At 41.9% G+C, this 65,365-nt stretch overlaps 2 protein-coding genes across 2 annotated transcripts; one reads left to right on the forward strand and one right to left on the reverse strand.

Annotated features, from left to right (window-relative positions):
* Positions 1 to 3,156: 3,156 nt before the first annotated feature.
* Positions 3,157 to 4,840, forward strand: serf2b (small EDRK-rich factor 2b). The gene is made up of 3 exons (XM_076077892.1): positions 3,157 to 3,314; positions 4,163 to 4,271; positions 4,415 to 4,840. The coding sequence occupies exons 1-3, from the start codon at positions 3,308 to 3,310 to the stop codon at positions 4,500 to 4,502; spliced, it is 204 nt and encodes a 67-aa protein (XP_075934007.1). The 5' UTR covers positions 3,157 to 3,307; the 3' UTR covers positions 4,503 to 4,840.
* Positions 4,841 to 16,607: 11,767 nt separating this feature from the next.
* LOC142933825 (semaphorin-4B-like) lies at positions 16,608 to 42,026 on the reverse strand. The gene is made up of 14 exons (XM_076078064.1): positions 41,906 to 42,026; positions 29,537 to 29,697; positions 29,168 to 29,230; positions 28,439 to 28,537; positions 25,916 to 26,027; positions 25,413 to 25,529; positions 24,930 to 25,087; positions 21,101 to 21,282; positions 20,472 to 20,622; positions 19,729 to 19,939; positions 19,393 to 19,508; positions 18,355 to 18,512; positions 17,767 to 17,858; positions 16,608 to 17,395 (listed from the first exon to the last, which is right to left on the reverse strand). The coding sequence occupies exons 1-14, from the start codon at positions 42,024 to 42,026 to the stop codon at positions 16,623 to 16,625; spliced, it is 2,514 nt and encodes an 837-aa protein (XP_075934179.1). The 3' UTR covers positions 16,608 to 16,622.
* Between the last annotated feature and the right edge of the window lie 23,339 nt (positions 42,027 to 65,365).

The raw sequence follows: 65,365 nt of genomic DNA on the forward strand, positions 1-65,365 counted from the left end.
AAAATCCGTCCAAACACAATAACAGTTAAAACAACAAATCCCCTTGCTTTTGAATCTTGACATAATTATCCCTCATATTTAATAGTCAAACATGCACGCACATGTTGTCGGCCCAAACTGAACAGTTTACTTCCATGTGATCGTGTGAATGTCTGTCACTAAGTAGTCAGTGTAGAAAAGTGGTGGAGGTAATGAGAGGGCAAAGACTCTTACTGTTAATATGAAATCTCCCTGTTACATTTAGTATGAAATTAATGAAACACATAGTTTTTCCTCCCCATCATCTCCATTTGATTCAATTGCAGACACAACTGCAGCTGCAGCTGCAGCTCACACAAGGGCCGCATTAACATTCGGAGGCTTTGTAAATGCAGAAGCAGTCAACATTGTCAAAATGACCAGGTGGCGATAATTGCGTATGGAGACAAAAATAGTTAGCTTTAAGCAGGATACTGTCACTGAAAGCAGCTGTGGGGAAAACAAGTCAAAGGCAGACATCCTGGGCTGTGCCGTGTCGCCAGCAGCCCAATAAACTGACCACAGTGTTCGACATGCTGTTCTACACACTGTTAAAGTCGTCATGCTCCAGCACGCAAGTGCCATGAGAAAGCCATTCCTCAATCCTCTTTTTACCAAAGTTCTCTCTTTCTCACTCTATTTCTAAAATACAAGGCAGTCAGGAATAGCTGAGCCCTTGTGAGAGACTGAAACTAGTAATAGAGTAATATGAGTCTATTTCACAGAAATAGATCCTTGGTAATGTTCTGTTTACAATCCTTGGAGAAAATGTGTCAAATAAACCATATAAAATCGTATGCAAGAATATAAAATGTACTGTTTATGGGTAATGGAAATCATTAATGTCCTGACAAGTCAGAGCAATCAGGAAAGGATTATGCCACAGATGTCCATGGTCATAATATGTCATTACAAAGTAGCTGTTGGATGGGTCATCAAGATATTTCATAAAAACTAGATATCTGGTGAATAATTCTTAAAAATGTAAAAAAAAAAAAAAGTAAGATGATTTGTTGAATTATTGAAAGCAGGTAATGTTTTTAGCAACGCTAGCGACATTTGAGCTGCAGTCTCTTTGTCGGGTCAATTGTTTTGCAAAATATGCTGCACTTGTAGCCTACAGTGAACGTAGCACAGACTTAAACATTTCTGCTCAGTGACAATGTGTTTATAGTGCATTCCTGTCAGTGATGTGTGACCACCTGTCAAAAGGACATTTGTAATTGATTGCTCATTATGTTTGAGGATAAATGGTTTTGACCTCTTTGATAAGAAACATGACAGAAAGTTTCTGGGCTCTACTTTTATTTTTTACTTTTAAAGTAAGTTTTTAGCTGAACATCCTTAAATAAATAATACCCAGAGCGCTGCCGACCAGAAGAATGTTATAACATATCATTAAACTCAAAGAAGACCTTTTTCTTAACCCAAATAGACTGTTGGCTAGACAATCACAGCAGTAGTTTGATGGCTCATTGTATTCAAACAGTAATTATGTCCTTAAAATACAGTTTTTTTCTTTCAGCAAAGAAACACAGCCCTGTCTTCATTCTCCTCCTACGGCTCACTTCCACCACTATGAACACGTTTTAGGATTTCTATTGCTGTAGTTGCTGTCATCTCGACAACCGTGAACTTATGTTTCCAGTACTTCTCTAAATCATACAATTGTTTTTAATGTTTTTGTTGATTCTGATGACTTTTAGAGAAATATCTTGTTTCATGTCATTTAACCAAATGGAGCTGCAGACAATCAGAAGTTTCCCTCCAGATGAAACAGATGTGGTGACTTGGAAAATACTCCTGATGCAGTTGTTTGACTGTGGCATGGCCTAGTGCAGTAGGCACACAGGAGGTTGTCTTCTATTCATAGTTTCAGTGTCTGGGTAGTATTTCAGACATGAGTCAGTCATCTAGCAGATTTAATTGCCAGACGGTCCATAAAATCACTGTACCAAAACTGCAAGGAAAACATCATGCGGTTCTTATTGTAGAACCGAAATAAAACAATTAACAACATTCCAGTTCACACATTAACCCAGGGAAAGGCAATACTTCAATATTATCACTGGAATTATACTGTGTCAGTTACTCTGGTTTCTACCGGTGTGAGTTTCGTCTGGTGTAATATACAACAATGAAACACACTTGATTGCGCTGATCATCAGTTATTTTGCATGTAATCTATCTATTCTAGTATTTTATACTTTCATTATGACATACTTTTGAAATGATTGGTAGTCCTATAGCTTCTGTGTGAAGAATGCCAACGGAGATGGCAGCTTGAGTGCCTTCATTTCTAAATTTACTTTGGCTTGGTCTGCCACCTGCTGGCCCTTTTGTAGTAAGTTTTTAAGAAGATAGCTGTGGATTGTGATTTAAGTGAATGTCTCATTGAATGGAGTTTATTGAATCTGCATTACAAATGTGGCCAAAGTCAATTTTGCCAAATGTTTGTCAGTAACAGAAGAGACACCCATGGGCATCTATGTACACTAAATGCAACAAATTGAACGCGAATCAAATGAATACTGTTTTACACGATACAAAGCAACTGTGTACAAAGCATGTAGGCCTCCATGCGTCTCTCTATACGTGTCTCCCACCCTGGCGCTGACCCAGGATGACGGAGGAGGAGAAGAAAAGCCACTCTACGACAGTGCCAGGCTTCATGTCCTTCAATCAAAGCCTCGGATTCAGTAGGCTAGATAACAGTTTGACAAACCTTCTTTGTGTGATTGCTGGAGCCATAGAACACTACAAAATAAACTACAGATGCTAAACAAACTAAGAAATCAATTATGAAATTGTAATTATGACCGCAGTTACAGTCATAATTTTTCTCCCTGCATAAAAGTAGTCTTTGAGCAGATTTGACAGTATGTAAAATGTATCAATCGTTATGTATTTATTTGTGTAAAATAACTTATTAATATTATATCACGGTATACTTAATTCATTTTTTAAACACATGCCTTTCCATCTAAAAAGTTGTATACTGATTGTGCTATTCCTACTCTTACTCATATAAAGGATTTTAATGATTTAGTCTTATTTAGTATTATTGTGCCGCAAATCGCTTTTGTAGTATTAAATTGACGATTGCCTCGCGCATGCGCCGTGCAATCTGAGAGAGAGAGCCGTAACGTTCTGGTTCTCGCACGGAAGTCTCGCGCATACTCGGCAGCCTCAGAGGCGCAACGAAACAGCGACTGGAGCAACGAGAAGGGAACCGACTGCCCTTTGGCTGAGCTGAACTATTTGGACGAAAGAAGCGGCGGTTACTAAAATGACCAGTGGGTATCGACATATATTTTGACTGTAAGGCCTCCGTGTACTTTGTTGGGTTGCATGTAGTCTGTGCGCGTTGTTTTCTACCGGGCATTAGCCATGGCCACCGCCGACCCGGGCTCCGTCTATTTGCTGAAGAAGAACGTAACTTATTTCACGGAATTCATGCCAGTATTGTCACCCTTGGTTTATGAATCACGCACACCGATGGACGTGCGTTCTTTGTAGGGTGTAAAGGAGTAGATGGGCTCATGTTAAAGTCACATATCTGTGTCTGAACGTTACATTATGTGCGTTGAACGTTTGTCAACAACGATGTGCCAGCTGTTAGTGTGGGCCTCGGCCCACTGTCAATGAATAGTTACCAGAGACGTAACACGGATATCTGTGTATCAACGCGGCTCGTAGCAGACAGAATCTTTTTTTTTAATTTTGTATTTACAAATACGTGACTCTGCCTTCGTTGCTTGTCTTTGATTATTAGAGTGGTTCGTCGATCGGTAACACGATGGAAGAGGCTTTGCTGCCTCTGTACTGTTGTTCAGGCATGAAGCTGCTCTCCAGCGCCTCTCTGCCACGTCGGCTGCTTTTTTTTTTTGTTGGGGGGGTTTGCACCATTTTTATTCCTGCCATCATACAGTCGTACAATGTAAACTGTGTGTCACTTTAAACCATGTCTTGTAGACAGTGAATGTCTTTATAAAGGCGTGACATTTGTTTTTGTTATTTTTGCTGTTGAGTAATGGAGGTGTTGTTTTTTAAGGGTGTAGCTCACATTCCCGATGAGTTGCTCATTTAAATGCCATTTGTTCTGTTCATTTGTTTTTCTTTCACCCTGTTGTCTGTCATACAGGAGGAAACCAACGTGAGCTCGCCCGTGCGAAGAATGCCAAAAAAAGTACTGACAGTGGTAGAGGGAAGAGGGGCGACGATGGACTCTCTGCTGCTGCTCGGAAGCAGAGGTAAACACGGCTCTGCGTGACAATAAAGAAATGGGATGCACACAAAATACTTGATTTTTGCAGCATCAAAACAAAGTGTGTTGTACAGTAGAATCTGTCCCACCAAAGTCTATTCTCTCTTTAAATGTCCCTCTCTCCCCAAGGGATGCCGAGATAATGCAACAGAAGCAGCAAAAGTCGGCTGGAGGAGGGAAAGAAGAAAAGAAGCCACCAAGTCCGAGTACAGAATGAAGTCGGGAGACAAATTCAACTCAGTGCTTCAATAACATCCCATGTTTAGCATTCTCCCTGATATTTATAAGAACGGTCATTTTTATCTAGCCTCAAGAATCTAGGATCCTACATTCTTCCCCTTGGCAAATGACATCGCTTGTTGGATTTATATTTACTTTTGTCTGAGCAAGTTAACGCTTGTCCCACGTTGGTGCTGCATGCATAGAAGCATCAGTGGTGTAAGCAGCAGCAGCAGGAGAAAGAAGAACAATTCTTGACACGAGCACCTACGTAACAGTTGTGTATTTTTGTACAAAAATGTCCCCTGCTGGTTTCAAATAAAGTGTATCTTTTTAGTTCATGCTTGCTTGAGTTATTCTGAATGTTGAAGACAGTTTGTGTAATATTATTGTTACATGATCTGTAATACTGTTGTGGGGCGTTGAAGGGCTGGCGTTTACTTTTTAATTGTGTTGGCGACATCTCGTAGCATCTTTTTTTTGATGGCACCACATTGACTTTCAACTCACGGAAACGTATACGGCAGAGCGGATTAGGGATCGGCACTAAATAAACTACTACTTGCTACTTCTTAGTGTATTCTGGTATTTGGATAGTTTGACTTCATGCTTTGATTCAGTCTTTCTACAGATAGAAATTAAACTACACTACTTTATAGATTTCAACAAACAAAGGTGGATAATTGCTGTGATGGACAAATTTGAACCCAGGCCCTTGAAACCAGTCAAACCTTACAGGCACATAACTAAATGGTTCAATCTATTAATAGCATCTGCTGGACGGACAAGTTCAAATATTAAAACATTACTAATTCACTAATGTTGAACCTGCTAGTGTAACTGAATGATGAATTTTTCCCTTTATTTACACATCAGTTTCTGTTAAAATAGGTGCATCGTCATTGGCTTTAATCGCAAAGAGTCACTCAACAATCTGACAAAAGAGCCAATTAACTTAAAGACACTTCAAGTTTTATTATGATCTGTCTTCATGAATGCAGATTTAAAGTAGTCAGTCAAATAAGCCAAGGCAAATTAAGAAATGTGCATAATCATTAATTAGGGATTGCCACAGCTTTTTCTCGCAGCCTTTCTGTGACGGTAAGGAATATGATGACTTTACAGGATAAACTGGTTGTATATGTGCTTCACGTACAGAAATCACTGCCCATGGCCTCCCACCACCAATGCTGTCAGCGTCTGTGATCTGTGCATCCCAGAAAAATAGTAGAGTTGCCATTATGGGCACATACTAAGTAGACAAATATATGCATAACTGTTGTCGTACACAAGGAGATATTCATCCAGTCTTAGAGTCAGGATGGCAGCAGTTTTTGACAGTTGGCAAACAAGTGGACATACTCACGTTCAATAGTATTCTCTACAAAGTACGTTTGTCATTGTACAATAGGGTTGCGCAGCAAAATGCCGTTTGTTTTTCTATTTTGCTAAATAAGATAAAACACAAAATAAATAAAAAAATATATAGTAAAGAATAGCTCTTATTAGAGGTCCTGTTTACCATAAGTAATACAAGATATAGCATCATGCGGTTAAGGAAAGGATACATCTGAGTTCTGTCTCTGCTCTGTCTGGGTTGTGTAACAGCAAATCTATTGTAATTAGACCAAGTGTGCCAGCAGACAGGATAATACTCTAGTGCCATTCTGACCACTAGGTGGAAGCACACATCAAGGTATTTTTAATACTGTATTCTTACCAGTGAACATTGGATTTTTCAGAATTATGTTGATTATTTGCTTAAACTAGGTACGAGAGAACTTACAGTTTGTTATGTGTCAATTCAAGATATAAAGGGTATTTTGAAGTGGGGAAAAAAGCTTTTCATTAACGTGTTATTGATACTATTGAAATTAAGCGAGCACACACATTTTTTGCTATTGCAGAACATTTGTATTATGACTGTCGTCCTCCAACACAAGCACAAAGTGCATATTGCTGATATTTCATAGTGTGCAGTAAGCTACAGCTCAGCCTATTTATAGCCAATAAGCTGTGTCTCTATTTTTTGAAATCCATTGAGTTTGTGTCCTCAGTTCTCAGATTACAAGGCGTATAATTAAGTCAAAAGTTAAGCTTTTTTCCATCTCAGATAGCAGTGAAAGTAGCTGAAGAGTTGAATAGTGATAAGGGAACGAATGCAGAATCAGCAAATGCTTAAATTCGAGAAAATCCAAACCTCATCCGCTATCATCCATGATACTCTGCTTGCAGCTTTGGGGAGATCTCACTTAAATTCAAGCATAAGGCTGAACAGACTTTACTGTGGATTCTGGCAAGTTTTCTTAAAACAGACGAAGACAGCAGCTCAGTGGTAATGAGAGACGCAGAATGCGAAGAAAAGACGAGAGTCAGCTCGTCTAATTGAATTCATACAAGAAGCCTCGTCTCTTTATGCCTTCTCTGCTGAATTTGTTGAGATAGGGGAGCACTGCGCCAAAATGCATTGTTGCAGCAGAGCTGTTGCTATGCTATTTAAGATGTTGAATAGTCCAGTGTCAAAGAACAAATTGTGGAGAAGATGGACAACAATGTACTGTAGCTGTTTGGCTTTTCATATGTTAAATACGGCCATAAATTACCCACAGCAAGGATGGGTGTAGTCATTTAATCTCAGCAAAATTGAATCCTATTTACATTTGAACCTCAGTAATCCAGTCAGTGTCAGCTGTGTACTATGTGTAGGTAATAGTACAATACAGATATATAGGTAAAATAGAAGCTGTCAATGTGTAAATCCAAAATAACCTTCAAGTGAAATCTGACTTAAAAAAGAAGAAGAGAATTAAATAGTTGGGTCAAAGACACCGGAAAAGGTCTGTAGGTCTGATGGGACATGCTGGATGCTATCCAGTCCCTTAAAAGAACATTACGTTTGTACGATGGTTCAGGATTTATCCACAGGTTAGATGTCTTCTTCTGATGTAGTCTAGCCAGTAGTCTTGTCTAGTTAAACACACAGGGCTCAGAGCTCAGTCGCAGCACACAAGATCTGGCCCAGACATGCTACCCCCTAATTACAAGGTCTGTAGCCAGCAGTGTAACACTATGGTTGTATTTGGGAGCTCAGTTGGGAGTCTCTGGATGGCCACCGCTAGAGAACTACCTCTTTGTCACGTGGGCTGACCAAAAAGTCTCTGAGAGTGTCAAAAATCCAATTCCCCAAGATTAAACCTCCTCCAGACTGCTGCAGGGATAAGGATTTAGTTCTTTAGGGTCTGTTAGCCAAGGCACATACAATAACACTGGTCTCGGGTTTGGGACCTTTTTGTCACACAATAAACAGACTGCAAAAATCCAGTCTGTTATCTGTACATCCATCACTGTGTGCCTTGGATCAGCCTCCAAACAGGACCGGAAGAGATGACAACGGACAGTCAGGACTGCAGCGAAAAATCAAGCGGCAACCTTCCCTCCATTCAGAACTGGTCACATCACCGCAGACCCTTCACACCCCGGACACAACCTGTTACAACTTCTCCCTTCTGGTGGGCGCTACAGAGCACGGTACGCCAAAATAACCGGTTTCTTCCCATAGGCCGTCACTCTGATGAGCATTTAACATGCATTAAATGGCACTATAGATATTTAATATTTTATTGTCTTTTGTGACATATCACTGCCAAAGAAAAATCTAAGCCGACATAATACTGAATATAGTGCACTGACTGATGTATACATGCATATACTGTATAGGTCCACTCGTTATGTATTAATGTATACATAACTCTGTGTGTGTGTGTGTGTGTATATATATATATACACACACACACACACACACACACACACACACACACACACACACACACACACACACATATATAGACACAGTTTTGTATACATTTATCTTCTTTCACCCACTGGTATACACAGAATAGCTAAATGTTTATGTATGTCCTTTTTGTCCTAGTTTTTGCAGTATTTCTGTGTATAATAAGGGCAAATATATGCAGAGTCAAACTGCTGGTATGTGTACTCATACCCAGCCAATAAAACTGATTCTGACTCACCATCTCAATCAATCTTATTACAAATATATATCTTTCAAATATCCAATAAAGCCAGACTTGTCTATCATGTTCATCATATGGTTGATAAATATAGCCACGGACAGGCACTTAAAATGCTTTCAAGACGCTAATGACTGTAGTGACCTACAACACATTCACAGAGCATGGTTTAAATCGATGCTGTGTGTATGCAGAGGAATGAAGAAAATGTGCTTTTCCTGCCCGGCTTCACTCTTTTTTTAATGGTCTTGCACCTCTTAACCCTTTCACACATGAATACTTCTCATGATGCCAACCCAGAAGCTCCTTTTACTGCTGTATGTATGTTTCTGAAATAGAGAATCCGCCAAGCTCCTGGAAAGCAAATGCTAAAACGCCTACATGCACACATGCAAGATCATTATGTGTACATACACATAGAAGAATGTGTGCATGTACACACCTACAGTATAATGCATATGTATATTTGTCCACATGAAAAGTGTAATTGTACGTGGATTTTTAGAGCTGAAAAATTAAATATAAAAACACATTTCACACAAAACGCTTGTAATCCAAAAGTTCCTGCAATAATTGGTAACCTTCCAAAGCGAGAAGCAAAAGCTTCTGAATTTGATCACCATTATTCAATTTAAAGGAATAGTTTGACTCTTTGGGAAATGTGCCGGCTTTGTTCTTGGCCTCCGCTGAATGTCGAGTGAGTGAATGAGCATATTTCCAAAAATATGAATCGATTTCTCTAAAAAGAATATAAAAAGGAGCACAAACAGAGGCGGCATTTGAACTGCTCTCTCCTATTCTTTTGTATGTTGACACAAGCTTGTGAAAACAAATCCCCCCTGGGACAACAATGACTAAAGATCTACCTATCTCTGGCCTAATATGTGACACAACACTATACACAAACACTCAAAGTGTCTTTCATTTTAGTGTGTCCACAAAACCTATGTCTTATACTCTGAAATCAACTTTGAGCCTCTTTAATTTGGAGATGTTTTTGAATTATTACTAGATGAATTACAATCAGCATCCGTTAAAGGAAATGAACTACCATGTGAATAAGCAGTTGTGGAGAGATGACATGTGTGACCTGGGAAGTTGGGTTTGGACTGATTTAAAAGATCTTCCAGCTCCTTTCATTGACTGTGAAAAGTAAATCTGCTTTTCAATTTCACCATCAACGAAGCGTTGCCATGAAATATGCAATGCAATCACAGCTGAAACGCAAACCGACTGTAATTGTTTTTTGAGGCTGGGGCAAAACAAAAGGCGCTTTTCACAGCGCAGTGATTTGTTAATAATGAATAGCAAATTACCGTCTTTGCTCTTCATCAAATGGTCGATGACAGCTGGCGTTGGAAGTAAATGGGATCTGTCACAGACAATCGAAAGAGAGAGAGAAAATGTCAAGATTTTGCTGGATTTGGAAAAAGAGAAAGACGGACAGACATGGGCTGAAAGGGTGAGGAAAAAAGAGAATGTTTTAGTTTTTATCAACCCTGAGTCATTCTGAGGAAAGATGCTGGATGAGAGTCCTCTGCACAGTCAGCTCTGGGTATCCCCTCCTTGCTATCCTAGAGCATCAGATCTTTCACACACATGGGCAGTCTGTGAGGAAAGACTGTTACATGATTCCTGCTGGCAACTGATCTCTGTCTCAGCAGGAGTGTTGGGACATCAATAAGGTGCGGTTTATTCACAGTGCACTGTCCTGTCTCAGCAGGAGTGTTGGGACATCAATAAGGTGCGGTTTATTCACGGTGCACTGTCCTGTCTCAGCAGGAGTGTTGGGACATCAATAAGGTGTGGTTTATTCACAGTGCACTGTCCTGTCTCAGCAGAGTTTCCTGCAGAACTGAGGCTCAAAATATTGTAAATTGGATAGACAGACCGTCAGTGATGTCTGGATGTAAGTAGGTGCATCTATCATTTCTTTATGCAGCAACACATAATTAAACCCCATTTATGTTTTATGGCCTTATTTGCTTTCAGTTTTATATTTGTCCACTAATATTTGATGTGATCAGCTTGATTTGATTTGAAAACTATCTCTATGAGGGACAATGATTCAATTGTTGCTTTGGGAAACACACCTGTAAAGGGAAACAAGAATAATAATGCTTGCTTTCTGTACAGCTCTTCACGCTGGTCTCACCTGCCCTTTTCAACAGCAGACATGAATGCCAACCAAATTAGTCTAGATCATTATCACAACTCTCCAAATCCGTTGACGTATGAGAAGTTGAAGAATCCCATTCATTTCTATGGAGAGCAAGAGAGTTGGCCACGCGTTGCATGACGGACACGACACGGCGAGTTGACTGACCATACGTCGTATCTGCATTTGCATAATCACAACCCGACCTCTACTTTATGCAAATGAGGTCCGTCCATCGCAAGGTAGCAGGCTCGTGAAACTCAGATCAAAGAGGAACTGAGAATAAAACATGTTCTTGTGAGGGTCTGGTGTTTGTTTATGAGGCCAGATGGTCAAAAAGTTACATTCAAAAACTGCACTCACTCTTGTTTCTTTAAAAGCACTTTACCATTTCCAGAGGAGCATCGAGTGGTCAGACAACATATTTGGTTGCAGATGTTTTTTGCAAATGGTGGTCAGTGATATGCAGTACACAAGCATCTAAGGAAAAGAAGAGTCCTTTAATTTAGTTTGCAGCAACTCTGGTCAAGAATAGATGAAGGAAACGAAATAACTGACTGTGGTTAAATGTAGGAATAGTACATTTAAGACATGAACTGTTAATAAGGGCATGGACAGATCTCGTATTGACCTCTCTGAAGGCCAGGCCCTCGATATTCAAGTAATCTTCAGATGAAATCTGGTTTCGATATGAGGACAGTGCTGGTGGTTGACACTGGACGTGAGGAGCTCAAGCGTACCTCATATCCCTCATTTTTATGGTTGAGGAAGAGGCTATCTCATCACCATAATCAGCAAACGATAGGATGTATCTTAAGTGAATCAACAACAATAATTATAACAAAAATTTACATATAAATAACTGCAAAAATGAAATTACATTTTAAACAAACTTTTTTTTAAAATAACAAATGCTACTTCATGCTAATTGCAACACAAACAATTTGGCGTTTATTAAAGACTCCAACGGTTTTATCCCTCTACGACCAAAACTCACCGAACCAGCAGCCGAAGAAGAGAAAACAAAATGTCTTACCTTTGCTGTTTTGTGATGAAAGAGGGTATGTCAACACTGCTAATAGCTACTCTGATGCATTCACTTGCACCCCTCCAGCATCGACCATCGATCAGCTTTTCCTCTGCCTTGCCTGTGAAAACACGGTGTGTCTCCTTGTGGTGGATGATTTGTGGTACTGTACTCCTCCTTCAGGCTTTGGCCTTCAATATAGACATGATCTTTCCTTATAAAGCAATGGGTTATGTTGCTCTCTGAATGGGAACATGTTTCGGGGTCTGATTGATTGATTTTTCTAAATAGTCTAAAACTGTAAAATGAGTTTAACAGTTACCTGGGAAAATTTCAAATGGTACCCAATGAATGCACCCAAATGTCCAATTTAAAGATTCCACCTCCGACTTTGCTCCGCTTCCCTCTACTAGCATCAGTCCGTGCACAGGACGAGTTCAGATCTACTGATATGGTCTGCTCGAAGTTATGGGCGGCAACTGCATCATTCTAAAGGGATATTAACTCGAAAACTGTATAGTTTTGTTTGGCAATTAAATCTTTCATTTATGCCGTGTTCCACCTTACACCTCTGCAGAAATCTCACAAGTGTTTCTTTGGGCATGTCATTTTCAAACAGGGGCCTGAGCCAGAGGCCAAAGAGGTAAATGTGTATAATATTGAGGTAACGAATATTCAGCTTGATGACAACACTCACAAGAAGGCAGAAGTTGTTTTAAATAGGCTATTGAGGTGTTCATGTCATACCTATAATGAATAAATATATATATATATATATATGTTTTTTAAATAATTTAAAAAATAATTTATCCATTTTCACTTTCTCGCCCTCAGACATGCCTTCTATACAAGCGTCCAGGACTAAAGCAAATAACAGCATAAAATAGACTCACATGCATGTGTCAAAACATGTATTTTATTCATTTATCTTAAAAAATTAAAATAAAGTGCTTTTTATGTACAATATAATAAAAACAACAGTCACAATCTCAATGATACAAAAAATACAGTTCACAATGTTATTTGTACACAACAATTAAAAAAAAAAGGAAATCATGCAGGCAAGACCACATTTGTCTAATAGTTATTCAGTCAACTAAGCTGATGGTGTTCGGTATGCTGAGGCGACGCCGTCGGTGCGTCTCATGGCTGAGCCGATATGGAGGATTTTGGAGCTGTGCTTGCATCTTACGGCAGCACTACATTGTGCAGCACAAACGATTAATTATAGTCATTTATTTGTAGTACGTTTGAACAAAATCCTAAAAAGATGTTGCAATGGATTACCTACTTAAGCCATTTTAGGAAAATAGACCACGGTAGATGTTCTACAAAATATGCAACAGTTGGCTACATTCATGTCCAGTACAGTATGTTGCATTACTGAGAAGCCACTCAAAATGAAGCATCAATCACAATGGTAATGTTTGCTGTTAAAGGAAAAGCACGTCATTAATAAATATGCATTTATAGTATTTAGGATGTACTTTTTGGCATCGTTAACTATAAAGGTCAGATGGTATTGAAACTTCTGATTTACTACAAATATTCTTAAATATTGACCTCTTCAGAAAGACGTTTCTTACATGCACAGTATCCCTTCTGACACAAGCAAAAACTGCAGAATGGTACATGATTTTGAGCAGCTCCCAGTCTTACTGTTTGCAGGTTTAAGTCAATGGTGGCTTGGGTGAATCTGTAAATCTACTGTTGACCCGTGGAGTTTAGTGTGCCCATGGAGGGCTACAATCACGCCATTCACCACATCACTGTTGGGTAGTGTACGATGTGGCACGTGGCTAAAGGCAGAACAACTTGACACCTAAAAGGCATTTTGAAACGATGTTGTGAGGTTATCCACCAAGCATCTGAAGCAGGGGTCTCAGCCTCCAGAGAGACATTTTATAGTTTAGAAAGTCTAAAGCAGTGGTGGCAAACAATGCTTTGCACCAAAGCTTTTAGAGTCTCGTTTGTTCTTGTTATGCATCGGTTGGCAAAGGTTATACTCTTATTTGGTTAGTCTCAGCAAACAAAGTTAAAGGAATAGGTAGACCTTTTGGGATATACACTTATTTGTGTTAGATGAGAAGATCGACACCAAACGCTGTCTGTATGGTGAATAGCAGCTTAGCTTAGCACAAAGACTAGCAACATGAGAAGCCTTCAGGAGAATCTCGCCAGCTGCTGCTGGTGGTAGCTTCAAATTAAGCATGCAGTCATAAGTGGCATCACTTTTCTCATTTAACTCTTAGAAAATGAATAAGCATATTTCCTACAAGATCAAACCACCCCTGTAATTCAGTTTGACATGAAAAAAACAAGATCCCCCTCCTGCTTGGACATGCTTGATAAAACCCAGTCCAGGTGCTGAACTGACAGCATGGTGAGACATGTGCAGTACTCTGTGCAAGATTTTGAAATGTATGCTGAAGTAGGCAGTAAAGCACTATGAAAACAAAATATCAGCAGTGTTCACTCTCTAGTTTCAAGACTATCTCTACAACACATCTTGCACAAGGTCCCTTGAAAAAAAACAAAAAAAACACACAATATTAAGCACAGATACTGTATATACACACAACAAAAAAAAGAAAAAAAAAAAAAAAAAAAAAAAGGAAACACTGACCACTGTTGCGCAGTGCACTTTGTCAACTTGTAGCAGTTACATAGCATTACGTCATCTGCTCAGTGTTGGAATTAGCAAAATGTTTATTCTGTAGGATACTGGAATATACTGTATACTGCAGGCTTACTCGTTTAATACAGTGAGTTGGTGATGTATTCTAAGACATGTGGCGCCATATCGTCCCTATGGCTGTGTAAATGTTTCTCATTCCGATTTACACGACACCGTCAGCTTCCTACATCTTTGGGAATTTCTGCTCGTCAAGTCTCGAAAGTTGAAGCAATGTGGGTGCAGGTGTGTGTGTGTTCGTAATGGCTGCACTGGTCCCTGTAATAACAGCGTTCTAAAAAATAATTCTCCTCAGCAGCCACGTCTTCCGTCTCTCAGTAGTTGCATTTCTTAAGAGTACGAGCTGATTTTACAGACGTGCAAACCTGTGAGTATTCAAGACCCTGATTACTTGTGCTTTCACATTAACGTCGCAATGACATCTTGAGTAAGTGTGGGGAACTCAATGCATGTAAGAAATGCAACCTGGTGGAGGAGGGTTATATCGAGCTGATACAGCGCTCTGCAACTACATCACTACGTAGTGCAGTCTGGATAAGAGAATATGAAATACCATCTCTCCACTACAGTGACAGTTTTTATGGTTGTTCTGCGATTTGTTGACTTGTTAGCACTTAAATGAACCAAATAGTTTGTTTTGTTAGCGCTCATCAAACTCAATAGTTTCAAACTGGTTGTGCCCGTTTGTTTCAGTGTATACTAAGACGGTATTAGACTCCTTTAAGAGTGGCTGAAGGGAAACTGGAATATTTTCTCACCCGACAATCACAAGACAAGTTTTCACAAGAAGTAATCTCCATGCCATATCATTTGAAAGTGTGAAACACAGTCTTTGTTATGAGCCAACAGTCTGAAGAGAAATGTCCAACTTTGCACTTCACATTTGTTTGTCATTAGTAGTGCCATTTTACCTTCGTGAAACCCACCTCTGGGCCCGTCACCATGTGCTCTTTGACAGTGATCAATGCTATAAGCATGGGAGTGGTCATACCAGAATGGCACTATTGCATTTAGATAAGACAATCAAGTTGTTTTTTGGCACAGTGCACATGATGATTTCTGTGCTGGCCTGATGATGGGAGAGGAGTGGACGTCCCCCTTTTTTTTTTTTCTTGGCCTCTCTGTGCTTGTAAATGTCCACCATGACTTGACATAATCCGAGGTCTCTTTTCCATATTCGCCTCAAAGACAGAGTCAACAATGTTTCCTTATCATGGTACCTGCAGGTTAACACTGAAGAACGGTGCTGTCTCAGATGAGCACAGATGTGGAGCAACGGGTTCCCGAAATTGTCCGTGGTGCAGTGTTGTGTGAACGGACAACATACATTAAGGAGGTAAACGTCAGTGTTTAGGTCCTGGAGCATATTACGATCACATCTTTTGATCATTTTCCTTTCAGTCCTTTTAATTCTCGTTCCTCAGTCTCATCTTTCAGCAGCTTTATCCTCATACAGTCATGACATTTATTCAGCAAAAGGGAACAAACGTGATTCTGACTTGCCTCCATAATGTGTGGATCATAATGAATATGCAATGCATGTATTTGATTTTCATGAACCTGAACTCTATAGGTCACCATGCAACTCTGGCTTGGTTCTGGTGCGTATATATATAAAAAAAAGTGTCGCCTCTGTGGCATCCATCTTCTGCAGAGCATGTGGAAGGTTACACAGGCTCAAACGGGACTGGCAAACCTATCAATATTCATAATTTATTGTTTTTATTATATCATGTGATAGACATGAACTGGTTATTTTAACGTTGGATCTTGCATCCCTAAAGAGATACTGTGATGAATATTGATAAAGGAAGAAGTCTTCTGTTTATTGTGGGTTTTTTTTCCCTCTTCCTCATATTGCCCAGCCCTACGCTCACACACACATTAGTGGCCAGGTGGATGACTTAAACAAAGGCTGTTATGACTATTCTGAGCCGCTGCCATGGTTGCTGATCCCGGTTTGAAACCGAAGTGTTGCGCTGCTTCCTCTTCCTGCCCTATGCAGCAAACCAGACCAACCCTCTGGCTTCGGAGTGGGAATGATTAAACGATGTAAATGACCTCTGCACTAATCACAGAACAAAAGATGACGAAAACAAAAGATGTGCTGCGATGTAGAGGGATGTCAGGGTCTCCTCTCCTTTGCTCGCTGGCCTGTATCCTTCGTGGAGATACAGGGTGGCATCTTTTTAGCGAATACTGTGCTCTCAAACAATAGAGTCTTTGATCTCCGAGCCTAGCCTCACTCTGGGCCGAGGGCAGGTTGGGGAGTATTCCACGTGGCTCTCCTTCACGTTAAGCAGCCGCCTGTCGGAGGACTCGGAGAAGCTCTTGCTGTTGTCCGGCGAGGACTCGTGGGTGGGCGTGCTGCAGATGTAGTTGTCATTTAGCGTTTGGTAGCCCTTGTGATCAGAAGTGGATACGGGGATGGTGTTACCGTTTAGGGGCAAGCTCTCAGCGGGCTTTCCCACAATCCTTGGCTTCTTCTGCTGCATGTTGGGGCACTCGCCCTGCTTCAGCATGGACTTCATATGATCTCGGTTCCTGTAGATGACGAACAAGGAGAACACCACCAGGGAGAACGCCAGCAGGGCGCACACCACAATCAGTTCGTTCCAGTACGTCTTGGTGTGGAGCTGCTCAGAACGAGACTCGCCGGGCAGGACGATGCTCTCCTCCTGCTCAATGTGCGGTGTGCGTGAGTGACCAATCAGAGTGGTGCTTTCCTGGCGTGGCTCCGCCTTCACACAGTAGTTGGCTAACAGCTGGCGGAAACCCTCCTCTTCTGACCAGCACTCGTAGGTCTCCGTCCTGTCGGCTTGCGCCACCACTACCAGGTTTCCCTCTGGTGTAGCGTAGAGGAACTGGCTGGCGTTGTCACTGTAACGCCACCTTCTCTGTGCTAGGTTGGACCGCAGTTTACAAGGCAGGACTTTGAACGTGTTGACTGGGATTATAATGCGCTTGCATTGGGAGACACCTACATATAAAAACAAAAAACAAAACAATGTTGCTCCAAAGATTGAGTTTAAGAAATATTTTACTAATTGCATAAGGAGTAAGACTCTCACATCTGCCAAAAAAGCAAGTCCTTTAAAAGAGTTAGTGGATAAGTCATTTATAAGTGCATGTACAGTAACTACATCACTGCATATAATACAATTTTGAAATCAAACTATAACTTACATGAATTCTTACATTACAGAACTACTCGCTTTTAACCGCCGTCATATAAATCTGCAATAACATGCGATTGATTCTTCACCGACTGCTCTATGTGCAGGCTGCTGTTGTGTCGGTCAGGTGACAACACTTTAATTACAGAGCGCTATACAAAGAGAACACACTCACGAGAAGCTGCTGGTCTGGCAGATCTGGTGCTGGGAAACGTCCTGTTACAAATCGCTGATGTATCGGCCTCCTCCACATCCTGCTGCCAGTGACTGAGACAAAGCGTACCAAACAAAACAACAGGGTGAGGGAAAGCAGCTGTAATGGGAGGAACCTTGGATGGGATGCACTCATTTGACTCTCCCGAGGTCTGTCATTGTAGCGCCTATGAGTATAGCTTCATCACACTATGACTAAGAGGACAATCTTCTTTTAAAAGCTTCTGTTCAAGCAGGTGATGAGCTTTGCATGCTTTTTTGTGAGTTTGTTTCGGGTGCATGTTTACATCCAACTACGGTTGTAATGGTACGAGATTTTCAACGTACGATAACAATTTTAATACGGCGGTATAGCCAGGGACCGTTAGAACTCTACATCTAACAACAAAACACATTTATCTCAGACTATTAAAGAATGTAAAAAAAAACAACTAAAATCTATTAAGGTGGCTAAATGAACAAATGCAGCCTGTGAGCGAAGGCAGATGAACAAAGGAAAAGTGAAAGATTGGGAATAGGTTAGAGATTTGGTGGCTGTGTGATCTCTCACCTGTCAGGCGGAGCCATCCTGACGTCCCGACACAGATGTCCGGTCCAGGCGCAGTATGGGTCTCTGGACAACACACACTCTCCACAGCTGAGGTAGTTAGAGCAGTTGGCCACAGGAACCTCCACCAGCCCAGAGTTGGACGACACAAACAACAGACCCTGCAGAAGAGAAAGAAATGTGTGTGAGTCTGCGCGATACAAAGTTCTCATCAAAAAGGTTAAAATGCCAAAAACAGAACTTCTGCTTTTGGTTACTTGTTTCTGATTCAGAAAGGGAAACCATGCCAAGACAATTGCTGAAGACAAACAGAGGAATACAACCTAAACAAAGTTAAAACTCTGGCCGGCTGTTCTTTTACTTGATGCCATGAGCCAAGTCATTTGATTGTGGTCATAAACACATGGCTACAACAAAAAGTGGTTGCTACACAGCATGGTCTCCATTTATATTCATTCTTTTGCATCACTTTTCAGACAGTATGCATCATTGTGTAGAAGAACTTTTATCCAGAAATGCATGTTCACCATGAACGTGACGTTGATGCTGACGTACAGCACACACCCCTGTGTTCCCAAAAGTGCAGGCTATATTTAGGCCATCTACCCCTATATTAGATAGACATCATGCGGATTATGTCTGTCTTTCATATCCCTATTTGGAGCTGAGAATATTCACAAAAAAAGTATCTTGGACTTTATTAGAATTACATAATCTTAGATTGCAGTTTGGCTGCTTTGGCCCGGGGAGAGGCCATTATGTAATATAGAGGGACAGGTAATGAAATTCAGCTCTGGGGAAAATGCCAGAGAGGATCAGAAACAGTCTTCCAGACGGTGTCATAACTTAAAGGAAAACTCAACAGAACGGCCCCGCTGGAAAGAAAATGTCTGTTCACCGGGGAATCTAGCTCCTCCATATTTTTACTACTTGAAAATGAGTATGAAAACAGTAAACAGGACATTCAAATATGAACTTACACAAAACCGTGTGACAATAATGGTTATGGGTGTGTATTGAAATGAAAGAGTTGTGATTTACCCTCTGAGGATCAAGTTCGATGTGTTGCACTGGCTGAGGCTCAGGAAACAGAATCATCTCCTCTATGATGTGCATCTTATCGTTGACATTGATGGCCTTATGGAGCTTTCCGTCATCTGGAAGACACAGGGGACGAGTGGAAGTGACTTATACTGAAGGCAGGGGACAGTTTGTGGGGGATAAAAGCATCATCTAGGGTTTTAAAACGACAGAAGCCTACTTTATGTTTGACAAAAGTGAGAGTATCCTTTTGTAACATTATTTTTCCTTTTAAAGATTGATGGAAAGACCCACAAAATAAATAACTTGCTGCTGCTGCTGTGTAATGAGCTGTACCTGTTCCGATGAAGAGCACGTCGTAGGCCCTCTCCATGCCTTGGATCTTGTGCACGGTGATCTGTGTGTAGCGCACGCTGCGTTTCAACAGCAGGGGAGCGCTGCGGATCACGCTGTCCATCAGGTAATGGTCCTTGACAAAGTTGAGCACTTTATCAGGCATGTGCAAGGACGACTGGATACCCATTTGCCTGGCGTGGTTGGTCACACACTGCGGGGAGTAAATTAGAAATGAATCTCTGCTTATTCAAGTAGACCTGGAAGTACAAACGTACAAGGAGACAGGATATTGTATTGACCTGTATGTACCCTTTCTTTATTTATAAAGTGAATTAAGTTTAGGGTTATGTACAACAGCAGACCTGGCTGGTATAGACATTTTTAACCATGTTAAAACTAGCAGTTATCACGACTAGTTTTAAGCTTTGATGCATTTGTTTCGCTCCAGGGACTTGTGAAGAGTTAAGCAGAACATTGTCAAGACAGTACTTTTGGAAAATAAAAGGAGAACATCTGCTTTACATCAAGCTCACTTGTTGAACAGCACGGGGGAAAAAAATCAGTTTAGGGTTACAAGTGGAAATGTTTTGCTGGAGACTGTAATATACATTGTTTGTTCGTGTGATCACAAAACAGAAGAAAATAATAACAGGAATGTTTTTTTTAGAGACAAATACTTGAATGAACAGATGCACAGAGTGAAGCAAAATAAGTTGAATTGTGTGGTTCCCTGCTCCACTCACCGCTCCGGGCCGTGGTTCTGGCACAGGGTGGTTGTACGTGTACCACTGCTGTGTCTCCCGGTTGACCTCTCGGTAGCGCCCGCTGAAGGCTCTTTCCACCTGTGCCATGGTGAAAGCGCAGACCGCTGAGCTGCCCGACGCTCCTTTATACCTGTGAACACATACAAAATTCAAGATCCCCGTGTCTGATTGCATGTTGCCATTATTTTACTCTATACATCCTTTCTGCAGCTGTCATTTTCTTCAGGAAAACTGGAGCAGCAACTTCTAACGGAAGAACAGTTGTTGAGTGGGCGCGTGAATGATCTCCATATTAAAACCTTTATTTTGTCGAAACATTAATTAGACATTGGGGTTGCATGAGCTTGTGTTAGTGTTTAAGCTCATTACAGCTGCTCTAAATTCAGAGGAGCCAAGAAAGAAAAAGGCAACTTGCCAAGTTGAGTGCAGATATTAAATAAAAACCGTCTCAAGATGGTGTGTGTGAGCTGTGTTGATTAAAGGGCCCGTGTGTTTGTGCATAAACATGCACAGTCACAAACTGAACCAGCGCCATAAATCAGATTCATCCAAGTGCCTCTATGTCACCATTAAAGCGATCAGAACAAACCCCTCCCTTCGTTTCTTACCACTGGGAGGTGAAGACGCCGTAGAAGACGGTGCTCTCCCAGCTGTCTCCCATGGGCTTCAGGACAAACATGTCCTGGATGATGTTGAAGGGGAAGCCGTCATCAGGGAGGGAACACAGGAGCTGGGCCTTAAGGAAGGTCGTCCATTTCTTCTGCAGCACCCGTTCGCCGCCTTTATCACCCTGCAAACAAAGTGTGTTGTATTATGTAACAGAGGACTGTATGTCTCATTAAACTATCATTTATTAACAGTTTACAGTCATCCTGATAAGACGAACAGAACATGTCATTTACAAGGTGAAGGAAGTAGACCAGAACACAACACCCGGCTTATGAAGATTTTAAAGTCCGCCCTTAATTTCTCGTACTGTTGCAGCGACGTCTCATTGGAGCAGACGATATATTCACTCAAAGATCCCCTCCAGGCATGTTTAGGTTATTTATAAATGCTCTACAAATAAGAACACACTACAAAAACATCAGTCTCAATTAATATGCAAATAGTTCTCATTTCAGAATTGCTGAACACAAGATGTCTGCTACTTCCTCTCAGTGTGTGTGCACTGGAGGCTTCAAGTTGCATACGCACACGAGTTTAACTCAGATCTGAGGTGAGCACAGAGAAACTTTCCTCCTCCAGCAGAAATCTAACTCGCATTTCATTATGCACAGTGAAGCTCTAACATCCAAGATGAGTGACAATAAGCAAAATACATCTTTAAAGTGGAGGGGGACTTTACGCTACAATATATCAGCTGTTGTAAGAAAAGACCTGCAGCTGCAATCCCTTCTCTCTGCTTTAGAGGATGCTGTTGGGGTAAGGGAATCTGAAAGTCGTTACTGTGACAGTTATGATGCTTTTTTTTTAGGGTTGTGACAACTAATCACAACCAACTACGATTTTAATCTTGTGATGCAAATCCAAGTATTTAAATCCTTCCCTTTGGTGCAGCATATGTGTGGTGCCTTTAAACAAAGGACATTTCTGACAATAAAATGCGGGTAACAAAAAAAGTTCACATAAAAAGATACATGTTGCTCTTTGAAGGAGAGGAGATGGTGAAATGGAAAATTAACAGAATGGCTATTTATTAACTACAGCTTTGAAACCGGCATTCGTGGTTCGCTTCTCCTCCGAGACACACAAGATGAATTCCCTCCTTTTAAGGCCGTCACTAAATATTCACATAAACAGTTATCAGACAACTTTGCAAGGCCTAGCAATTATCTAAGAGATTGTAAACACCAACAGAAACTCCTCCAAAATACAGCAAGCAAGCTGGAAAGCACAGGAGGAGCAGGAGGAGGAGGAAGAACACAACCAAAACAAGTGGTCTCGCCCAATCTCAAGACAGTTTTCCTTCCTAGAACCCAAACTATCCCATCAGCACGGCCTCTGAAACCTATAACAACTCCTACATAACAGCACAAGGAGTGAATCACCCTTGAGGAGATGATAAAACGCAAAACTAGAACTACCCCTGTTCCCTCCTCTGTGTGCTGTTACACGCAAACAATCATGTTGCTCAACGACGGTGAGGTGAAACGTCGTGGGACAGATGCACGGCCTGGGAGCCAATTACTAGGCTGTGGTAGTAGCCTGTCCACATAATGAGGAGACCACATTCTCTGCTCTCTCAGCTGTTCATCGCCGTTGTTGCTGTGCTCCGCTGCGCAGCTTGTACTCTCAATAGCATCGACCAACCCCCTTGAAAGCTGCCCTCCAATAATATACTCCTTTTGTGCTGTATTACATCGCTCTCTCACATTCTATCTGAACTTCACATTTCAGATTCCTCACGTTTGTCAACCTGAAGTAGACGAACAAGAAGCAAAGAAAATGGTGCCACACAATGTTCAGTATCTGCCTGCTTTCCCCAGTCCCTCAGTGTGCACACCTGAATAAACAAAAGAAAAGAGGGAGGCGAAGAAAGGAGGGGGACAGATAGGAAAAAGGGGGAGAAAAAACTACTTTGGAAGCAGAATTACTTGGCAAACCCAAGTTAAACAGTAGTTAGACCTGCATGAAAAAGGCTTTGATTTACGAGAAACTTGTCTTCTTTAAAAAAAAAAAGGTAGCAAAATGTCTGGCAAGATCAGCCAACACGCACGAAATATTTCAGATATCAAAATTAAAGCACATCCAAACATATTTGGCCTTGGCCTGGTACACAGAGAGAAAAGGGAGTACATGATGTACATGTCAGTCTGCACGAGTGTGTTATAGATACTAAACCACTAACGGGGAGAGGCCTTCATACCTTGCCGTTACCTAAACTCTAATCTGAGTTCAGCACTTTCTGCTCTCTGAAGGGTCACACAGGGTGTGTGTTCAGATGTGAGACACCTCTCTGAGAAAAAGGTGAATTTGGTAATAGTTGGGGGGGGGGGGGGGGACGTAAGCCTGCAGCCACTGAGGGGCTGGTTTCTCACAGATATTGTCTAATTTTGGAGAAGGGAGAGATATGAGGAAAAGACACTGTGAAAGGTGGACATGTGCAGGCCGGTGAAAACAACAGGAAGTTAGTTATTGTAGTTTGGCTCGCTCACAAACAAGCTCACCGGCCGCAGCAGTGGTGGCGGCGGTGGCGGCACACAGCTCATGGTGGCAATTATGGTACTTTAAAACCGTCAGAGCCTGATTGCAGCAGTTTGTGTCTCCTTCTTTGAGCCTACTTTTGCACAAAATTGCTGGTCAATATGTGAATTTCCTATGCATTCATCTCAATACATTGATTTATGAAAGCATTTCCCCAGTAAATTAGGGAGCAAACCACCTGCATCACTACTGTACTGCCACAGAAAAGCATCTGAAAAGATGTCAGTCAGGAAAACGAGGGCTGCTGCATTCCAGAGGTATAAAGGCGCTTTATAGAGCAGAGAAAGCCATTCTTCTGTCTCTATTGCACAGTTCATCTGCAGCAAGTTGCCACAGTCTGGGGGCCTTTCCGTCAATGACTTCCAGATATAGAACCCAGGAGGTGCTCCGCCGGCTGTGAGAGGTGTCGCAGCAACGAGTGCCAGAGCCTAGCAGGACTAAGTCATTAAGCTGTCACTTAAGATTACATGCTGTCCTCACGATTACTCACATTACTGCCTCCATGAACAAGAGACATCAGTCAGGGAGGGATACTAAGTGCATGTATATCAGGCAGCCGTTTAATTGATCTGATTACAGGTGAAAAGGGATGAAGTCAGCCGTTGATTATTCAGGGTGATCGACCAAACTAAACTCTCGGAAGAGGAGGAGGAGAAGGGGAACGACGTCAGCAGTTTAAATGATGCGAGTAAATTCTGCAGTCGCTACAGTTTGCATGCTTTGCCTGCAACACATACAGGCCATAGAGTAGAATGGAAAAAAGCATTTCATATTGCTGCGAAGCAATGCTTGAATACTAATAATGCCTGCAAAGCTCAAGGCGCTGGTGGAGAAAGGCAAAGAGCTGGAGGGATGGACGAGTGCAGCTGACATTGTGAGGGAGATGGAGGGAGAGGGGGAGCGATGACATTGCAGAGAAAAAGGGATGGGAGGGGGGCGTGGTGAGTAGGATCAGATGATTCAGGCAAGGGGAAACCAAATCTGTTGAAAACATGTTTGCAGAGTCAAATAGAAAAAGCTTTACCGCACCAGTGACATATTTCCATTGCATCTACACAAGCATGACGTGCAGTTAAATGTGACCAAACGTGCTTTGACACGGGAGCGTCCCGCCTTGTTTTAAGGCAATTGTATCAGGATTAAGGAGAGGAAGCTTGAGGCGCCGCTGTGCCTCTTATTTCTGCATGGCCATCTTGTATAATGACCACAACCCAACCGCAGGTGTCTTACCTTACACACGCGAGCAATCCTCGACACAATGGTGTTGTCAAAGAAGTCAAATTCTTTTCCCGCCTCGCTAAAGAAGAAGTAAATCTTGTCGTCGTCTCCCACAGGGTTTCCTATTGGCTGACTCTCCTCGATGTAAGCTGACCCGACAAAGACCGGATCTGTTAAAAAAAATAGAAAAACACAAAGAAAACATGGTGGGTTGGAGAGACACCTTTATCATCTGCGCAAGGGAAAGCATTGTTTTGCATTACTTTTGTCAGACTGAGTTCACTTTGGCTGTTTTGAAGTGCACATGCAGCGACTGATATGACCGCACTCCCGCAATCTAAGAGAGCTTGTCTTTGCTCTCGGTCTGCTGCATTAGCGACTGTGCCTCGCTAATGATCGCTACTTTTCGGAGCTAATCTGCTCCGTTTGGTACATAATGGAAGATGAATAGAGGGGGAAAAAAAACAAAACTGTCTGCCATCTGATGGAGCTTACCTTGCAGCCATTTTAAAGAGTTCTCTGTCTTCAGAGCAGTTCCCTGACCCAAACTCTTGTAAATGACTGGCTCATTCCCTTGAAAGTTGCTGACAGTACCAGTGTACAATTCCCCATCTGGAAGAAAACAATTGCAAGATTTACAATTAATAACTTGATTTTCTATTAATTAAAAATAAAGTACAAAGAAATGGTGTACAGGGAGCTTTCATAACAGATGAAGTTGTAGTTTGGAGTGAAATGAGAGCAGACTGAGTTAAGGGATTAGACAAAAAACTAGCTCAATTATTCCCTAATTGCTTGTTAAATAAATTGAACACAAACATTGTCTGTTGGTGTCCGGCTATTTATCAGAAGGACGGGTGCAGACAGACAACATTAGCAGGCACATCGTGACTCCTTACTGAATCAAAGTAGCTTCATAAATGGCTCATAATAATACCTTTGCATGCCAAATAGTTGGAGTGACATAAAGGAGGAGGAAAACATGTATTACTACATACCAACGATGATGGCAGTGGATTTATAGTCTGGATTAAAGGGGCAGCGACTGCGCCCGTCTTCCATCACGACCTCGCCCACTTCATCTCTCTCCAGTGTGAATGTTGACGTGTTCTGGAGACAAGACACGAAAAGCAAATGTCCCTCAGGCCCAGTCCAATTAAATTCTACTTACATTAAAAAGTGAGCTCAGCGACCTCGAGCTCGTTCTCTCCACTTCGTCATTACAATACAGACAGCGCACTGACTTTATGGGAGTTTGGTCACTTTGACCACACAGTAGCTCCGTCTGTCAGGATACTGTACGTCATAGGCAACTCGACTTTTTCATTGCGAGGAAATGAAAACTTACAGCAGATCTAATGCCGACTCATCATGAAATACTGAACAGATATTGAAGGAAAAGTTGATTTTATTCCATAGAGCTGCTGTTTAAAATCACATCACCTAACTTCACTTCACTGTTCACTACTGCAACGAACACAGCTACAGTTTATTATGAGTCAACTCTGCATGCACCGTCCTGTTGCCTTAAATGCTCGCCAATGTGAATTAATCCCTTGCTCAAAATAGTCTCTGAAATGCAATCTTTACTGCTGGTAAGTAGTATTTGCTAAAAAACTACAGCAACCAGCTGTTTCGTGTTTTTTTGTAAGGCTTAACAAAAAAAAAAAAAAAAAAAAAACTCATGACAAAATGTACGTCATGATTGGGAACAGAGACTGTGTGCTGAGTGAGACAAGCTGAAAGCATTAAGGGACAGACTTAAGTACTGTTGTTTTTGGTCTTTTCATTGGATTTATTGAGAATTTAAAAAAAAGATAGGATCCTTTAAATTTGCCTGGTACAAGGTATTTTCATAAGATCTGGCTTCAGGCAGTTTATATGGTTTACACAGGAAGGAAAACTTGATTCATGATATGACTTCACTGATGATAAAAACTGAGATTTTATAACAGACTTTCAGTAATTCTAGGTACCTGAGGCTGGTTAATGTACAAAAACTATTGTTTGCTCAAGTGTATATGCCACGGAGATCTCCGGTAAGTACGTGGGTCATTATTCAGCCTCTGAAAACAGTTGTTTTATGTATTCTTTGGCAAGTCTGAGAAAACAAAATGACATCACTTGCGTAATCTCAGGGTTGGGCTGTTAAACAGAGAGTCTGCGTTTACAAAGAGCAGGCAGGGACATTGAAACATGTTGGCATTTATCAGGCTGGGAGGGTCAAATGAAAGCGTGGGTGACGTCTTTAAAATATTTGTTTAGTCCGACCAGCAGTCCAAAACCCGAACACAATTTACGACGGCATAGAATAGAGAAAAGCAGCAAAATGTCACATTTGAAGAGCTGGAAACACCAAATGTTTGGCATTTTTTGCTCGATACTTGACTTAAACAATTAATTGTTTATCAGAATTGTCGCCAATTATTTTTTTTTGTTTGACTGATCGCCCAATCGTTTGAACTGTAAAGTGCAGGATCAAAAGGGTGAAGCCATTCATCCATCCATTCATCAATCTAGCCTTTCAACTGATCTTAAAACAAAACTCACCCGCCTACATTTGAAACAATAGGGATTACATTGAGCAATAAAGCACTCAATATACTGCACATATGGGAACTTGAGTATTCCATTAATGTAGACATGGAAAAAAATGTATGTGGACAATTTGCAGCAATAGCAATAACTTGTTCTGTTCAATCAAATCAAACAGGACAGTGTCGAGTGCCTCCATTGCAGGAGAAATCTTCCCAAGCTTCTTCATTATGAGTTATTATTATCAGGGCTTGTTTCAATTAACGTGTGTCATCTGATTGTTTAGTGTATCTTCTTGGCTTTAGTGTCCCGTTCCTCTGTCATTAAACCCTCCAAGACTGTTTTGAGAAGAGCTATAAAAAATAAAACATTTATTAATGTTAATATTATGCACCTCAGGGAGCGTCTGGCCGCTCTGGGTAACACACACACACACAGAGTTCTGGTCTCAGTCAACATGACGAGTGTTCACCCGGACAAATCGGGCTCAGAGTTGCTTGGAATCCCAGTTCAGGGCCTAAAGTCCTGCCAAGTGATATACAGTCTGAGAAATCCCGTGTTGTTCTTTCACTCTGACGTCAAGGGGGAGAGTTTAATGTCCCGCTTTAAGAGCCGAGCTGTCGCCAAGCTTGATCCCCCCCCCCCCCCCTACCGCTGAAATCAATGTCATCCTGCTGCTGGTTACCATCACTCCAGATGTACTCCACTGCTAGATACACAGATCTTCTGCTTCCCCCTTGCTGTAAACCACACAGCTTGTGTACCCCCTGTTGACTTGTCTGGCTAAAGTGCCTCAGCAGCATTTGGTTATGCTTGGATACCAGCAGATCCAATACGGCCATGGTGGATAAAAGAGCTCGATTCCTCCAGAACACACACACACACACACACAAAATCAAAGTCCAAAGCTGCTCTAGTGAGTGGAGAGAAATACAAATCGAATCACTCTTGGAAGTAAACAATGGGATTGAGAGGTCATTACTTACTATGTAGGCGCAAATAGGACTGAAGGCATAGGTGCCACACACATAGAGATGAGTACTGTTCAGCCGCAGGAGGATTTTGATGTAATTGAAGCAATCAGTCTGGATGGGGAACAAATGGAGAGAGTGTGAGGTCCATGAGTCCACAAGATATTCTTACAACTGAATGTGTTTTTCTGGAGAGCTCCTTCAAATGTGTGCCTGGAAAACTGGAGCTCGCAATCAGAAGTGAATCTGTCGGAGCAAAAAGAAAAAAAAACACAAAATACTTCAAAAACTGTGAAACTGGATAGAAGTAGTTTGAAATTTTTTTTATAAAATTGTTCTCAAACGCAGCTGGGAAAACCTCCCAGCATCACAGGTGGGCTTTCTGTAATACACAGACCAGAGTTGTACACTGCAGTGTAAAGATTACCAAGGGTTGTCGCCTAGGGATAAAACAGCTGGCATGACAACAAGGTGACAGACAGACAGAGAGAAGCAGTGCACAGACAAGAACAATTCCCTGGTGAGTGTGCACACTTGAAGAATGCATTTGTAACTGCTGGAAAGGTTTTGTCAACACAGCACTCAATGCTCATTTCATCTTCTCACGACACGAGTGAAACGATTCAGAGAAGACTGCGAGGAAAGAAAACCCAGGCTCCCAATATTGTCATTACACAAGTATCTTCCTGAGGCATTTTCTGGATTTGGCGTTTTTGCTGGAGCTGTATAAAAAGTGCCTCTCACCTCCAGGTTCTTCCCTTTGAAGCTGCATTCCTCTCGTTTTCCGGCAGGAGTGCCCCACGTCAGCTGAAGATGAAAAAGAAACCCTGAATAAGTCATGCCAAATTCAGGGAACCATGCTGATTCTGCTGGGGACTGATTCTCCTAATATCAAAATGTATACAAAGAACTGGTGTGTGGTATGGAAACAAACAGGACAGGTGGGTATTTAATTCTGATTATTTCGTATTTACAAACTGCATTATTAACTCAGATAAAACAATTACCTAATGAGTCTTAAAATGAACAGAAGTGAGGGTAAATGATCTGTCAGCCCACTTCTTCGCTGCAATATTTCCTCCGATAATCCACTTGGCGTATTGACACACTCACGTTCTTCTGGAGCTTGGTCTTGCTGATGTCCGAGAGGCTGAGGGCAAACAGCGCCTCCCTGGCTCCGACGTACAGCATGTCGTCCTCCTGGCTGAGCAGCAAGGACGTGTAATTGAAGACGCCGTCCACTGAGAATCTCTTGGCCGACCTCTCCTTCGCATCTGGGAAACGGCAGGGAAAAAACAACACACTCTGGAGATTATCATCACATAGCAGGACAGAACAGAGAGGAACAGAACATATCCTGGAAGTACAAGAACGCACACAGAGGTCCCCAATTAAAGTTTATTTTTTTGCCTTCTGCAGGGAGAAAAACACGGTGCTAGGATTTAAAATGCATGTTGAGGAGTGTATGAGCATTTCAAAGGGTTCCAAAATTTCATCTCAAGATTAGAAAAAAAGGTTTTATTCCTGTTATTTGATACAAAATAACTGTCAAACGGATTGGTTTTGTGATGATGCTGAAAACATCCCGTGTATGATTAGTTTTTCATATCCAACCAGACATGCTATAAATGGTAACGTTAAAAACAAATTTAATCAGGTTACTGGCATACTAATCCCAAGCTTCACTACTTTATAATTATTGGTTGACGGCACTAAAACCATCTGAAGAAAAGTACAACAACTTGCTGGGAGATTGTCCTGTGCAGAGATATGAGAAGTGCCATCAGCTGCATCTCATGCAAGTCTATGGGTCGGACTTGTTAATTAGCCAATCGATGAAGTCGTCATTTTCAATCAATTGGCTCTGTGCACCAGATGTGAATCATTAATTATCCTTGAAAAGAGAACGCAAGTTCCTGCATAACGATAATTAGGCCACAAGTTAAATATATTAATGGAGAAATAACAAGCCATATGCTGAGGCATAACTTGAGCTGATGTTTAATCCAGAAAAAAAAAAAAAACTACTTCAGAGGGTAGCTTTGCGTTATTAAACACACATCATTAAACCCCAAAACCACAACTAAGTACAACATAAACACAAAATAACTCCCACTCCAATGTGTTGGCCAAACACAAATATACGATCGGCAAGGTAACAACATCTGAACTCGTGTTTTACTACTTCCAGTACTCCAAGGAAATCTGTGAGTCTCCGTCAAGGCCTCGCAGAAAGCCACAAATCTAACAGGAAACGAGAACATAGGGGACGGACATCCCATTACATCCGACACACAGCACAGCACATAGCGGTGAGCCTCCGTCAAATCAATTTATGGTACAAAAGGGGGAAGCTCTCACTGAGCATGTTGTCATTTCTGTACGCCTCACTCCTGTCCTCTCTGTTTATCCCTCTCGCACAGCAGCAGCAGCAGCAGCAGCCAGCAGCTACTGTAGCTCCACGAGAACGCCAGTGAGCCACGTCCACACGTTCCTGTGCTGGCCGGCTCTCCCTTTGCTCTGCACTGCACTGGCAGCAATGTAAAAAAAATAAAAAGAAAAGAAAAAGCTTCTTCCACTCAACGCCAATCTAAAACTCCTTCATTCTGCTGCTCGCCAACCCTCCTCAAGTGGATCTCTTTAGCAGTGGGCCACGAGTCAAATGACTTACTTTTTCCCACGTCACTGCAGCCTCAAGTAGTTAGTGATGAAGTAGAGATTCAATGGACACGTTGATCCCTTTAAGGCAATTATCCTGGCATCAAGAACAAGTCAGGATCATCTACTACAGAGGCATCAGTAGCAGTTTTATTTAGTTTTTTTAATGCATGCCACTGTGAAAGTTTCAAGAGGTTTGGTATAAGAAGGTTTGGCTCTGACAATTGGTCAACTTTCAGTTTGACCTACTGTGTCAGAACTTGCTCAAACGAACTAATACTGTATATATCCAGCAAAGGGTCCACGAAGCCATGATTATGGTTTATTTCAAGGCCTTCATGTATTGTGATCCTTAGAGAAACAATAGCTGAGTTGGAGTCCATGTGGAGCTGGACCGGTGGATGTTATCACTCGGTAAATATCAATGCGACTAACAATCTTCTTGAGGTCACCAAAGACACGAGATGTATGCAATCAAATATTTGTGCGTCCATTGCTTACATAGTTCTAACCCTTTGCAGACTTTGACTATCTTGTTTATCTACTGCCTCCCATTCCAAACATATCAAAAACACACTTGATGTGCTCCCCAAGCCAAAACACTGGGGGTCACGGACTCCATTTGCTTCTCCAAATAAGATTACTGCTTCGTATCTGGAGTCGTCATCACCACTATTTGCTGCAGTTAAACTGTTTACAGCATTTCCCTCGTGTATAACCAGCGAGCTGCTTTCAAATTTAGAGATTTCTGACAGTAAGAAAAAGACACCAGCGGTAAGTTTATCTCCAACACTCCAGGTGGTGCATAATGCAAATGGAGCCAGTAAACAGCAATACATGTTTACAACCCACGACTTAAACTTTCCAATATGCTCACAAACAAATGGTTCCTCCAACACTCAAGGCACTTTTGGCAGATGATCGCTTTCCCCTTATGGGAGTGAAAACCAGCTGCACAGGGCGAATCTTGTCCAAAATCAAATCTTAGGCGCTTTCCAGATCAACAGCCGTCTTTCTGTTTAAAACGTTGTGACATCTGGAGTCAATGAAGAGGACGGCCTGGCTTTGAACTTCAGCGAGGGGATACGAAATTGAAAAAAAAAAAAAAAAAAAAAAGACTTCCTTTTGTCAATCAGGACAGGACAAAAATAAAGTTCCAATGTGGAGAAGCAGAAACTGTTTTTTGAGTCAATGTCAATTAAGTCTGTTAAAAAATGTCCTAAATGCTCATAAAGAGAGCTATGCTCGGTCTCAGTGGACTCTGCCGATGGCAGACAAAGGAGTGCCATCTCAGGGGAACATATCATAGCTCGACTGTCATGGCTCCCCTGAGTTTTGGCTATTCACTGGATCCAAAAACAGCCTTCCCTCAGCATATTAAAACTGTCTGACATAAATCACAGTGACATCCTCTTAGACAGACAATGGAATAATGAGCCAAAGAGAGCAAACTCAAGGAACTTTTACTCAGAGCGGTCCGGGGCTACTTAGTGGCAGAGTGTATATGTGTGTGTGTGTATGTGTATGGGGGGGGGGGGGGGGGGGGGGGGGGGATTGAGGTCGGGGTACTGAGTGGGAGTTGTGGTAACCAGGAAGATTGGATTGAGATGTTGACCTATAAAGAAACACGCAGACAAGGGTAGAAAATGTTATTTTCAAAGCACTCCGAGATGGATTTCTGATAAGAGCAGAAGGTCAAGCCAGTAACAAACGTCAGTCGTGTCAAGCTGCGGCGAATTCCAACAGCAACTCAAAGCTTTCAGTCTCTCTCGCTCTGTTTTTTCATCGACAGCAGTCGGTTCTTTGGGATATTTCTTTTTTTTTTTTTTTTACGCTTTCCGATGCAGCAGATCAGTTGTGTGTTTTGACATGCTTGCAGCAGAATGCCGGGCATCTGCAGGCCATTTCACAGCCAGGCACCAGGTCCATTCATCACCCGCCTGTTTAATCAGCCGGCTGTCACCAAAGCAAGGCCCTAAAACCTCTGCTAATGCTCATCACATCACACCTTCCATCAATATGGCTGCTTTATTGCCGTTTTTTAACATGCTGAATTAGTTAGTAGCACAGGTTCTTTGAAGTCAAACCACTGTATATTTGCCTCATTTCTCTGCGGTTATGAATGCCTACAAGCTGCAAAAGAAATTGGCCAATGGTCCAAACTGGAGCACAGCGGCACAATTCAAAAGATCAGGGTCTGCATGACATACTGACGTGTAAGAAGCGAATGTCCTTTCTCCACCGGCACGTAATACGTCCTTAGCAAGTAATTGGTTGGAATTCAATGTTGGCAGTGAATTCATTGTATTCATTCATTGTGATGTTTTTTTTTTTTTCAGTGGAGGTAAAGATGACGGGAACAAATCACAGCACGGAGGATTTCAGAGAGAAACCGCTCTGTGATTACAGAAATGTTTGTGAGAGAATCAGACTAAATCTGTGAACACACGATGAACAGCTTCAAACTTCTTGAATTAAAACAGAGACACATGAAGGGAAAGTCAAACATCTTCTTCCATATGTACAGTATGTTCTACAGCATTCCCTGCATACAGATGCTAGTGTTAACGTGAGCCGCTTTACTGATAATGCAACATACAATGGCTCAAATAGGTACTCATCTGCTGGGAGACACACGGTCATTTTGTATAAGATGCAACAAATAGACGAGCACATAGGCCGCCTAAAACCACAAATAGTTATTTTTTACATTATACCAGATACAACATCTTAATTTGGGAGCTTTAAAGGTGTTGGTACCGGAATTGTGTTACCTTTGGACGGAGCCAGGCTTGCCATTTTTCAGTCTATATTTATATACAGTAAGCTTTTTACTGTACATACTATTTATTTTCTCATACTTTGAGACAAATAAGTGGCTGTATGTGTGTAGAAATAATAGCGAGTGGTCTTGAGGGAAAATGCTTATGAATCATCAAAATAATTAATGTTCCAGACATTCTGGATAACTGTCAGCGTTGAGACCTCCAAAATAGCACAGTGACATTAAGATTTCCTCTGAATCCCTTCATTCACATCACAGCCGAGTGTTCAGAGTGTGCTTACTCACCATTGAGGTAACTAAGATCTCATCAGAGGGTGCCAGCTTGCAGACACAGTGTCACTGAGAAATAAAATTACACGCCAGCACTTTGGCAGGCATCATATTTCAGGGAAAACGGCACAGGACCAAACCATTTTTCTAAGGTTTAATAGTACTCAGAGGGTGGGGCGATTGATTGGCTGCTTAGACGCCTGCCAAGACACCCCTAAAAGCCCCGACTGTAAACACGCCCCAGATTTGCTAAAGCAGTGTGAGCCAAGTCACAAGACAAGGGGGCAACGGGGACAGAGGGGTTTGCTTTACAGCCGGGCAGAAAAAAAAACAAAAAGGAGAAGAGAGTGTAGCACAGCTGATATTAATCTCACACGAGCTCAGCTTATCTTACATGCCCAACACATATTTATAAAAAAAATAAAAATAAATACTATCCATCTCTGCCCTCTGCAAGCTGAAGCTACACAAGAGCGCACAGCTTCAAGGCTCTCTGTTTGACAGGATTCGACAATGGACTTGATAGCGGCGCAGGAGCTCCTGACCGAAGCCGACAGGAGTCGCTTCAAGGTGATCGCGCCACTGAACCTCGTGATATTTGGGCAAAGTGATGGTTATTTCATCGTCTGTGACTACTGGCAACCAAGAGCTGCTGTAGTATGCCAACCAAGTCAGCGGAGAAACACCGTTTGTCTGCACAGTTAGAGGAAACAGGCCACCCTAAGATGAGCGAGTAAAAAGCTGATACAGACAAAGACAGAGAGAAATTGTGGCATAGAAAAATCACACTTTACTAGGCTGTAAATAAAAGCCGACAACCCTGAATCAGTTTGAGTGTGACACCCACAGTAAGGCCGGGGCAATAAGGCCCACAGATGTGTTGTGCTGTTTGTAATCACTGGGAATGATGGTGTGGCTTTGCTGCAATTGTGTGTGTACTGTACACGCTGTGTATGTGTGCGCGAGAGGGTATACATCATACTGAGAGACAGCTGCACCTTGCAGATAATAACCAGAGCCCGACAGTGTGTAAGTGCAGTGTTTGCTGTGTGTGAGGATTATGCAGCAAAAAAGGTGCCACATGGTTACATGTGCAGGCTCGGAATCAGGGCAACAACAGAAAACCATGAAATGACCGAGTATTTGTTAGCAACGTCGAACACTTGCGCGTGTATACTGTAGAATCCAAGAAACACTGGAAAATGTCCCCTTCAGCCTCTGAAGGAAATACAGCACGAGTGCAAATACGCTGCAGAACTCTAAAAGCCAAGACCAAGGGGCTGACAGACATGATGCTCTGCTCTGTAATTATTGGCTCTTAGGTGTCATCCTGATGCACTCTAGATTGGCACGCACCCACCCAACACTCAAAGCAGCGGAGCGATGGAGCGCACTGGTCTATCGCGGCTGAAAGCTTACAAAATCCTGGATGTTAGCTAGGCGAGACACTGTGTTATCTGAGTGGGTTATTCAAACACAGAGAGAGGGAGACAGATAGTTGGTATAATTTCCTCACACATACAATTCAAAATAGACGTGCCTGTGCTTGTCATGTGTGGGATGCCTCTTCAACCTCTCTCTCTCTCCATCCTCCTCCTACCCTCTCTCTCTAAAGACAGTAGATGTCACAGGAATATGATGCACACAGACTCAGATTTTAAGATATGCATATTTTGTCGGGCTTCTAAAAGCAAAGATAAATTTGCCAACTTGTCACTTTTTGCCAACGTGTGTTAATGAGTTTTCATTTAGAATCGATTCATTTCACTTATAGTCAGCATTTCTCAAAGCATTAGCGAATCAATGTACTTCCATTCTGCAATTTGCTAAAGTAGTTGTAGGGACGTTAATTTAGAATTGTAATCAGTGCAAAGTGTGTACAGCTTATTTGTCGATGGATGAATGCTACAACTCAAGAACCAAGCCTACCCACGTCTCGTTAGCCAGCCACCTGCTGATAAAAGTGTACGGGGTTAGTCCCAACGTTTGCGACAACTCTGGCTCAGGCGCACTTATGTGTTGGCCGACCTTTAAGGGGGACCAGTTATTCTTATTTCAGCTTATAAAAAAACCTTTTAACTATTTAAAGTTACTACAAGGAACTTCAATTTGTGTCAATTTCCACAGTCCCTGTGGACGAAAGCGGTAGAATTTCCGCACACCAGAGTCCCTTTAGAAAACATCTTATTTTATTGCAGCAACAGCCAACCGCAGTCAGTCCTGGTTCTCCTGAGCCTCCCTTCCCTCCAGCGGTTGACTGTTAAACGGTTTTTAGGATATTAACATCCTTCAGTAGTAGCTTTCATCGTTAGTGGCGGGGCCCGCCATTCTCGCATGAGAGGAATTCAGATTGCATTCACGCAAACGAGAGATCCACAGCAAAATTATGCACGAGTGTAATCCAGTATTTCTGTTTGCAACACGGCTCTATCGCAGCTGTATTAAGTTACTGCTAATGCAAACTCAACATTTCTACACAAAGGGACTTTCATTGTGAAGCAGTCATGCGTTTGTTACCGAGGGCAGCACCGACATGATCGTTCGTCAGAAATGCATCTGTAATTTTCCTGCATTCTTTTGAACTCTAGCTGCTCTTTCTAATAAAGTAGCTGCTCGAGGAGCGTTTCCTCTTGTTGAAAATCTTTAATTGGGGTATCTGACCATCCACATCCTAAACTGCCTTCCTCTACTTCAAGTGTTCTTTATTTTGGTACTCATGGCCTTAGACACACACAAAAAACACAGGCCCACCAATGGCTTGATGAATGACATTATGTCTATGGCTCAGCCAAGTGGACTTGAAGAGGAAAAGAAATGGCCAAATCCAAATCCAGCTGGCTTGCACATGCTTACAGATGGTTTCTGCTACAGCTAGAATCCCATCAAAGTACACTTCGATAATCTCTTCTGCCATTTTCTAACTTGCACACTTGTCGATTTTTAGGGCACCAGTGGAGCTGTGTGCAGTTTACTAAGTGCACTCACTTTGGACCGGCATGTGTTGAAGGCCTTTAAGTGCGACCACAGCATGCAGACACAAAACTCTATCCTGTGGATGTGTGAGTGTGTGTGTGTGTGTGTGTGTCTCTGGAGAGGCCCTTGATGAGAAGAGCAGGCGCACAGAGTCTGCTACTCTCTACTCATCCGCCACAATGTATAGTAGTAAGAACGAGAAGTGGTCAAGCATATTGGTTTTTACGCTCCTTGCTAATTGTTTTTCTTTTTTTACACAGACACACACACACACACACGCACACACACCTCACTGTCACATCTATTTAATGTAGTCGTGCTGCTATCAGGAGCCTGGTGAGTTGAGGACCTCCACACCTTCTGCATTAGCCTCCATATTTTTGGCTCACAATGGTTATTCTGCCCTGACAAAGTTTGAAATAAAAATAAATTAAAAAACAAAAATCAGACAGATAGGATTTTTGTAAAATCAGACACTGTGACTGAATCCTTCAGCTCAGTCTATACAACATACAGTCAGCCAGGCCTCTCGGGGACCCACACCTCACTCTCCCCATTTACATACACCCACAAGTAGGAATAAGACGCATGTGGAGCGCATTAACATCCTGGAACTAAATCAGGAAAGTTCTGACTTTTAATGAAAGATACATGAGACGACTTCTTTTAACCATTTAAGTTCTGCCTCAACTCAAATGTAGTGCGTTGTTTTCAGCTAATGATGGTGAGTGGTACTGATACAATCTTTTTATGCACTTAGAAATGTATTTCATTTTTCATTTAGTTTTACAAATTACCAAATCATTGTGGTCACTTATCATCAAAATTACATAAATAAGTTTATCAAAACATGATTATTAGCCGGCAGGTAATTCTACTCACTCCAGCATTACTACTTCTGCAATACAAAGAGAATCAACGTCTCGGACAGAGGGACGCATTTACACCTTTTTGACCTCGTGAGGTGTTTTGAACAATCGTTTTCAATCTGCTTTAAAAGCCTCTTGGATGCATTTACACGGAGCTTTTTCGAGATCGGATAGCTCTCCAAAGAGAAATAAAGTATAAATGGCATCAAAGCTCCCTTATGCTGTATTTTATAGAAACAAAAGGGACAAATATATTTTACAGCAATGTGGACACTGAAGTGTGGCAGAATACATTAGTTTGTGTATCATATAATAAAATGTTATGTTGCGTGACTTGATTTACAGCTAGAGGCACAGAAACCATATAAATCATCCATGCTTCATTATGCAATGAAATGTTAAATTCAGTCTAATGTTTAAAAATAAATAAAAGGTGGGGTTCTTTGTGTCACAGTTACTGTAAAACTGAGCAAACATCTGCTGCAAGATGTTAATAGCGAGGAGGCAACACACATTTTAGTTTTGGACAAATCCACACGGCATCCCAGCAATCCCCCAAAAAGTACCTAATGACTCTCTTAACCTCGCATTCCTCTCTGTCCATCTTAATTAACAGCTGCGCCGTTATTCCTCGCTGCTTGCCATTGTCTTCAAATCAAATGTTCCCGGTTGAAATCTGCAAAGACGGAACTTTTCTGTACATTCCCTGGAGCGTGCAAGTGATGAAGCCATTAAAGCGTCTGAATCAGACCGAGTTGATGTGCTGTAATCATGCTGAATTGTTGCGGCTGTTATGGCATTATATGCAGGCACTTGTGAGTGCCACCTCTGCTGGAAGCCTCAGACCGCTTTTCTTTCAGGATCAGGGGCGTGCTCCGTGCCGGGTTTTAGGTGGGCATCGGAGCATGTCACGAACATTTGGCTAGACCCCCCCCCCCCTCTCCCGCCCCTCTTCTGTTTCTACACTGCGATCCACACACTGCCAAGGTCACTGGATTAGCATGCATGAGAGAAAGCGCACAATATTCGCTGAGCATTAACCAAACGTAAACAGGAACGGACACAGAGTACACACAGCATGCTCTGTAGCTCTGCTTAAAAAGGGGCATTTTGATTTGCTTCTTCCCTAGCAGCATGTGTGAAAGTATCAAAACTGAAAACCTTCCCTTCTGATCTGAATATTTCTTTTGTTATACATTCAGTTAATTTCCAACAAACCTTGTATACACAATAGCAGCTGACAGAGTCTCTGGATGTACTTGTGAAGCAGTGGGTTTAAAATCTGGTTGATGTGAGATTTGTTGTATAAAATGTATTCTCGCTTCCAGGAAACCTGTCACTATGTCAAATTGACATGATAAAAGACAGATGTGACAATGATTATTTCTGAATAACGACACATATTGTTCTAAATTTCACTTTCATGGGAAGAGGAAGAAAAAAAAAAAAAAAGGGCATGTAGCATGTACAGGATATTCAAAAAGGTGTGGCTGCATCTATCCCCAATCTTTTCCAAAAAAACAAACACCAGATTGGTGGACAAAGTCATTCTGAATAAATAAGATAAGGTCCACTGCTGAATCAGAAGAAGAGTGACATACAATACAGTTCATGCACTGTAAACCAGACCTTTAAAAAAAAACATCAAAAAGGTTGCCAAATGCCCAAAACAGCTCATTAATGTAAACCGTTATTATCAAGGACAGGACTTGAATTTCTCCGTCATCTTCCAAGTCAAAGAAATAGAAAAGAGGAAAAATAAATCATCTCCTCAGCGCATATCTGGAGAAAGACAGTAACATCCTGCCTGAGATGTTTCTGATAACTAACAGTGATACATGCCGCATGCCTAAGCGATGCTTGCTGCTTCAAGTCCCATGATCCTTTGTGCTCCCTCTCTGCACAAGAGCCCGTAATGAAAAACAGACAAGGCTCTCCCACTGCAGCGACCACAAAAACCTCTACTCACTACACATGAGAGATTAGCCTGCTCATTAGGAGAGAGGGAAGGAGCGAGAGGAGAGGGAAGGAAGACAAAAAGAAACAGGGACGCCTTTCCAGGAAAAAGGCCACGCTGAGGCAAGGGTCCTCTCGAGAGAAAACAGTCCCGGTCTCCCCTTTCTTACAGACTATACAAACCAGAACGGAGGTTTAAAACAGTGACCTGCTTTACATGTTTTGCATCAATGGCGCGGGTTGAATTGAGGCTAGTTTATATATGAAACGTTTAGCACGTCGGTGATGCTGCAGACCCTGTTTATGCAAAGCTGTAGTCGCTTAATGAATAGGACACAATCGGTGTCAGTGACGCGTAAATGCGATTTTCTACGCCCCATTATCAGCTGAAAAGCATGTTGTCTCACACTACTACTTATGCTCTCCAGTTGAGAAAATCTCAATAACTAACTGCTGCCGTCAAAATACATGAAATTTAGATTATGAACGCTGAGTGGAGCAAAGGAAAAAACGAGGGGGGGGGGGGGGGGGGGGGAAGGAACATCAGTGGTTTGCGAAACACTTTGCTGGGAACCAGCCTTGGGCCAATTTAATCCATTTAGTTCTTTGAGAAAAAGTTAAATGGCTCAAGTTGTTCTTCGGTATGAGCGGTATGACGCCTCGCTGAGTTGGCTGACGAGTGAAGAAAATAAGCATTAGATTGTTGTTTTCAGAGGTAGGGAACTTCAATTTTAGACAGGTAGTGTTTACAGGAGCCAACGCAGCCCTGCATTCACACAAGCCTGTTCTTTGGTTGCTGCTGGATCGGCATATTTGCCTGTGTGAGCAATGTTGCAAAACAAAGATGAGGACAGGATGAGAAATACACTGTAGGAGCCAGGGAGCTCATTTTAAGAATCAACTTGTAAACTGTCCTTTTCCAACAGCTACAGCACAGGGTGTTAAAAACAAAATAGGTGTTGAGCAACACTTCCTTGATAGCAGTCCATTTTCTAAACAGCATCCTTATTTCTCTCCGCCCTCATTTGTCCTACGCTCCCAGAATGCATCAATCAATTACCAAAAAGCTGTTAGCTGAGGAAAACAGCACCATGTTTTTGTATTATAAAAGCATAATCCACAGTCATTACAATAAGAGGAGTGCTGCAGTGTGTGCAGTAATTACTCTACATGCAATGATGAAGTCAGGTGCAAAAAAGGTCTTCCATTCCATTAGTGGATTTACCAGGAGAGACATTAAGTTTAAATATGTGAGATAAACTGTTGCATTCAGCTGTACAATACCAACGGGTCAACTAGCAGCAAAAAAATAGAGGAAAAGCAAAGTGTCTTTGACGGTACGAACTACGAAGGCAGACTATATGCGCTGCAGAATACTTCACAGGCCCAAAATTGTTGCACTTTTTTTTGTCTTTACCCGAGTAAACACTTTGAGGAGCCACACAAGTTGCCCATATTAAAAAAAGACCTTCAGGGAACAAACATATAATTGCATGTATTTATGAGAAGTGGTGCTTGTGGTTTAGACCTCTTCAAGTTGGAACACGTACTACATTCAAGCCTGCAAGCACCTGTAGTCTCTGACATGCATCTGAGAGTACATTGCTGCAAAGGTTGCTTCACCACTCGCTGCATTCGTTGAATTTGTTCACCGTTCACCTAAATTACATTATTTTGTGTGGAATTGAGAAGATTGCTGAACTCCGCTGCCCCAAGTTACCGTTGCAGACAGGGGTAGACAAAACAGGCTACTCATTTCTAGCTGGCGAAAGTCAATTTTGTGAGCAGAAATGACAGGTGCTGTAGCAGGTTTCTCAGCTGTACGTAGCAAGCTAATCAACGTTAGCTAACCCTGTAAAAGGGCATCAGTAAGCACTTGATGGCAAATTTAAATCTGGAATCTCATGTCTCTTGCAGTGCTCACAATAGTCATAACATACAAAAAGGTGTCAGGTAAGTCTTTCGACTTACTGTAAGAGAAACTGATGCGAGGTGTGACATCCTCCTCAGTCGCCGTCAGTGATTGGAGGCAGATAGCCAATAGCAGCGCAGCAGCCAGAAGACAGTGGACAGTCGCAGCTAATGTCCACATGGTTGCCTGATCCTCTCAAACAGACATACACAAATGCACACCGTTTGTTTTAAAATTCCTTGGAATTCATTAAGCCTCCCTTGACTCCGCAGAGCTTTACTTTCTCACTCCCATCTTCCTGCGGGCTGAGGGGGAGTGAACGTGTCCTTGACTTGATTCTTGTACTCCCAGTGGTCCTTACACACGGTTAGCAGGCTCTTCACACAGAGAAGAGGAATCCTTTCTGGATTAAAGGCTGCTTGTTGTCATCTACTCATAGTGCTCTTCGATAGATCAGCACTAAGCTCCAACCGGCGACCATTCAGCAGAAGTAATTTTGATTCTGTGGAGAGAAGAGAGAGAAGTTGTTTCTTTATGTTTGATCCAAAAACATAAAAAAAGAAGATGAAACTCAAGCTAGAATAACAGATCCAGATCCAAGTTCTGACGCTATAACCCACAACTACAAAAGCAAAAGAACTGATACATTTGGATGCGGTTCATTCTGGCAAATGCTACATATTTTACTGCAAACAACGATTTGAGAATTCAAGAGTTAAGGTGTTTATCGCTCAGAAATCACCCACCTCATCTCTCTGTCCTGAGACTTTAAAACAGAAATGTAGCATACTGATGGCTTTGGCTAAAGCCTTGACGACAAAAACAAATATTTATGCTCCTACGGTTTACTCTTTCACCACACTGCCAAAGAAAAACTCAACTAAACAGACCGTTCAGACCACCAGCCAGCTAACATGAGCACACACATCATGTGGTAGCTTAAAGGTTTCACCAACTTTAAAGTCTAAGTGAATGTCCAATTTGCACTGAAGCCCACAGCGGTTCTCTCCGAGATAAAACGCAAGTTGGACTCTTTTTTTTTAATCCCCATATTTAATTAAGCAGTCATCAACAAATCGCTGAGAGATCCCCGAGAAGATAATATGGCAGCTTGGCTCTAATTTTGTGGCTTTGTTGGGAAATAAATGAAAGAACAGTGACTCCCAAGACAAGTCTGTAATTTGTCTCAAAGAGGAGCAATGAACACATCTGCTCTCTGACTTTTATTGGCGTCAGTACGAGTGTGCAGATATGGTCCCGGTTATGCAGATGTATGCCGAGATCTTTGATTTAGTAGGGGGGGTTGCATTTCTTGGAAAACACTTGAAATAGGTACTACTCCCTCTTTGCTAAACAAACACAGGACATGTGATTAAAATAACTATACAAAAATAATCATAAGACATCTATGATCAAAATTTGAATGTCACATGTTTTGCTTGTGTTGACAAATCAATATGTTGGCCTGTTGATGGTGCTAGATGAGAAGTGAGGGGATTACCAAAAGTACTACAATTCATCCTGAGAATGGGGGGCAAATTGTTACTCGATTCTCATGGTTTTACCGATATCTTAAGAGTTCAGACACCTAAGTCAGTGAACAAAGCACAGCCTGTTTCTGTGATATGTGAACACAACTCACTACTACTTAATGCACAGCAGCGCTGGATGTCTCCCCCCTGAGCTCTCACTTAGGTGGTGACGTTGAGAAAGTAAACACCGGAGAGCACATGGCGTCTCTGGTTGAGAGCTTACATCACTGCTACAACTCCCACAGGACATCATTCAAATGTTTATAGTATAGCTAATAAATCCATACGACCGGGGGGCTCAGTTAGTGGCCCCAGGTAGTCTACTGAGACAGTGCCATTTTAAACTTCAGATCAAACTGGTCTTACAACAACAGAAAGCAGGACAAACCGAGACTTACAACCCCGTCCCCCCGCCACCTGCCTGGACAGAGCAGTTGGCTAACACGCCTACAGACCAGCACCACTAGCAGCTTGCTAACTGGCTTGTATTGTATAGCTCACTGGCAAGCTGTCCGTCTGGCATAATGCCTGCGTATCTGCCATTTTTGTAGGTAGGTGAAGGCTCATCTGTATCACATTTGCTAGGACAAGACAGATTACTCTAGTTTTTCCTGAATATAACCTCTCTCACTTATCTCTGCATCTGTGCCTCGCTGTCACACCCATGTCTCTGTCCGTCCCCAGGGTCTCAACCAGTGGACCAATACGTCTGTGTCCCTCTTCAATTCACTACCAGCCTGCTTTGGCTCCTGCTGCGACACTGAAGCAAGCCAAGTGGGAGGCTAAAACACCAGTCCGTGATCCGGTAACATCTCCCTCCTCCTGCGGCTGGTGCCTCTCATGCCTGCTGAGACGGCAACAACAAGCATGGCAGCCCAGCGTGTGTGTCACACACACACCCCAGGTCTCCATGTTCCCAGGGCTTATCCTTGTGCAACGCCAAAGGTCTTTTAAATTGTAATGAAAAGAGAGGGGTGCCGCTCTGACGGTTTGCTGGCACTACATTAGGACGCTTTTTGGCTTATTCTGGAGTGCAGTGATGCATAAATAAATATCGCAACACTGTTGCATTGACCTTTCAGTGCCCAAAAAGGTTGTTGGTGGTCGCTGTGCAAAGTCACAGGTTATAAATGGTCACTAGATAAAAGGTGATCAGTGGTGGGTAACTTCACAGAGAGTGTTAAAGAACTGAATAAATGGCAAACATATTGAGGGCGGATTTGGTCCAAATTGCTGTAACAATCATTACTCTTCATATTTTTGCAAATGTATTTTATCACAAGACCTCAGAGATGATCTTATTGAAAATGGGAGAGACCATTTCTCAGATGTGAAGTAACTAGTATAAACCACTTAGTGACCTCCTTAGTGAATAATAGTCAAAACTAAGTCTTACAAAAAATTCAATCGATTTTCATTCCTCTAGTTACATTTATAACTTGTAGTCTCTTGGATTTGAAAACTTCTCCCAGGTGCCTCTTCACAGAAAAAACCCCCCACAAATTGTACTTTGACGCAAGAACAAAATAAATCAGAGTGCTCAGTCTTACTCAGAGTTATGTCAATATGAAGAGGCCCCTGCAGCAGACTGGGAAACTTAAGGTATCTAGGGAATCCAAACTACAGGATGACTCACGGGTGTGAAGCGTACAATGTTCATGTAACCGAGGCCAGCACCTGAGGAGGACAAGATTGATGGTCGCCAACAAAGAGGCAGATCCGCGGAGGCTTAGCAAGGGCACGAAGGGCAGGTAAACGGATATGATGTCGCACTCATCTTGTTTTCTTTTCCATTATCTTACCTTGAATACCATGTCAAGTACATGCATTTTAGTCAAATTAATCATGTAGTGTCGTAATCCATCACTATGAACAACGAGGCATGGATCTGAAGAGAAAGTATTAAATATTAATAAGCATTAAATCATATTTGACAGCAAGTACTCGACCACATAAAGTGATCTTATTAGAAGCAACAACTATAGGACTTATAGGATTAGAGCTCTATTGAACTGGAGCCGTTGCAGTACAGACGACCCACTACGCTCAGTGCCACAGGACCCATCTGCTCATCCAGGAGAAGGTCTGCTGCTCCATGTATATATGAAGGGTGAATCTGGTGCCATATTGCTTAAGGCTACAGATTCATTAACCTTTCGAACCCCCCCTCGGGGCTCCCTATTAATACCTGCATCTGTTGAGAGAGAGGAAAGATGTGACGGACACACTGGGCGATACACTCGGCCAGGTCATGGCTAGTTCACTGGACAGGGAGCCGCATGAATGCTAACCATTAGGCTAGCTTTGTGTAAACGACCGGGCTTTGTGCTCGGCAACCAGCTCCCAATAACTCATCCCTGCAAAGTGACTCGTCTCTCATTTAGTCTTTGGCACGGACCGAGGCACTTATGGAGATAATCAGCAGCTGGGCAGCACCCTGTGACGAGAGCGCTATCACAGAGCTCGACATGAGGCTAGATTAGGCCGACGTCCAATCCATTAACAGTATCATGAGTATGTCCAAAGAGAAAGAGAACTATAAAAGCATTTGCATTTAATTAATCAGCTCTCAGAATTTGTTTTGCCAGGTTTAAGGGTGACTTTGTAAGACTGCCTCTCAAAGTCAGTAACTGCTCCAAACAGATATAAAAAAAAGAGGAAACAACAGGATTAATTGTCAGGTCACATATTTGTCCTCGTCTTGCAATAATGTTAGGTAGACCCCCCCCTCCCCCTGACCCTAAAAACAACATGGGTGCCGGTCACTATTCAGAGAGATTTATGGAGCTATTATGTTGAGCAGAAAAGCACTCAATAGGTGACTGACAAGGCAGAGACTGCCTGCTGTGCCTGCCATTATAACTCTCACTTATAGCAGTCTGCTTAGCCGAGTGAGCATTGCATGATTGGTTTAAATTCAACCAAGCGGGTGGCGGGGGAGGGGGGGGGGGGGGGGGGGGGGACCATTTCCCCCAAAGAATCAATGATTGGCTTTTCATAGACTGCGTTGTTTGTTAATGTATTACTAAGAACAAGCTGCAAAATCATTATCTTTTATCTAAAGTAAATATAATTATATAGAATAATATTAGCTTGTTGACGTCCTGTCTGCTCATTTGCTCCAAAGTTCAGCTCTTTTGGTGAATTTGCATGGCTTCACTGGTACATAAGACACTATAAAGTAGTGTTGGCCATGTCACTGGGAAAATGTATCTGTTCCTCATCACGTGTTACTGATTGAAACTTTACCAATAACTCACACACATAAGGAGTTAATCATCTCAGTCCAGCATTAGAGTTTGGAGGCATTCGTCATACTGATCATCAACAGCTAGCTTGATGTCCCGTCCTCACAGGAGTTCACATACTCGTCCAGACTCTGAACAAAACCAGGTGCGAAATATGGGATTCAAAGTCGAAAGCATTAGAAAGAAAGCTGAGACAACACAACATGTAAATAAATCTAATTCCTCCTCTTCTGGTAGATGCTAACTGCTTTCTTACACCTTTAGCCGAGCTAGCTAGCACAGTCTCTCAACTGAACGCACAGATAACCGACTTCAACCAGTGACATCCGACTGTAAATCTGCGTATATAAAAGGCTAAAAAGACTGCAAGAGATAACATAGAACCGGTTAGATGTTGAAAATACAACTATTATCATCTTTTCTAGCAGCAGAGCTGTGCTGTTATCATCTGCACCAATAGTATATTTCAATATTGGAAAGAAAAGACAGTAAAAGCAATGAGCCTCACGCTCCATGAAATCAGTTTTACTTTCATAAATCTCAGCACGCTGACAAAGGGCTGATAGGGACTGACCGCTAAAGACAGAGCGATCTGCTGACACAGGGTAACAACCCTCCACATCTCTTGGCTCTACGTTTTGGGGACTAAATTCCACTTTTACAGCATCATAAGTTCCAAAATTTACTTTTTTCCACAACTAAACTTGCAGAGATTTTAGTCCATCTGATAAATATCAAATAAATAGATGATTTAGAACAAAAACAGGTACTCTTACTTTGTGAACTAACTGAATACTAAACCTTTTAAGGGGATTCTTCAGTCAGGGGTGGTAAAAGTAGTACTGTTATTTTCAAACAGTCTATGAAATAAAGCGCCATGTACTTTGTGTGAACAGGGGGTTCCACATTTCCTCTCATCTAGCCCAGCTGGGAATGGGACGGGGGGGGGGGGGGGGGGGGGGGGGGGGAGTGAAGAGGAAGGTTTAAGCTGAGAGACTGCTCCCAGCAGCAAGAAAGCAGACTCCTAAATAAATCACGACTTGGTTAAAAATAAACTGTATAACTTTGAGTTTGTCTACACGGGTGCCAAAATGGCTCATTGCTTTCGTAGGAATGTACAGCAGCTCACAGGTAATACGTCTATCGGAGACAAATCTCCAGGATATCCTCTCACAGAGGCCTTCGAGTAGTTTTTAATATGAACAACTTTGTCATAACATTCTGAACACAATACAGCCTTTACGAAAACATCCAGCCAGACATTGTTTTGTTTCACTGGTTTACTTTAAATGTCAACAGGAGTGAAGGAATCAATAAGACGTCAACTATTACAAATTGACCAAAAGCAGCTTGTTTTCTGCTTTCACTTTTTCTTCCAACAAACAGACACAGACACAAAATACAACCAGAGAGAGAAAATTGTTCTTTTATTGTCTCTTCAATATGCTTTCTACCCTGCAGGTAGAAAGCAGCCGAGGCCTCTGTGTGTCAGTGCTCAGCAGACACGACTTTAACCCGGGATAAAATAAAAACCTTTACGCACGCTCCAACTTTCAGGTCTATAATATCGGACAGCTGCACAGATTCATTATCCTGATGCCTCACGGCAAAATGTGAAAAGAGACAAATCTCTACAAATGGCCCAAAAAAAAAACCCAGATCCGACACCCAATCAAGAGCCATTGATTGAACATATCCCTCACCATTTCCTCTATGCAAATGTCTTTCTGTTAACGATAGCAAGCAGCTGATAATGTACATGTTGCAACCAACTTCTCACAAGAAAGAAGACATAAGAATTATCTCAAAAAGTACTTTCAGACTTACTGTATATTTTGATGCAAACAAAAACGACACGTCTTCAACTTTTATTCAGCTAAATGATCAACTCCTGAATGCACATCTGAAAGCTTTGTAGTTGGAGTTTAGTGCCGAAAAAGGCAGAAATCTTGAGATAGTGGGCTTTATTTCCTGGACACAACATTATCCGTCATCCTGCGTTCATTTGACAGCAATACCAAAGTGTCTGAGAATTGAAACCAACAGCATTTACTGAATTATTGATTCATACGTGTGATCCCAGGGTGATAATATCAGGATACTGACGTTTCCTGCATGTACTATCAATTATTCATTGAATCATCTTTCCATTGATGACTGGCTATAACGCATCCTGCCGTCGCATGTCCCTGGTGCATTCAAATGGTTCTGACTTTCAAACAACAAAATGATGGGAAAATACTGTATTACAAATTAGGACTTTACTCAAGAGGCATCAAATTCCTACGAAGCTAAAGGCTATTCAGGTCATAAGACAGTCACTTCCCACGACCTCGAAATGAGTCACTCACTGGTGGTTCAAACCGCCATCCGGTAAAAGTGAATATGGATCAAAGCTTCCTTTTAGCCTAACAGACACAAAGTGTACTTCCTAAACTAGAGAGCACTCACTGACGGCATGTTCAATGTGCTATTTCAGGAACAGACAATGTGTAGAATTGCTTGATCTGCTTCCAGAAAGATGCGTGGTCGCTATGCTAACAGGAAATATGAAAATAAAAACAGAGAACGCCATTTTGCACTAAAACTAAATGACTGGAGTTAGTCAATGCATGTTTAAATTTCAATCTTAATATGCGTAAGACAACCTGGTGTTAATCTGCTCATAATCAGGTTATTGAATGCGTATCCCCTCTTGTTCCACCTCTTTGCATCAAGCTTCCTTATGATAATCAGGTACAAGGCTGGACATTGAATACGCCCTAATTGGCTTTGCGTGACCCTGAGCCACCAGACAGGTCTGTGTTAATTGTTTAACTAGACTACGTGCACCGTTCCCATGATCCCATCACGCCCGTGTCTCTGAGTCAAAGGCATTCATTAAAACGCAGCGATGACTCGGATTCTACATCCCTCTACGTTATCTTCAGGTTGGCAACGCAACTTGACTTTCTGCAGCATCTGCTACACATGCTTTATATACACATTGTTGAAATCAAGAGCAAAGAGCGTGAAGTGACGCCACTTTAAGAGTGATCCAAAGCTCGAATAGGTTTTGAGGAATATTCAAACTCCCCTTTCCATTTGTGCACATACTGCTCAGCGTGGCCACGCAGGTAGGAGCAATTATCATTTCAAAAGAGCGAGTGAAGCAGAACTGGCAGAGGAGATAAGTGCTTAACGGTGAGTTGGGGGTCACCTTATTCCCTATGATACAGAGTTGCCCTTGCCTCAAATGATTCAAGCTTGACGGGGGAACAGTGGGAGATCGGTTCTTGAAAAACTCGCAAAGCCTCAATAATGAGCTTTGCGCGTCAGTCAGAATACAGTGTGATAGAGGGCATCATTTCCCAGAGTCCGAACACAACCCGGTTGCAGAAACTATGGGAATCTCTGGAGATGTGCAAGCCACTTATAAGGAAATCACTCTTCTGCATCTGAAAATGACTGCTATTAGACTACAAACTCACACATTTTACTAATCAGATTTCACTAATCTCCTTTTGTTTATTATGTGCATCCCGGTTGCAAAGCTCTCCACACTTTTAACCTGATGGGCCATTTAGACTAATGTAGTGCGCTGACCAATCAGGAAATCCTCATGATTAGAGCTGAACATTTTGCTTCTCTAACAAAATAGAGAGAGGAATTTAGATTTCCACGTTCGTAAAGCCCTACAGCTCGACAGACTGCAACTAAAAGCGTGAGCAGTGAGAAGAGAAAATGCTTTTTATTCCCCCGCCACTCTGGTCTCCTTGAGAAGTTGTAGCAAAGATGTATAGGGAACACTGTTGCCATCAAACGCTGCAAATGGCCACAACAGAGGACAACATCTCATTCATCCACTGAGTTGATGATGATGATGATGTCAGTCACGTCTGTGAACAAACTCTGTGGCGTGACAAAGGAGAGTGGAAGATTCACAGTCATGTAATCGCAGAATAGAGGCCTTTGTGAGGTCTGGACCCCGCTGTGTTAGCATCACAGCTCATCTGCTAATTACACCATCAAATCCAGAGACTTGGCCATCCATAGTGGGCTGTTCATCTCATGACTTAAACATCGAGTTGGGGGGGGGGGGCACGATTAATCCCTGCAGTTAAACCGGTGTGAGGACTGATTTCTTTACTCGATTTGACAGGCAGGGCGATAGGATTTAAAAGTGTATCAGATGACAATATTTAGTTTCTGGCCCTTTGTTGACCTTGTCAGACCCACACAGTGCAATCCCGTCAGCATGTTCAGGTATGAACGCTGATGATCTTAACGACAAGCCTTGATCACAGAACAGTTCTCATTCCCATCCCAAGTGGGAACATGACACACTTTGGCGGAGCCGTTTGTCTGGTTTGCCACCTCATGGCTGTTGGCGGTTTACTCTCTGCAAATATGTCGACATCAAAAGGAACAGCTGAAGCACTTCTGCTTTGTTTACTGTCAGGGGCTCCGTCTTTGTCTTTGTGAGCAGTCTCCGCCAATGAAGGAAGTAATAAGTCAACAGTGTTGGTCCCTCCTGGCAACAATCCCACTGATAATAGCTGATACACGGGACAGATAAGGAATGGCATCAGCATCAATTTATTCACCTACAACAGTTAGGAGAGTTAAGAAAAGAACTGGAGATGATAAGAAAGATGGACTACATTAGGATGAAATGATTTCCAATGAAAATGTAATAGAAGAGGGCTCTTAAATGTCCCTCCCCAGCGTCAATATTTTATTTTAATCCTTTGAAATTTGAAGAAAACTGCAACACTTCCCCTCCCCAAATAAATCATAATACCTAAACTGTAATCTTTAAAATCGGTACAACTTATTTGATACTGTACAGTGTTCATACAGTCCCTTATATACACATTAGTATGCTTGAATCAATACATGCTTGTAGTTTTATATCGCATCACATGAAATATACCTGACGCCCAACAAGTAGGAAATCAAAGTGGACACATGGATGGAAGCACACAGTTTGTTAATGTGTTAGAATAGAAGCTTTAAAAAAAAGGGAAAGTCCAGCCCAAAATAAATAATACATACAGTATCTCCATCTCCAAAACTAAGCAAAAATATGCATTTTGATTTTGGAGTGAACTGTCCCTTTAAGAAGGAGGTTTAAAAAGAAATACAACTTCTGTATTCCCTTCAGTAAATTGCTTGCTTATCTCTTCTAAGCAATAAAGGACACTTTTCTATAACTGCAAGTGTATAATAATGTCCCCTCCTCCACATGCAACAATACAAGTTCTTTGTTTGTATAGCAAAATAATATGGTTGCATTTTGTAAGTTCCTATATAAATACTGAACCACAAGACTATCTTGGGGGCCAAATAAAAACACAATAACTGTATCCATATCACTCCAATTGAAGTAGAAGATGTCGTTATCGGCAAAGTCACAAGGAAAAACATTCCAGGCACGCAGAAAGTCTGGTTTCCATTACTAAAGTCACAGTTTATCCTTTTCTCTAGATTTCTGTCAAAACAAGAGGAGGAAAAACGGGGAAGACGTTCATTTCTCTCTGAAGAGGAACATGTTACATAATGTATTTCCATCCAAAGACAGCCACCTTTGTGAAGGCCTCATCCAAGTCGATGCAGAGGGCACTTCTGACAAACTCAAACACTCTCAGTCTGACACAGTGAAGGGATATAAACCTGCATTGCAGGCTGCGCCCTACTACAGATAAACACAGGTCTGTCACGTCTCAACTTTATTACGCGAGTGTGAACACGCTTCTCTGGAACACGCTTCTCTGGAACACGCTTCTCTAGAATAGCACAACTAAAAGGAATACTAGAAATACCGTAGCTCTACGTTTATAGTTAATCCTCTCAAACCTTTCTCCTCTGCTCAATCTCAGACGTACTTGAACATTATGAGACTGTATATTATTGCATTAATCTTTCATTCGGTGCCCAAATAAAGAACACAAATAATATTAAGTTACATGTTGAGTCTCCAGTGTAAACGGAGCAGAAACCACATTCAGTGAATGACAGTGTACTCTGTGCACGCTAGATAAATTTGCTAAACAGCATAAAGCAAATATACAGTATGTCTTTCAGGACTCGAGTAATCCTGTGGTTGAGCGTGTGTGGACCTGCAGCTACAGACTCGGGGTCCTGTGTGAACAGTGATGACAACAGTCTCATACAGACGAGTCAAATGCAAGTGGAACACATGGTGTTACTATTAAAAACAGATTTGTTTGTGCAGTAATAGCAGAGTGGGCTGAAAGAGAGCAACAAGGGAAGGTGGAAAAGGCAAAATCAGGGAAATAAATTTCAGGCTGATCTTCGTGGCCCCAGAGGGGAATCACCTGCATTCAGAGCCCTCCTTTGGCCCAACATCTAAACCTGGCCTGGCCCACCTTTCTACAGGACCTGCAGGTCATACTGAATATGAATGGCCTTGCAATGGGCAGACAAAGCTATGCGTAGACACAGCAGAGGCAGTCAGCAAACTGGCTACAGCCAGGTTCCAGAGAATGCAAATGTGAACAATTAAACTTTATCGCCCATGTGTAAAAGCAAGGTGTGACTTTTCACAGTTTACGTTGCATTAACGCAACAATAATTCTTGCAGACTCCTCAAACTGTTGTGCCTTTCCCTGCAAAATGTTTTAGATAAAAACTAGATGCCTTTTTTTTTTTTTTTTTTTTTTTTTTTTTTACACGTTGCTTGTTTTATTTGGGATGGACAACAAACCCTTTGAGACCCATCTGCATGAACTCTACTCAGCTGATGGAAGGGCAGCTTGGCTGGCTTCACGCCCATTAAAATGACTGTTTCCCCCACATCTACGCACTGATCGGGAGGCCGCACAGGGACCCTAAACATTTAACTTCCCATTAGATTGTACTGAGCACATCCAGCCCCTCTGGACACTACATGGGATATCACTAACCTTTTGGGGGTTAAATACAACCAGAGTGTACTCTCCTCCCCTTCCAACTCTTTTACCACAACCTCTCCACATGCTGACCATTCCTCTGAAGTTGTTACAGTGGGTGGAGTGCTGGGTGGAGTCTGTGTGTTTGTTTTGAGTGTTCGAATGTGTGCGTGATTGTGTGGGCGGGGGTTCAGTATGTGCATATGAGAGTGTTTTTCAGAGAAAGAGAGGGAGGATGGGGCGGAAGTACTTCCTTAGAAAAAAAGGTTTGTTTACGGTAAGAGAGGAAGAAACTATCAGTGTTACTTATACCGTATCACACTCTGGTAAAGGGGAGCAGAAGAACAGCAGAGGCCCAAAGGGGAGAGACTGTTTCAAGGGTCAGTCAGATTCCAACAAGGCACATCAGCATCATCTAAACACTGAAGCAGGCTTCGGTTCACACGTAACCTCCACATCTGGTCCATCCGTTTAGGATAAAATACAAATTTTATAAGCACTCATGGTTTGAGCTTCAGAGAAAGAGAAGAAAAAGATAATTTATCCAGAGTGGATTTATACTTATACGTATATTGTATATAGCTGTTAAATGTTTATACCTACATCTGTTCTACTTTTTTTTTTGCTGCCCTTTTTTATTCTTATATATTTTTCCTTGTTTATTGTAAAATAGTGTATTGTATGTACATTGAGAGCGGAGTGGAAACCGGAGACAAATTCCATGTATGCGTACGCATACATGGCCAATAAAGCTGATTCTGATTTGTGTTTGTTTCGTAGCAATGCAGAGTGGTTTGGGAGGCATAACAGATGCCCGCAGGGATAAGAGGAGGCAGCTATTTGGAAGAGAATTACAGGAAACAAGCACGGTGTCATTAAGCAAGTGTAAAGTTGGACAGAGTCCATTCTAAAAGGCTCTACTACATGGTGCTCACAGACCTGTGTGATTAAACAGGCCTAAAACAGCAACACTTTTGCCAATGTTACTTTAAGGGTGGTGAAAATAAAGCAGAGCCAAAGCAACAGAAACGTTTCTTGTTTGTAGTTTCTTTGGGCTGAATGCAAATAAGCAGCTGTTTACCCACATAGGTATACTTCAGACTGTCCACCTACTTGCAGACTTGCCAACAGTGCTTCAAATCACTGATAACGCTGCAATTTATTTAAATTTGAACTACGATTTATAAATTATATTTTGGGGATTTTGCTCAGTGGCAAGCAGACAATGTGCACATGAGACCCTCATTAAGCACATCCTTGATGGAAAAGACATGTAAAGCAGCTCTGAAGTGAAGAACAGAAGCCTATTCAGGAATAAACTCAAATGATGGGTTAATATCGACTATCATGACTAGCAGTTTCTCAGAAAACCTTAATTGACGCTTAAAAACTCCCATATTAGAATAAATTGCTTCCGCAATTTACATATATGCCAGACTAAAGACGTCCACAAAGCAATCTCTCCCCACAAAGAAAACACGAAAGCACTTGATTTAGATGTGATTCATTCACTCCGTCTCATATCTCGCCGTTGTAAAGGTGTTCAAACCTGAAAACCGAAGAAGACCGAGCAGGCAAAAAGACCTTACCATCCACGAGCTGCAGCCCAATAAAAAAAAAAATTAAAAAAAATCGGTCACCGCTCAAGTCTTCACAGTCGTTGGAAAAAACTGTCGACAAAACAGGAACGTAACACCATTTAAAATCCGTGAAGTGCGTTCAAGATTGAGCACGTAGAGTCCCGTGAGTGTGTCCGCGAAGTGAGGTCCATCATCCGAGCAGCTGAAGACGAGCCTCCGTTACTACAGACTGAAGACGCTGGTCGCTTTCAAGCTGGTAAACTTTAGCTCCTCCCACAGCGCACGCTGCCTGCAGCAGCAGCAGGCTGTGTATAAAGAGCCCGAAACGCACATGGTCACTAATTTCCTCCAAATCACATCAAGTAAACCAAAGGAAGAAAATATCACCTAAATTCCAGATTATATGTTCAGTTTTCCCTCTATGTGGGAGGGGGAAAGCCTAAAGTAGCCTACAAGTGTTTCTATGCAAAAGCAGGTCAAAATACAAAAAACATATTTACTATATAAATCCCGCGTAATGTAAAAATGTGTTATTGGAAATTATTTGTTGCCAAGAGCTGCAAGTACTTATGCAAATATTGTGAAGGCATTTGTCCAAACCTAAAACTTTGAGGGAAAAAAAAACAGGTTTTGTTGTTTGTTTTTTCATCTAGTTAATAAAAGTGTAAAAATTCTCCAAATCGCAGTGGGGCACAGAAGGTTGTATGTCCTTTAACAATAAAAGCCCAGAGTACCCTGTTCACAAATGCAAAGATTGGCCAAAAATGCAGCAAATTAATTTTCCTGGACAAGAAAAAAAATATGAATACACACAATCTGTAAAGATATATCCTACAGTACGCTGTCAACATTGTATAGGAGTAGTGGATCAAGCTATGCATTTTTGTTTCGAAACAAATTCTTAAAGTATTTATCAAATGCGTTTTGCATTATATGGTCTTAAAGAAGTGAAGTGACTCAAATCTTACAGCCACTTCTGTCATATTCTGACAGTGACAGTGGTTTGTTTTCTGAGAAAAAATGTTCCTCTCTTGTCTTTGGTAGTGTTGTTCCTTTTCTCTTTTCTCGGGGCTCCCTGCAGCCGTCAAGCAATGAATGACAACTGAGAGCGTCCACCACAAAGAGAATTACAAGGGATTATGTACGAAGGCAAAGACTTGAACACAACCAGACTCAACCATTCATGTAATCTCTTTTTTTTTTTTTTTGCCCCCAAAATAATAATAAGAGCGGTGGACACATGCAGTTCTCCTTCAAAAGCTCGAAACGACAGACCGCCTCGCCTCAACTTCTCCTCTGGACGACACAAAACAAATTCTCATGCATAACACACAACCATTCTTCACACCCGCATTGGAGAAGATGACATTAATAATTAGTGTCTAGCTCCTTGCTTCCAGTGACATGTGACAATGTGAGAATTTGTCAGATAGTTTGACTGTTAACACCAAGAAATGCGATGACAGTAACCCAGCCAGCTGCTGAGCGCTTGAGGCTGCAGCCTGATGGCCCGGTCTGACAGAACTCTGACACTTTATTCTGAAAATATTGTCACTCTCTGACTGGTTTTGCATGACTGTGCCTCAGATAAAGCAAAAGCCAACCACTCCCAACTGGAAAAATGTGTGACAGGTGGGGGTTAAATCAATGACATTTAATTCTCTCTGTCCCTGTCTTTCTTTTTCTTTGACTATAGGCAAGTCTCTCTCTCTCTCTCTCTCTCTCTCTCTCTCTCTCTCTCTCTCTGCTCTCTCTATTATATGTTTTCTGATAGACAGATGCCAAATCAAGGCTGCTCTCCTTTCTCTGCCAGGCCCTCAGTAATCCCTCAAATTCAATCAAGGATTACTTCTGAGAAGATTAAAATCATCCAACTTGTACAAAAGTCAGGTTTGCAACAACAGGGAGGTGGATGTACCACTCAGCAGTATGAATTCCCCTACAAATGGGTGGAATTTACTCTATTGCTTTTCTATTTGTTCTGCAGTGATATTTGGTTAATTAATATACAAATACATTGAACTACCCAGTCCCCCAAATTTAGATTAAGTTATTCAAAAACAAATGGATACACAATTACAAGTGCAAGTTAGCCTCTATGTCACACAAAAAAAAAAAAGGAGAAAAAAATAAAGTGGCGCTCAGCCAGACGTTGGCTCCCCCAAACTGAAGATGCAAAAACAAGATGCTGAGTATAGCTCTGCAGCTCTGGGTGAATCACTTTGATAAGAATTAAGTGGCCTCCTGGTAATGAGCATGCCGGGGTTTATTTGGAGCATTTTACACTTTGAAGAAATCATTTTACGAAAAAAAAATACATCATTTCAAGCTTTTTTTAAGTCCTGAAGGTTGAATTTCACAAACGCTCCGCGGTCGTTGATCACATCACCCTTAATCTGCCGCTGCACTCAAATAATATCCCCTTGTGGTGGCATGCAAACGCACCAGGAAGCATATTAAGGTCACGGCCACCCATGGAGCTTTTACTGGGGTTAAGTGTATGACAGACTCTTTCAGTAATACACAACACCAGATTTGGAGAGTGTTTTGTGAATGTCTCCACCCAATAGGCTTTGGTCAATGAGATCAAGTCATCGTTTCATCTTTCATCATCCGGCTCAAATGCACTCTAAGTTTAGATGACCTTGATTGTGTGCAGTGATTAGCGTCAGCTGCATGGGCGACAAAAATATGAACTTGCAAAAGTGAAAATTGAGAGGTTTTAAAAATGACTTGATTAGTGAATTATGAAGTGTAATTTTTAGCTATGGTAGCAATATGGCTTCAGGGATTTTTGGTCAGTTTGTCAGTTAACCGCTTTGGTCCCCAGACTGAAATATCTCAACAACTATTGGATGGGTGGCCATGAAATTTGGTACAGATATTCATGGTCCCAAGAGGTAAATCCAAATGGCTTTGATGATCTTCTGGATTTTCATGTAGCGCTATCTAGGCTTACTTTGTGTTGAGTGATAATTAGCAGATGTTGACAACTATGATGGTGAAATCGGTAAACATTATACTAAACATCAACATGTTAGCATGCTGACATACTTTACTACAGCACAGCCTCACAATGTAGAAGCATGGCTGTTGACTGACTTAGTCTTCATTGATTACTTGGTGATGAACTTGATAGACATATTTTATGCCTTTATATCTACAATGAAAAGGAGGTTATTGTACAAAAACTGTATGTAATACTAGTAGTATCTGTTAGAGGGGATGAAAAAAAGACTTGTTGACATGCAACAAGGTTGAACTCATGATCCCTTGAGCACAAGGTGTGCTCCCCCTGCAGACTGTGATGAAGCCAGAGCAGCCCGGTGCAGGTGCCTCCCACAGAGCTAACAGCACTATGACTCATCCCCGTGTCCACGACTTGTCCCACTCCAACAGTACCAAAAATGTCCCCACATCTTAGATGCCCTCTCTGTCTCTCTCTCGCTACACAGGAGGCCTTGTCTCTTCACACTGATGATTCATGACTATTCAACTGATGCAGCACACCGAACTGAAAGTGCCGCATTCGTTTCCCCTATAAATGATCCTGAGTCTAGTACTTTGACAGGCTGGTTATATATCATGGGTGGAAATGACTTGCTGTTTTGATATCTTCAAATCAAACTGCAAATGCTGTTTTATGCACATTTGGGAAACCAACAGAAACTGATGTTTGTTGGACCAGATGTCAGTAACATTTGTGCAAATGTGAAACCATCATCATACATTTAGAGTTTGACTAATGGCGACCCACATTACTCAGCCAATGAACTATTTTGAACCCTGATACAGTGTAAATCAAAATGGCAAATAATCATATTTTCTCACTTCATGCAGAGAGTTGTGTTCACATCAACAAAAGATGACATTTGTATTGATGATTTTACAGCATGCTAACATGCTCACCCTGACAATGCTAACATGTTGATGTTTAGCAGGTGCTACCATGTTCACCATCTTAGTTTAGCATGTTAGCATGCAAACACGCGCTAATTAGCAAATAACTCTGTGTCCCAACTTCATACTAGGCTTAATACAGATTCTAAGCAGGTTTTTAGTAGCTATGTACTGGAAAAGTAATTATTTGAGTGAACTGTTGAAGCCATACAAATGTATATAAGAAGGTTAAAGCGCCTTATTTTGTTCTTAAAGTTAACCAAGTAAGTTTGTTGCCTAAACCTAAGGACTACTTTTCCAAAATGCAATTCACAAAGGAAATGAAGGGAGCAGCCAACAGCTGAAAAAGATTAAACAAATTTTGGGCGGAGGTGAAACAGCTCCAAAACATTTTAGAAAACAGGAAAATAAGTATTACATTCATAATGGAGAGTATGAGTTTTTATAATGACACCACAAATAAAATTCCTTTCCCCTTTATTGTATTTGAGTCAAGGCAGAGATATCAGGACCAAATACCCCAAGATCTGAGCACACAAAACTATACGCATGGCTAGACACCATTAGAGGTATGTGAGAGAATATGTTTTTTTTTTTTGTAATTTGTATGAACTGACCCTTTAAGAAACCACAGAATGCACCCATGTCGTGGTAGAGTTGTTGGTAACAGCCGGAGAGACCGCATCAATGAGGAAAAAGAGAGTAAATCACTGTTGCCGCAGGTGGCAGCTCATGTCCATATCAAAGACAGCCTTCCCATCCATCCCTGCAGCCTCATAGCCACCTCTCCTGTCTCTCTCTCCACCTGATACATGTCAGAAGTAGGCCTGTGTTTATAGTGACAGGGAACAAATTAATCAGGAGATGAAAAACATGTCATCTGCTTTTTAACTGGCTCTTTCAATCCTGACATGTTCAATCATCCCAGGGTGAGTTTTTAATGGTTTTTGGTTCCCCCATATAATTATAGCTTAAGCATTGGTAAAGAGGTTTACCAGCTAACCTGTCAACACAGCTCGTCATAGAAAATAGTATGTAAAACTTGACAAAAGAAAAAACTTGAATTAAGCTGAAGATGTGGCAGGAAAGAAGGATGACCAGTAGTGGTAAAATTACAAAAAGTAATACGCACAAACAAAGAAAAACAGATAAAGACAGAGCCCAACATGTGGCAAAGATTAAGAAATGGACTCGAACCCTTGACGCTACGAGGAGATACTGGAGCTAGCTGAACTGTTTGGATGCATCTTTATCTTCCATAAAGATATCTGCTGTCTGACAGCTTCTGTGCACACACCGGGGGAAGATGTTATGAGATTATTACATGTAAATGTGGTCCGGTTTTCTCCTGAGAGCTTGGGGGAAGTGACGTCAGTGACGGCCAGCGCAGTTAAAATGAAGAAGTCAGTGTGTGTGTGTTTGCTCAATACATGGATTTTCTTTGTCTGCCTCTTTCTTTGTGGTTTTGAAGCAGGGAGGCTGTGGATGCCGCAGTAGGAGGGCATAGGTGAAGGTCCCGCACAGCTGCACAGCGGAAGGGGGAAGGCTGTGGAAGACAGCCTCCAGGCACTGGGAATGAATTAATGAGTTTCTGATTTCTTTATGAATTTATGAATTTATCAGCACAAATAACTTTATTAATCTTGACATTAAATATATAGCATAGTGTTAAAGGAGAATATCATTAAATGTAACAAATTGCCTTGGTGTTTCTTAGGTCTAAAGGCAGGTTTATTCATTAAGTGTTTGAAATTAAAAGCCAGAAAATCTAAATTTGGACCTGCGCCATCGAGGTTTGTGTTACAAAAAAACTGCTAACAGACCGAAGGAAAGCTGCTTGGATAGCAATGCAAGATATTAGTAATCCTACACAGGTATTTTAGTAGTTGTAGTAGTGACAATAGCACAAATGTAAAGTGTAGGGACAAACAAATTTGCAGACACACAGCCTTTTAGTTTTAAAGTATTCATTGTTTTTTTTCTCAATGCAGTTACACATTGGACTGAATTAGATTTTGGAAGTTAGAGGTGGTAGTATTCCTGACAGTTTGTGGACAGTTTGGATGAAATAGTTTGTCAGTGTTTTCACTGCTTTCAGTAGAACCAGAGCAGCTATTGGTCTGTTTTTTCCACAAGAAAGCCCCACATCATCACATGTTTCACTCTTGGGAATACTTGTGGCGTTTCTTGTGGCGTTTCAATTTGGAGAAAAAAAACTCAAATCAGATTAAAAAAATTACAGCTGACAGTATTCATGTAGAAGCCTGTATAACATATGTGAGGGCAATAAAACAGTGACTGAAAGGCACGTGAATCTCTTTCTCTGCTGTAGTCAGGATCCAAATTGGTCACACAGCTGGCAGAGTCGATGAAACATTGATTGAATCGACCTTTTTAACTTTCCTCGTTTTTCACAATTCTACCTTGAGTGAGCTCAAATGTTCATATTCACTTCGGTTGATTCGGTTTGACGTCAGCACACCCGATGAGGGCATTCACAAAATGAACAGGTTCAGTCAGCATCGTTCATAATAATACCAAGAGCACAGGTTCTGCAACCTCAACTTCTCAAAGGCAGACTGTGTGACAAAACAGATGAGAGAAGAGACTCCACGCCATCAGAGGATGATCTAGTAACAGATGAACTGCTTCAGGGAGAATATTAACATTTAGATTTTCTGCCAGGTCACAAAGTGCAGCGTATGAGCGCATTATTAGCTCCCAGTCTTACTTCTAAAGGTCTTTGGGGCAGTGGGGACACACAATGTCTTTTGTCGGCTGTAACGGCATTCAAACAGTAAGAAATCAATAATCTATCTCAGTATGACCACACGCTAACCTTTTAAGCACCCAAATAATGCTTTCACCGCCAAAAGGAACTGGATATGCACTGTGCTTTCCCAATCCCTGTTGGTTTATTAGCTTGTTGTTGGACCACCATCCTAATTACTTTCCATTTATGCCTACAGAGAGTATGTCAGAGTTAAACAGCCTTGAGGAAGAGCTGTTTCATGTGCTAATCATTGATTAAAAAAAGAATCCACAAACATATTTGCAAACACTGTTCCATGAGGGCCTGTGGAGAAATTGTACAAGGCCAGCTGATTTCCAAAATATCTTTGTGGGTTTCATCCTTTCTATGTGGTTATAGCTGCAATCATTGATAAGAATGAGCGAGTTGAAAAGCATTGCAAAGCTAATTTGTTTGTTGGTTAATTGAACGGCATGCAGATTATCTGGCAGAGAAAACATATTGTTTGGGTTGCTGCCAATGATTTTGATGGATTATTCCTTCCAGATTTACTAGATTGAATTATGGATCCCTGTGATGCATTAATCAACTAAACAGGATGGAGATACTTAGAAATGAACCAAAATAGGGTATTTATATTGAAATGGAAAAAACAGTGAATCATGTCTGGCTTCTTCTCAGCTCCATGTGATATAGAAATGGAAAAACATCTGGATGAATTAGTTATGAGAGTGTCCACATGTGGAGTAGACCAACCATTATAAAATATTAACATTTCAACACACTGGATGTAAGAGGTTAGGTTGCAGTACAGTGAATACACAAAATTCTATTTGGTCAACCTCAAGAAAGAAAAATGCAGCAGTGACTTCACTCCTCAGATACATTATCATTAATCTGCCATTTAGCAGTCAAACGCTGTGACAATAATATAATTAGTTTTCCTATTAGACTGAATGTCATTGAGCCTGACAGCGAAAGAGCTGCAGGGCACATAACGTGGAAGGAGAAGAGAGCACTGCAAGTGTCCAAATGTCACAGGTGCACGAGTTCACACCACATGCACACACCCTGTTTTGTCAGTGACACAACAGGAACAATCTATACGTACATAATGAGACTGTCAGGTCTTTATTGTAGACAAAATATCCTCCCTGTGCAGCGGGCAAGAGTCAGAATAAACTAAACCATCACAGGAACTTAATGCAGGAGCAGCATTGGTTTAAATGCGTGGGATTCCTTCCCTCCTTCCCTCCATCCCTCCTTATCTCAATGCAAGGTGACTGACATTTAAAAAAAAAGGAACCCAGATAACACATTGGAGCATGTTTAGTCTTCATAATTCATACACACACATAAAAACAAACACGTGCACCTCACCACAGCTTCCAGCACCTTACTAGGACACAGACACACAATTAGCCAAGACCCTGACTGAATGCAATCTATTGCCATGGCACCCAGCACCTCGATGACCGGTATCTGTCGTAACTGAGCAACCTCACACCACTTCATCCCTCCAAGCACACACTCAGCTGCGAGCCTCCCCTCCCAGGCTGCAGTGGCAGCAATGCCTACCGGTGTTTGTCCGCCACTCTCTGCAGAAAAATAACCCCCCAGCTTCCTTCATCCTATTGTCTTATTGTGACCCACTATCGCCTGCTGTCATAAGAGAAAGGAGGGACTCACCATGCTTTCCCCCCACGGCGGAAGACAGGAGGCAGGTGGAGCGAGCAGAGGCTGCAGTGGCGGAGGAATCCCCCCGGTAGTGTATGTGTAAAAGTGTGTGAGAGGGAGCGTGGAAGTGTGCGTGCGTGTGTGTGTGTGTGTGTGTGTGCGTGTGTGTGTGTGTGTGTGTGTGTGTGTGCAGGGAGTCAGAGCTGATCCAGCAGATGCAGACGGGAGCTACCAATAGAATGAGGAGAAGGAGAGAGAGGGGAGTGTGTGAGAGACGGAGGGAGGGAGAGGCAGCAGAGGAGGGGTCTGATAGCATTACATCATGGACTAGGGAATGGTAGGTTTGCAGGAAGGGGGGTGGGCTACGGGTGGGGGAAGGTGTGTTTGTGTGAGAGTGTGTGTGTGTGCGTGTGTGTGTGTGTCCTTGTGGTTGTGTTTGTGTCTGCATCACCATCACTGTATATTCTCCCTCTGCAGCGGACCACAGGATGATTAAAGATTGTGTCCATGCTGCATACAGTGCAGTGTCGTCACGGTGGCTGCACCTGTGTGTGTGTGTGTGTGTGTGTGTGTGTGTGTGTGTGTGTGTGTCTGTGATGTGTGTTTGTGGCTGTGTAGATACGAGCAAAACATATACATCAGCTACAATCAAGAAGATATAGTTATCACACCACATTTCATATATCATGTACCCAAACCTCCTGGTAACTATAAATAAGCATGCTCACAGCTTTCATGTACAGAAACGTTCCAGATGCTGATTTTCCGTTCTTTTTTCTCTATTACGTCGATGTCATAGAGGCTAACAATTGGCTGCAGATAGGCATAAAAAAAAAATCTCAAACCCGCCCCTTTCCACCACACAGCCACAAGCTAATGGCTCCCTTGTCAGTTTGAAAAAGCACTGATGGACACCCTGTTAGGAAGTCACTGACATTTCAGGTGAGTGATTCCAAACACTTTCTGCTGGCTGTGACATAGCACGTCTCTAAATGGAAGAGAAAAACACATACACATGCTTCTTCTTTCACCTTATAACAGCAGCAATCACCTGTCTTTGTGCAGCCTGCCATCCCTAAAAAAGCAACTGAGAGGGAGAAGGAAGGAGAGAAAGAGAGGGAGGGAAGGGTGTTAGTAGGAAAACAAAGACAGCTCAGGGTCATCCTTGCACCTCTGCTCTGTCTGTACCAATCTGGCACCAGACAGGCAGAAAACGAGATAGGAGGGATGCAGGTGGCAGAAACATGTAGATAAGGAAGTCTTTCCTCCCAGCTGTCGTCAATAATTTCCATAAAGGGTCTGTGTTGATCTCTGCTTTGAGTGACTTATAGCACATCTTTATAGTGTACTCTCAGTTAGGATGCAGCTTTATCCACATGTCTTTTCTTGTAAGAGGCGGTCACACTGCAAAGTGGCCACACGAAGCAGGTGCGGGGCCGAAAGCTTGCTGACAACGTGACTACTCGTTGGTGAACTGCTGTAGTTGACGAGCTAACAGCCATGGCGGCCTGGCGGGTTAGTGCTAGTCAGTCACAGGACACATACCTGTGTTCCCAGAATCTTCATCATCAGCGATTGGTCAGGGATATCTTCGCAGTTCCAACTGCAAGAGAATGGAAATGGAGGTTTCAAATGCAGTTTAAATGGTGAAAATCTATTCAGCCACTGTAGAGATATCAATGTCTTAAGTCAGGAAAACTGTCCTGACGGCAAATTTGAAGGCTTTCAAAGTGTATAACATCAGTCGGCAACAAGCTGGGTGATTTTAACATATTGACCCGAGGAAACATACATGGAACATTGGCAAGATAACGTTGCAGAGAACATAAGATCTTTAAAAGATCTCCTTAATGTTAAGGAGAATATTGATCATGGTTCGTTAGGTCAGCTTGGTTGCTCATGGCACCAGGATTTTATTCAAAAGATGTGTTTTGTAC

The sequence above is a fragment of the Anarhichas minor genome, unplaced genomic scaffold (genome assembly GCF_050575085.1).
Source record: "Anarhichas minor isolate MPS153535 unplaced genomic scaffold, ASM5057508v1 ptg000062l, whole genome shotgun sequence".
NCBI lineage: Eukaryota > Metazoa > Chordata > Actinopteri > Perciformes > Anarhichadidae > Anarhichas > Anarhichas minor.

Bases quoted from the DNA above. Each gene is read 5' to 3' on its own strand.
- serf2b (XM_076077892.1), top strand. The intron at 4,272-4,414 runs GTAAACACGGCT...TCTCTCCCCAAG, and splicing joins GCTGCTGCTCGGAAGCAGAG to GGATGCCGAGATAATGCAAC.
- LOC142933825 (XM_076078064.1), bottom strand. From the start codon at position 42,026: ATGTGGACATTAGCTGCGACTGTCCACTGTCTTCTGGCTGCTGCGCTG. The intron at 25,530-25,915 runs GTATGTAGTAAT...GTTTTCTTCCAG, and splicing joins ATCCACTGCCATCATCGTTG to ATGGGGAATTGTACACTGGT. The intron at 17,396-17,766 runs GTGAGTGTGTTC...TTTTATATGTAG, and splicing joins TGCCAGACCAGCAGCTTCTC to GTGTCTCCCAATGCAAGCGC.